This window comes from Lissotriton helveticus, chromosome 2_1, assembly GCF_964261635.1.
Source record: "Lissotriton helveticus chromosome 2_1, aLisHel1.1, whole genome shotgun sequence".
In the NCBI taxonomy this organism is placed as follows: Eukaryota; Metazoa; Chordata; class Amphibia; order Caudata; family Salamandridae; genus Lissotriton; species Lissotriton helveticus.
Window position 1 is genome coordinate 66,835,728 of NC_136059.1, and position 72,089 is coordinate 66,907,816.

The following is a 72,089-nucleotide window of genomic DNA, read 5'->3' on the forward strand; positions in this document are numbered from 1 at the left end:
AAGGAGATGATGGACGGAGCGCTGAAACTTTTCAGACACTCACCCCCAGTCACAGATCAGGCTTAAATCCATCATCGTTCTTTAGCTCACTTCACCACCTCAGTTCAGACCCAGCTGTATGCAAATCAGTCTTGACACTGTGCCTCATGGAAACAGTCCAGCCCAAACTGCCAAGCCAGGTCTTCCCGGAACCGGAAACAAGCATCCTGGGACCGGTTTCTGGGTAACACCCTTCATCAGCCAGACTAGCTTGAATGGCAAAGTGAGCAAGGGACCCACGTCTGTGCATACCCTGCTAACGTAGGGCGAACAAAGCAAACACAAGGAGATGATGGACAGAGCCCTGAAACTTTTCAGACACTCTCCCCCAGTCCCAGATCTGGGTTGAATACATCAGCGTTCTTTAGCTCACTTCGCCACCTCAGTTCAGACCCAGCCATATGCAAATCAGTCTTGCCCCTGTGCCTCATGAGAACAGTCCATCCTGAACTGCCAAGCCAGGTCTTCCCTGAACCATAAACAAGCATCCTTGTGTTTGCTTTGTTCACCCTAAATTGGCAGGGTTGCCTAGACGTGGGTCCCTGCTTACTTTGCCACTGGATTCAAGCTAGCCTGGCTGATGAAGGGTGTTATCTAGAAACCGGTTCCAGGATGCTTGTTTCTGGTTCAGGGAAGACCTGGATTGGCAGTTTGGGCTGAATTGTTCCCATGAGACACAGGGTCAAGACTGATTTGCATATAGCTGGGTCTTAACTGAGGTGGCATAGTGAGCTAAAGAATGATGATGGATTCAACCCAGATCTGTGACTGGGGGTGAGTGTCTGAAAAGTTGCAGCGCTCCATCCATTATCTCCTTGTTTTGCTTTAACATCTACTATTCCCTTTCCAACATAATATATTTTGGGGTAAGTGTTGGAGACTAAAGGGGGTTACATTTACTATTCCCACTCCAATCTAATCAATTTTGGAGAAGATTACAATTACTATTGCCACTCTAAACTATACTATGTCTAGGATGGTTTTAGATGCTAAAGGGGTTTCACTCCCCTTCCAATCTATACTAATATAATAAAGAGAGAGCCCAAACCTTTGAGGCGGGTAATCTCAGGAACCACAGCACCAATCACAGCACCCAATACAGCGTTGGAAAGGGCAGTTGCAGCAGAAGGACATAGGCTATGCAGACGCCCACCATATACATTTAAAAGGTAAAAGAACCGTGCCGGCAAAGTAGTCCCTTGTGGGCGTGTCTGCCTTATGCTGTGGGCGTGTGCTGGGGGCGTGACAAACGCTGGGGGCGTGTGGTACGTTCCGCCCTTCATGCCATGTCTCATATCGTGTGCTAATCCCACCCTGTTCCCTTTAAATACCCCTGCACCCCATAATCATAACCCACCCTTACTCCTTAAAATACCCCAACACCCTTAAACACTAACCCATCTTAACCCTATAAATATACCCTGTACCCCAAAACCCAAACCTATCCCTAAACCCTAAAAATACCCCTGTACCCCAAAACCCAAACCTAGCCCTGAACCCAATAAATACCCCTGTACCTCAAAACCCAAACCTAGCCATGAACCCTAAAAATACCCCTGTACCCCAAAACCCAAACCTAGCCCTGAACCCTAGAAATACCACTGTACCCCAAAACCCAAACCTACCCCTCCCTAAAATACCCCTGTACCCCAAAACCCAAACCCAGCCTGAACCCTTAAAATACCCCTGTACCCCAAAACCCAAACCGACCCCTGAACCCTAAAAATCCCCCTGTACCCCAAAACTCAAACCTAGCCCTGAACCCTAAAAATTCCCCTGTACCCCAAACCCAAACCTAGCCCTGAACCCTTAAAATACCCGGTACACAGACATAATATCGACTCCAAAATATCGTTTGGACATAATATCGACTCCAAAATATCGTTTGGAGAAAATATCGACTGGACAGAATATCGACAGCCAAAATATCGTTTTTAAGGTAAGTGAAGTAATATCGTTTTTAAGGTAAGTGATGTAATATCGTTTTTATTTTTAGGGTTCAGGGTCAGTTTTGGGTTTTTGGGTAAAGGGGTATTTTTAGGGTTCAGGGTCAGTTTGGGGTTTTTGGGTAAAGGGGTATTTTTAGGGTTCAGGGTCAGTTTTCAGTTTGTGGGTAAAGGGGTATTTTTAGGGTTCAGGGTCAGTTTTCAGTTTTTGGGTAAAGGGGTAGTTTTAGGGTTCAGGGTCAGTTTTCAGTTTTTGGGTAAAGGGGTATTTTTAGGGTTCAGGGTCAGTTTTCAGTTTTTGGGTAAAGGGGTATTTTTAGGGTTCAGGGTCAGTTTTCAGTTTTTGGGTATTATTTTATTATATTTTATTACTATATATATATGTTTAATAAATATGAAATAAAAAAATATTTTTTTAACTTTCATTAATTATTTAATTATTATAAGTTAATTTAAGTAATTTTAAGTATATTTTAGTAATTAATTATTAATATTAATTTAATTTAACACTGTTTTTAGTAAATACGATATTTTTTACAACTATATTTTTGTAAACGATATTTTGTACTCGATATTTTTGTACTTACCTGTTTGTACATACAAACTCGATATTTTTGCTGTAGATATTTTTTCCTAGATATTTTGGGTAGTCGATATTTTGGTAGTCGATATTCTTTCAGTGATCCAGGATACCCCTGTACCCCAAAACCCAAACCTACCACTGAACCCAAAAAATACCCCTATACCCCAAAACCCAAACCTAGCCCTGAACCCTAAAAATACCCCTGTACCCCAAAACCCATACCTATCCCTAAACCCTAAAACTACCCCTGTACCCCATAACCCAAAACTATATCTGAACCCTTAAAATACCCAAACACCCCAAAACATATACCTCAGTACCCCAAAACATATACCCCTATACTCATACATAAATGTATGCGTGGTAAAAGCATATAAAATGTAATGCCACGTGTTATAATGGCACTGCGGAGTCAAGGTACTTTCGTAATGAAAGTATGCGGAGTGATGGTATGCTGAAAGAAAGTTGCGGAATAATGGGTGTTTACCCTCCCCCGGTAAGTACATTGGTGGCACGGTGGCCCACATCTCCAGCAACATACTCATATTTTTTCACCACCCATTTGAAAAATGCACAGGTCTCTCTCATTGATGGCCAGCACCGACATAAACTTTTAGACACACCTCCCACCGCAAGTTCTAGAATTGCGAACTTTAGAGCTGGGGAGCTACGTTCGAATCTCGGCATCAGCTCAACATCCTGTGATTCCAGGCAAATCGCTTTGTCTCCCCGTGCCTACCACAAATGAATGTGTTCTTCTGTAATGTAAATTGTGCTCATGCCATGTTGTCGAGTTCGCGCTATATAATATTGCAAGGAAAAATAAAGTAGGGAAACTCGAGTTCACACACTACTGAACGCACACTCTTAAGTGCATCAGCAGTGCACTGTGAATCGGAGCGTTTCACAGGCCTGTCACAGATAAGAAATGCTATCAAAACGAAATCCTACAAAACAATATACTACTGGCCGGCAGCAATTCATACCCGGACAACGTCGGGACGGGCTGCTAGTCTAATTTATAAATACATTCACCTTAGATGTTAGATATTTTCCATAATATCTAACTCATTTTTTTAAATTATAATTTTCCAAATGTTACAAGATTAATTTGTATATCATTACATTTAACATTACCATTAAAATATTGATATTTTAAAGATCTCCACACATGTATCACCTTAAAGCCCAACATCCTACTATGATAACACTCTAACACAAACATTAATAATGCACATTCATAAAATGTAATACAAATCATGTTTCATAAAGTAATACATTATTTTAGTAAATATACTTATTACATTTTTTTATCAAACACATATAATAAAACACACTACATTAAAATGCACATAAAATAGGACTTAAACATAGTATTCTAAACAATGACATTTTCTGCTTCAAAATTTTCCACATTATTAAAAACAAGCATTTTCAATGCAATAGTCTCGCATTTGCGAGATTTTGAGCTATTGGCAGTGTAAATGACAAAGCATTTTATTTATGTGTTTAAAAAACCTGCAATGATAAAAGGCATTTTCATTTACAATACCAATAGGTCAAATTTTAAAAAATGTGAGACCTATTGCATTGCAAATGCTTGTTATAATTATCCTAATAGATATAAATATACTGCATTCACACTTTGTAGTAATTCCTTAATCAAGCTCACTGGTTTCAGGTGATATGTAAAAAAGTATCTACTGGGAAGGGACGATGCACGCTAATCCGGCAGCACGGTAAAAATGCCTAATACTTATTGAAGAATTTCTGATGGTCCCGTAATTACAACTATCTGAACTCGTAGGACAAAAAACGAGAAAGACGCTACTTTGAATATATCAGATTACTCCTGATATTATCCCGGTGACACAGATGGGAATAGCGCTAAATGCTGTACACTAGAGGAAAACTGAGAAGTTAAATCAAAAACAAAAGGAATTGGAAGAAGGGATTTTTGATTGTGTTCATATTGACGTATCTTGGTTCAAAAGACGCAAGCTTTATTTTTCACAGCTCAACCGACCTTAGAGCCCTGAAGAAGTCACAGTGGTGACGAAACGTGTTGGCTGCTAGCAATTTCTTGAATCCTCACCATGCTTGTCTTTGAATAAAAAGCCCTACTTCATAACTCTCAAGACTTGGACCTTACTTCTTCTTGGAAAGCGCTAATATTGTACATTTGTAAATACTATTGCATACTCTAGCAAGAAATATAATGTATGTATAATTTTCCTTGTGCGGGTCTTTTTGCTATTATGATATGTAAAAAAGTGTCAATGTGTTCCTTAAGAGGTCTGATATCCTTTTGTATACATGGAAAGCATCCCTCTAGGGGCAGCTTCTGTCTCTTTACGTGTCCGCAGTTTGTGCACCTCTAGCAGCTTGATGTGCAGAGAGCCGTTGCACCCTCCTTTACTTACCATCTAGAGAAGTTTGATACCTTGTGTTGCGGTGGCCACCAAGATGTTCATTTTGTTGTCCAGACAGGCAGGATCGCTGTTCACCATTGGCTTGCATTTGATGCCAGAGAGCATATTTACAAGCCCCTATCACCACCATAACTTCACTTTCAGTGATGTCGTGATGGCGAAAGGGGCCTCACCTTATTTACAAGGCAGCGTTAAGCCACTTAACGTTGCTTAACACCATCTTGTAAATAAGGCCCCCTCTCACGTTGTCTTTAGCCTGAAAGGGGTGGGCAAGCGGTGTTGGGGTTTGTGTTCCAGCGCAACACCAATTGATTTTGACGCTGCCAACTATATTCTCTTGGGCAGTATAAATAGGAGGCAGCGCCAGAATTAAGACCAGGGAAATCCTGGTCTTAAACAGGCGCAAAGAGAAGAAATGCTTTATTTCTCCTTGTTTTTAAAGGTTCCATGTGTGCTGCCTTGAGCAGCACATATGGAAACAGCAAATGCCTATGATTGTTTATGTGCACATAATTTTGTTTTTAAATGCTGTTTTGCAATTTTTGTGTTGAAGTTAGAAAACTGCATTTAAAGATTGTTTATGTGCAAGAAGGGGGACCTTCCTGCACATAAACAATCTTACCCTCAACATAGGCAGCCTTGCACTATGGTGCAAGGATCCTACATTGGCGCTAGGCAGCTAAATTTAGCACCAGCGCAGGGGAAAATGCAGGGCTGCACCATATTCTAGGAAATATGGTGCCCCCTGCTTTTCTAAAGTGATGAAGCGTGTCGTTGACCTTGGCCTAATGACACGCTTTGTCACTTAACTTGTAAATATGCCCCCGTGTCTTAAATATGGTGTACCTTGAAGGGGCAACCTGTGTAGCTCTCTCAGGGTCGGAGAGATACTGTCCGAGTGCTTCAGCCCTCTGAGGAGTGATGCAGTGGCGCTGAGGCTCCTCTTCGGTGGGCCAGGATGGATTCAGGAACTCCCTCAGGTGAGCACGGCTTGCTTCCCGGTGTCGAGGATCACAGCCTCTTGTGGGAAGCTAAGGCTACTATTATTAGGATCGAGAGTAGATATCACCTGCCTATGTTTTATTGGTGATCTGGGTTTTAAAAGTGAGGCGGGAATCACGTTTTTTCTGAGCTTGAGCCATCCTTAATTGTATATACAGGTGATCATCAAGGAGGGGGACTTGCCCTGTTTTGGTTCATTTGTTCTCTTTCCCCCACCGTGGTCAGAGTTACAGGCCTAGAGTCCAGAACACTTCCTCCTGCTTTTATCTAGTGCAAACACTTACACTGCCCTTGGAAGAGAGAATGTGGCATAACGGTCAGAGCTGCCTGTAGCATCCTGCTACAATAACCACAGACACATCTCTGTAATTATAATGGAGCTTTATTAGTCTGCTCCCTGCCTGTCTCCTGTCCCTACTCTAACTAACTTCCCTCGCTCCTGCTCCTCCTCTTCCTGCCCTCCCCCTGTCTCCACCCACAACCACTAGTCTGCTAACTTCCCAACATCTCCCCCTTTTGTAACAAAACAAATGAAACTCTGACTTCTTAGTCCATTTCTGCAATAAGTCTTCTGGGTGGACAGGTATTCCTATGAGGTCGCGGCGATTTGACACTCGGACCAATGCTGTTCGGTGTTTCATCGGCAGGACTAATGTTCTCACAATCATCTGTCCGTGGTTCAGCCGAACCAGGAATGGCTATTTCACTGGATGCAGTTTCGGTGGTGTCCTGCGATAGTTTCTTGAAGTGTGAAATGTTTCTGGTGATGCGTCGCTGCTCCGATTCGGCAGTCAACATAGTTCCTTTCCGTTTTGTGATTACTAACGGTTCATCCTTGAAAGGGCAGTCAGTCTTCCTCTGCTGCTCTTGTCTGACAAGTACCTGGTCCCCTTCATGTAACGAGAGTGACCTTGCTCTCCTCCGTCGATCTGCGTATGTCTTCATCTTGTCTTTCCGGTGTTTGTCAGTCACCATCATCTCTTGATGTTCTCGAGCAGGTGACACTGATGGGCGTAAGGCCCCTTCCCACGTTGGAATGCGGTTCCGCATGGGACGTCCCAGCATGAGAGTCGCTGGGCATTGCCCTGTGGTTGCATGAGGGGTTGTCCGATAGGCTCGGAGGACCTCATTGAGGGCTACTTGTAAGTCCTTTCCCTCTGCCGTTGCATGCTGAAAAGTCTTCTTGAGCGTGGCCATGAATCTTTCGATTGTTCCATTGGCCTGTGGCCAGAGGGGCGTGATCTTACGGTGGTGAAAATCTAGGTGTTTTGCAAACGCTGCAAAGTCTTGTCCATTGAATGGGGGCCCATTGTCTGTCTTCACTTTAGAGGGAACTCCCCAAGCCGCAAAGACTTCATCAAGCACCTTGAGAGTGCTTGCGGCATTAGTCGATGGTACAAAGTGTGCAAATGGATATCTGGAGTGTTCATCAATGATGGCCAACACGTATTTGCCCGATGACAGGGGTCCATAGAAATCAATGGCAATCTCTTGCCACACTCCCGGTGGAAGGGGGGTCATGTTCAATGGTGCTGGAGGGTCATTTTTGCTTGTGAGCTGACAGAGGTGACAATCCTTCAAGGTGGCTTCCACCATTTGGTCAAGGTATGGAAACCATACTCGCTCTCTCAGTGCACGCTTGGTTGATACAATGCCCCGATGACCTTCATGAGCAAGTGCAACTACTCCTTGTCTCAGCTTGGTAGGGATCACGATTCGCTGGTCCCTCAGCAGTATGCCATCAGTGGTGGCAGACAGTTCACCACATACATGTTGGAAAGCCTGCATTTCCTGTTTGAGGAGTGGATCAGTCTCTGTATCCGTAGGATCGTGTCTCCACCTGTTGTGTCGAAGGCGGCGCAAGACCTTCTGCATGACAACGTCTTGGGACGTACATTCACGGATGGTGTCCATTGGAATGGCAGGAGGGAGAGCTTGATCTGTCACAAAGTGTATATATTCTTCCGCAATAGAGGGATTAGAGGCTGACGATGTAAGTGGATGTCTGGACATGTAGTCAGCCGGGTTTTCTGACTTCCCCGGCTTGTGGACTATTGTAAATGTGTATTCCTGTAACCTTAGGCCCCACCTCTCGATTCTTGGGGGCATCTTGGACCGGGGATTTCCGTAGATGGTGACAAGGGCTTGGTGGTCTGTAATTAGAGTGAAGTGCTTACCATATATGAAAACATGAAAATGTTCACATGCCCACACTACGGCAAGACTTTCTTTCTCGGGCTGCGAGTATGCCCTCTCTGGGTCAGTTAGACTGCGACTCGCATAGGCAATGATTCGACGCTGATCTGAATCGTTGTCATACTGGGCCAGGATGGCTCCAAGCCCAACGGGGCTGGCGTCCACAGTTATTTCTGTTTTCCGTTGTGGATTGAAGTATGATAGGTGATCTGCAGTTGCCAACGCCTTCTTGATGTCTTTGAATGCTGTCTCACATTGGGGAGTCCATTCAAATGGTTGACCCTGTTTGGTCAGGATGCGGAGGGGGTGGCTGATCGTTGCATAGTCCTGGATATACCGGGCACAGTAACTGGCCATCCCGAGGAATGACCGGAGTTCATTGACGTCTTGAGGACTCTTGGTGTTGTTCAGAGTCCCAATTTTGTCGGGGTCAGGCTTCATGCCAGCACCGGAGAAGATATGACCAAAGAATTTTAATGTGTCCTGATGAAATTCACATTTGTCTTTGTTCAGGGTCAGGTTTGCTTCCAGTAGTGCGTGACAGACACGATTGAGTGCAATGTCATGTTCTCGTAGATCAGAGCCATACACAAGAATGTCATCGCTATAGTTGAGCGTATTAGGAATGTTCTGGATGACTTGTCTAATAGCCTCTTGAAATATTTCAGCTGCTGAGGAAACTCCAAAGCTGAGCCTCTTATATCTAAACAACCCAAGATGAGTTGCAAATGTGGTGATGTATCTGGATTTTGCCTCTAGTTCCAGTTGATGGTACCCCTTATTTAAGTCCAATTTGGAGAACACCTTAGCCCCGTTGAGAGCTGAGATCATGTCGCTCAAGTGTGGTCCTGGGTGTCTCTCTCTTTCAATTGCAGTGTTGGGCAACCGCATGTCTACACAGAGTCTGACTTTGTTGGCGGTGCCCTTTTTAGGGACAATGACTACTGGAGATACCCATGGAGTTGGGCCTTCGGTGCGCTCGATGATGTCAGCGGCTAGTAGGTCCTGGAGTTCTTCTTCCACTGCAGTCTGTAAATGGAACGGCACCCTTCGTGGATGCTGAGCAACTGGCCTGACTTGTTCGTTGATGTGCAGCCGCACTTGACAGCCCTTCAACTTGCCTAGCCCTTGGAATAGTCTGGGGAATTGACTGGTCACGTCTCGGTTTCCACTGACCTTGAAAAGAATTTCTACTAGGTGAAGGCGTTCTGCTGTTGGTAAGCTCAATAGACAGTCAGCTTCAGGGCCTTTGATAACATGGATGACTGCCGAAATGGTTGTGTCTTGAGCTGATCAGGATCCGCAGCTAAGTTCAAATATTCAATGGTGTATACAGAGTCTCTGGATGACAGCCGGGACTCCCTGGACGGTGATCTCCGGTCCCACCTGGACCGTCGTGACTCCCTGCTGGAGTGGGACGACCCTGACGACAGCTCAGTTTGATCCTGAACCGCTCGTGCATGGTGTCTTCGGCCGTCAGATCGGGACATTCTTGAGGGACCTCCTCGTGGCTCAGGCTGAACTGTCTTGTTGGTTCCGCCTCTTCTCTCTTGGTGGTACTCTCCACACATTGCTTCAAAATGATTGGTTCTGCCGCATTTCCGGCATTTCTGGCCCATGGCAGGGCAGCTATCCACATGAGGGTAGTCATACCCACACTGGAAACACTTCCTTATATTTTCAGATCTTCTTTCTTTCTTCCACGGTTCTCGCCGCTGATGTCGCGATTGTTCTCGACGAGATGATGGGCGTGACCTCCACTGCTTGTCTCTCGAGCTTCTTCGCTGGTCACTTCTGGCGTGCACACGTTGCACTAGCTCGCGACTCCCTTTGTGCCCTGTTTCGATGGCAGCTGCATGCTCCTCCGCTTGATCAAAGATCCGTGTCATCTCCTCGATCTCATCTAGTGTGTGTTCTTTCCTCAACAGCCGTCTCCTCAGTTGGTCGGAGTGACATCCATCAATTATTTGTGATTTTACTGCAGCATCCGTGGAGAAGTTATCTAATGCACAGTGCCTGGCTAGTCTCCTCAGTCGCATCATGAAGGCGATCATTGGTTCCTCCTTCCCTTGACGAGCTGAGTGGAAGGTGTGTCGTTCATAGTCGACGTTCTTTTTGTGAAGGAACCTTTTATTCAGAGCGTCACGCACTTTGTCATAGGTGTCTGCCTCTGTGGCAGGAAGGTCCTTAATTATTTTAACAATCTCTCGCCCCGCCAGGTTACGCAGAGCAATCAACTTCTTCTTGTCCTCAGTCACTTCTGATCCTTCAATATAATCCTCGAATTCTTCGAACCATTCTTGCCATTTGGGACCCATGGTTCCCCCAGTGGTCACTTTTAGGGGTTCAGGCGCTCGCAGGTGCGACCCACCTGGAGCTTTAGGCTGATTTCTCTCATCACCGGACATCTTGGCAGTGATTGCTGGTGTCTTGGTCACCCTCACTTGGTCTCACCAATGCTTGTTTATTTTCAGGTACCAATGCTTGTTCCTTCGCCAATGCTTGTTTATTCCTGGGTACCAATGCTTGTTTATTTGCCAATGCTTGTTTGTTTTCGGGTACCAGTGCTTGTTTCTTCGCCAATGCTTGTTTATTCCTGGGTACCAATGCTTGTTTATTTGCCAATGCTTGTTTCTGTCATCAGTGCCTGACTTCAAAATGGCCGCCGTGTAACAGTCAAGGGGTTTGTCTTGAAACTTGCCTGACTTAAAGATGGCCGCCGTCCCTGCACCACACGAGGCTTGCTCTCCAGGCTCAATCACTCCAGGCCACTCAGGACTCACCAGCGGCTGGCTCTGCGGGTGGCTACTCCAGACTTCGTCTCTCTTCGGCCACTGTGGTCATCAGGTGAGGTTGGGGTGGGCTCCCAGCTCACTTTCGCTCTTCCGCTTTTCCCGCGCCGATAGACTGCTAAACCTCACGCATCGGGCGTGAGGTTTTCCGATTCAGGACAGCGTCCTGATTGAAATCGGGGCGCACTTGGCAGCGCTTGAAAGCTGCACGTCGCGGACGACATCCGCGGTCTTGGGGCACTTCTCTCTTGCTTTTTGGGCATACAGCAGGGTCGGAGTGGGCTCCCGATCCCTGCGGGCAGGCAGCTCACCCAGGGCTCACGCTTCCGGCGTGAGACGCGTTCCTACGCGATTATCTTCCGGGTGGTCGGGCGATCCAGCGCTCGTTCCTGCGACACTTCTTGGCTCCCTCCCGATCTCCGGAGGGGCAGTTCTTCCAGCTGCTGGCCTCGTCTCTCAGGCGGCAGCGCGACCCCAGTCAGCAGCGTTTTCTCTTTTTTTCGGTGCTGAATGAGGTTTGGGGACAGGGTGACACAGGCAGTGGGTTTAGGATCCCACCCTCGTCGCCAGTTGTAGCATCCTGCTACAATAACCACAGACACATCTCTGTAATTATAATGGAGCTTTATTAGTCTGCTCCCTGCCTGTCTCCTGTCCCTACTCTAACTAACTTCCCTCGCTCCTGCTCCTCCTCTTCCTGCCCTCCCCCTGTCTCCACCCACAACCACTAGTCTGCTAACTTCACAACACTGCCGACCTTGGAACCGGGGAATTTGGTTCGAGACCTCCGCGTCGGCTAAACATCCTGTGATTCTGAGCAAATCTCTTAATCCCCCCGCCTACCAAATGAATGAACTGCAACAACAAAAAATGATTGATTATAAAGAGCTTCGTTGTATTGTTCACGTACCTGAAAAAAGCACTTTGTTCGAACTGACAGCTTGTGGTGCACTGAGCTCCCGAATTCACTCATATTTTGGTTGCACACTGGTCTATGCCAGCAGAAAGCACAGATGTGTCACACCACAACAGTTGGCAATCAGACTAAAAGAAATACACATTTTCCGCGTCAGCCTCACTGTCTCCAAGGGTCAGAGGTCGCCGGTCAACTAACGTTAAACAGTTCATTGATCCTTAGCGTGGAATGTTCCCGAAGACCAGAAATGCAGGTTGGTGACTTGTCATTGGAGCATGTTAAGCTCCCATGACGAGCTGTCAATCAAGCAGGGCTAAAGGGCATGCTAGGAATGGTGAAAATGCACTTTGGAAACTTGTCATCTGAGCGCCCCCTAGTGTCTTTACTGTGTATAGTTTTATCTGGCTCCTAACCCGCCAGCAGCAGCCAGCAGTACCTGGCTTCTCTGTCCGAATATTCTATGAAGCTATTTGGCTGACACCAACGTCATAAACAAAAACAGCATCCCACTGGGTGTACATTTTCTATTATTGATTTCGGTGGCCCGCTATTTTTCCAAACGATATTTAGGACACAAAATGTATGCCAGTCTGTACTCCGGCATAACCCTACTTTCTCCAGGGTGAACTCTCGGCACACAGGTGCCCAACTTTGGTCCAGGAGGATCGCATCCATGCCACATTTTCACTATTGCCACTACGTAAATGGCTCCTGATTGATATTTTTGCAAGTAAATTTATTCCATGTGGATATCCGAAAAACCTGGGAGGGACTGCTCAATACTAATGAATTTACTTCATTTGCACGAGTGTAAAACTGACGTAACCAATGTCTGTTGCTAGTCTCAGCAGAGAGGCCAATAGCTTGCCTAACGTGAGAACGCACATGGGGAGAGGGCCAGGGTTAGGAAGCTTGCACCAACCACGTCCCTTCTAGAACACCACTCGCCGGGCCTCCTAATGCTGTGCAGTGCACCATGATTTTCACGAATACTTGTGCACCGAGGCTTACAAGTGGGACCTCTCGAGGCCCGGCAGCTCACAGATCTCTGGCCAGGAATGTCACGCTTGTTCACGGAGACCGTCTCTCAGCGGGCCCCCTCTCTAAATCTGGGACTGAACTCCTAACTCGAGTCAAATGGACTTTGTTCCACAGCGCACTCTGGTTGCAGAGGGGACACGTCAGACCTGTTTGGGTCCAGTCACTTTTTAATTAAAAAGATTATTAAGCGCTTAGTAACGGGAGGAGAGGGGGTGAACATGGCGTCCCCACGGCTGATACTGCCCTCCCCCATGGGTGTGCTTCAGAAGAGCCATGTAAGGGCTACACTGCTCTGTCTGGCATCGGTCCACGCTTGAGTTGACGCCATTCCCTCTTAATTTCTGCAACAACATCCGGTGCTGGTAGCGCTTCGAGGTGAAGGGATATGAACAGCCACAGGTGCGCTGCAGGTGTCTAGGTTGGGTCCTCCATGCACGCGGCTGGTGCTGCCAGGGCCTGATAAAACGAGGAAAACATGCTATTGTTAACAAGACGTGCAGGGCGAGTGCCGGTCCGGCGAGAAGGGGCGGGACTGCGAGAGCCAATTCGGACGCGCGCCTTCGGATTGAGCCGCGCGAAGTCACGTGAGCTGTCTACGGTAGAAGCTCACGCGCGTGACCCGATCCAAAGGCGCGCGTCGGAATCCGACGCCGCCATAGGGAATGCTGGGCGCGCGGCCGGCTCTTGTCTCCCCTCGTCGCGTTTTTCGGCTGAGACCCCGACTATAGTTCTCGCTGCGAGAACGCGCTTTTAGCGCTTTTGTCTTAGAGAGATCTAACAAAAATTACAATCTTCTTTCCTTTGCTATTCCTGTCCACGAAATTTGTGACATTACAATATTTCTGACATGATATTTTGGTATCACGATCTTTTTCATTTGGTACTTTGTCCAAACACCTTCAAGTATTCATTTGTGGCTTATTGCCTCTCAGCTTAGGGATCTATTTACATAGAGTCATAACATCTGTAGCCTTAACTGAGACTAATTCCATCTTTGAGCATTTCAAAAGCACACATTTATTAGATGTTTGTTACTTTTGGACCCCATTAGCTTAGAACTGAAGCTTATTACAATCTCAGCTTGTGGAAAAGGTATGCAGTCACATGTCACTTTAACAAGAAAATGTCCCTTTAGATGAAGAAAACTATACGTTTTCAGGAAGGTTAGAAAATAAAGTAAACAGTAACCTGTTGGTCAGACCTTAGGCACATATCTAAAGAAAGTGCACACTCAAAGCACCACTCAAGGCAAATACCCAGACTGTATGTTCATGAATGGCGGGCTTCGGACTATATATACATGAAGGGTGGGTATAAGACACTGAAGGAAGAGCTAGAAAGAACAACAGAACAGGAGGGTGTCCCTGCAGTTGCGGGCCCGCGTCCGTGTTCTATCGCCCAAAGCAGGGTAGCCCATCACAGTGGTGGTTGGTCTGCCCTGCGTTTTGGCTGGAAGGGGGTTGTGTTGGACTTGGCCTTTTGGCAGGTTCACCCCTAAACTTTTTGCTTTTAAATGTGACTTGGAGTTGGTTGTTTTTGGCTTCTGCGCACTTTAACCCTGTGTCCTAGTGTAAAGTGCGTGCACAATCTGAGTGTGTGTGGTGAGATTGGCCTGCCCTCCCATAGGAATGCATGGGAAATGTGTGTGTCCATGGTAGTTCCTGATGTGTGGGGAGTGCAGGGGCGAGTTTGGTATATGCGAACTCGTGAGATTAAATGCTGCACGACGGTGTGCGCAGATTTAATGTGTCTAGTGTAGAAGTGCCACTTCTAGAAGTTGGCATGTCTGTGTAGTAAATGTGAATTGACAGTCTGGCTTGTGATTGGCTGGAGCTGGCTGGTGTACCTGGCTCCAGGAGTCAGGATGGGTCTGCCCCGGTGGTGAATGGAGAGATCTGCATGTTGATGGGAGGGAGGAGTGCACCTGGGATCTGAATAGGGCTGGACCTTCCCTACACAATGCTGGCTCTGCCCCCTGTGGTGCGACTGATGTCCCTAGCCTGTCTTGTGAATGAGGAGAGGGGCTGAGCACAACAAAGTGCTCCAGAACCAGCTGCGTCTGATTTTCCCCCTACCCTAAGCCCTCTAGACAAAGGAAATGCAATGTCCTACTAAGTGCTATTTCTACTAAGTGCTATTTCTGACGGTGGCCCATGTTGCCCTGTCCTGTGTATATAATCCCCTGTAACTATTGCCCAGTGCCAGTTGGCACAGTGTATCTGTGCGATTATGATCTAATGTGTTTATGGTTATAAAAAGTCTATTTTTATATATAACCTTGTGTGGAGTTCCTTGTTGTGGTGTGCCTAGTGTGTTGCTGCTGTGTGTGTGTGTTGCGCAAACACTTTACACATTGCCTCCGGGATAAGCCTGACTGCTCCTGCCAAGCTACCAAGGGGGTGAGCAGGGGTTATCTTGGCGTGTAACTCCCTTGCCCTGACTAGAGTGGTGGTTTCTGCCTGGCTTTGGCGCAAGCCTTAGCCAACCAGAAATCCCATTTCTAATAGGGTGGTTAGGGATAATCGTGCACCCTGTGATGGAAACCCCTTGGTGCCTGCCACACTGTGCATGGTTGGGAAGAGGGGACCGGTAGGTACTCCCACGGGCCCGGTTCGTAGGCCCCCGAGTGAATGGGGCCTGCCACGGGCCTCCAAATACCAATTCCGGCAGCCTTTTCGATCCGGGCAAAGTGAATCGGAAAGGCTGTCCGAATCGGTCATCGTACTTGCTCACTCAGAAACCAAGTCTATAAAGCTGTACAAATCAGCTCCGGAAAGGCTCTATGTCTCTGAATGCTTTTTGGAACCGATTGGGTCAGCGCTAGTCCACGCATCGTACTTGGTCGTTCAGAATTAGAAACGAGTCGGTCGGAAACAAGGGCTCTGGATCGGTTTAGGTAAAAACAAAACTGATTCGAAGTCCTTCTGACAGACACTGGAATTGACCCCTTGACATGTTAGATTACAATAGCTAAACATAAAAGCCCTCCCATGGTCTAGGATAAAATGAAAAAGCTGGAATGCATGTTTTAGTTAAAGTACTGAAAACCAATCATATTGTTGTCTGTAAACAGCGTATGGTAAATCTGTGACCTGTTTAGCTCATACCCAAATTACAAAACGTAACCCCATCTAAAACATTTGGCCTACATTTATAAAGGTTTTGCGTCAGATTTGCGGACATTTTTTAACTCAGGTCCAATGCAAAATCCTTTTTGGTATTTACAAACTAACGCCTATTGGTATTTATGTTGATTTGCAACGAAGGACCAATTTCTGTTTCTCTGCATCAAAGGGGCAAACCCATGAGTGGTAGATGGGTGTTCTCATTCAACCACCCATGCATTCTGATAAAAAATCATATCTACTAACAATTAGTAGATAGTGTTGTGCCAAACCATAACAGCACTTGAAAGCAGACATTAAAAGGAGAAATACTTTTATTTTTCAATCCTTTCTGACTTTGCATATGTACTGCACTGTACACCACACATACACAATGTGAAAAGTTTTACAGCTCGTCTAGACATAGTATTTTGTATTGAAAGGATCTCCTTCCAGTACAAAGTCTGTGCAGGTGCAACGGTGTATGCATGGTGCTCAGCAGCCTGATTCTGCGTCAGCACTAGGGAAAGGGAAGGCGAATGCCATATCTCTGTAGATGTGGCGTGTTCCTGCTCCCTCCCTGTGATGCAATGCAATGTAGTAACTTTGGGTCTATGATGTGTTCCGTGACACTTTTCCTGGCCTAGGTCTGTAGGCAGACCTGCCCGGAAATCCTGAACTAAGCAGCTCTGAGGCACAGGTACTTTAAATTCAGAATTCCTGGTCAGAAGAAGGCACTGGAATCAGGTACCTGTAACCACTTTGATTTGAAAGGGCAGACTATTTGAAACTGTGTTGAGTCCAAGCACATACATATGAGCTCAACAACAGATGTAGCTTGTGGCCATTCAGACCCCCCCCTTATGAATCAATGTCTCATTTAAAGGCAGAGTTGTTTAGTGTGTCTTTGAGGTTATGCATCGAGGTATCTAACATACCCATGCACAATAAGTGAGAAATCATTGCTTGATACCTGCGTGTAATGCGACTTCCACAGAGTGACATATCAAGCATGATTTTAAATGAATGGATAACAGGTTCCTGTTTTTTCTTTCACATGTGACCGGCTGCTGGGCTCTGGACTTGTGGACTGTTCTGTGTCCTCCAGGAATTAGAGTGAGCTCAGTTGTATCCTCGTTGGAATTACCTGTCCCTCTGTTTATTTACTCTTTTCGGATTCATAGCAGATTTCTGTTGGGTTGGGGAATGCGAAGAAGGGAAAGAAGGGAAAGAAGGGAGTAACGCTGCTGCGTTCCTGTGCAGTTTTGCATCCTATCCTCCTCGTTATGTGAAATTCGGGTGGAATCACAGAGTAGCCTCAAGACGGGCGTTTTTTATGCTCCCCGTTCCTTTGCACTCTTGTTTGGGAGTTTTTTTGATCTCTTTTGTGTTTATTTTTTTCCCTTCCTCCCTGCCAGGTTAAGAAGGTGTTATTTGTTGGGGATTCATATTTTTGGACTCCTGTTCTAAGACAACTCCACCTGCCTAAAGGGGGAGCCGCTTTTGCCACAGCCTCCCCTGAACCTCTATGATTGGAGGGGGACTCCATCACCTAGAGAGCCCTGCCTTTGGCGCCAGGTGGCGCCGATGCTGCTGCGGTGTGCCCGGGGGCGTATATAACAACTCGCGGCACCCGCTTCACGGGACGCGCGCGAGCGAAGCGCGTCAGTGACTTGAAGAGGCTGGGCCACCTCTCTAACTCCTGAAAAGTAAGCTTTAGTTGAATAAAATGGACAAACCACAGAAGTGTGTTCTTTGGAGGTCAGAGTCTAGCAATATGAATAAACTGAAGGTGGGAGTAGGGGTTGTGGGTACGTTTGACGCTTTTCTCTCTAGGGCAGAATCAGTGCTAATGCATGAGATCCAAATCACTGAGCGCAGGTTATCACTTGAACCCCAAACGTCCCTTGGCACCCACAGCTCTATAGCTCATCCCTCCCAATTGTTGACTAATTGTACCAATGATATAGCATATAGCAGATTCACGACACAACCGGAACCAGTGCCATTTACCTCACCCATTTTATCTAATTTGGACTGCTCTACCAATATGTCCATGGTCACTACTAGGGGCAAGAAGCTTACTGGGGTTGCAGGTAGCGAACCGCCTTAAAAAAAAGGAAAGGCAGTGGACCTTCAAAGCCAATTCCCCCACCCTCCAAAGTAGCTTAACGTAAGGCAGTCACAAACGGCAATGACAATAACGGTAGCCAACAGTCTAAATAAAAACCAACTATTGCTACATGCCCCCTTGCTAGTGCTGCCATTTACCGCCCTTGTTTAACATGGATAAGCTTTGTTCACAGATAGAACTAAAATTGTTAGCTCTGAATGACCCCCGACTCAAGAAAGTGACCTCGATCAAAGATAGACTTAATAAAATAGAGCAGGGCATACTAAGTAGTCCCCGATAACTCTAATGGGCAGAGGGGCGCTGGTACTATGACACAATAGGTGAGGGGAGATGTAACAGTACCAAAGGGACCCCCAGAAAATGCATGCCGCCCTCTACCATCAACAAAAACAGCAGCAACCTCTGAGGCCACACAACCCGATAACGCTCCAGAGGGTGGAACGCTGCCGACATCAACTTCGCAGCTAGGGAAGAGCGGTCTTCGGGGATGGCATTCTGAGCCCTATGCTGCTAGTGCTCAGAACCATCATACCTTCCTACATCTCCCCCAGAAGCTACTCCCCATACATTTGTTTTGGCCAATGTTCCAATGCTTCCTTCCAATGCACGGGAGCACTGGTCAACATTAAGAATTATTTGTTGGGTAATAGGATTGGCTTAAAGGTGTATATTTTTGTCAAATTTAAAATGGTTCGTAGGGTCCCCTGGGTTGGGAAATCTCACAAGTCTTTACCAGGTGATTGAGTTGTCCTAAATTTCAGGTCGCCAAGTCTGGTCCAGCATATATTAGAGAGGGCTGGGAACTGTTTCATCAAGGAGGATGACATAAACATCTTTCCATAGTTTTTTTTTATCAATCAACCAGCACCCTCAGGTGTAGCGAGATGAGCGGGTTATCCAGAACACATAGCCAACATGACTTCCCGGTAATCACAAGCAATCGATTTGAAATCTTCTCTTCTTTAGAGGACATAGATTGACTGGGAGCCATAGACAATCCCCCTCTAACTGGAACACCAGTATCTATGGGCCAGACAGGGTCTGACTTAGGACCACGTATTCCCGACCCCGCTGTAACATCTGAACCTATGGCCAGTTGGAAAGTTACATATGCCAATAGTTCTGACATTGCAGGGGGCGCGTGTCAATCACAGATGGAATTAAAAATTGGGGTGGGGAGAAGACTTCATCCCACACACTTTTCGTAAGATCTCACACTTCATCCAGTACTCCCAGTCTGGTAACTGCAGAAAACGATCATGTATCTAAATCCCAAGTAAATACCAGAAACACAACCATAGGACCCTTAAAAAACACATATGTCCATAGCCTCCTGGAATATCGCAAGTCTATCTTCCAAAACCTCCTCAACTGAGTAGTCAACATATATTGACAGTCATGATGTCTGGATATTCTAGGAGACTGGTCATTGGATAAAATTTACCACTCTGGCTTTTTACATTTTTCAAAGGCTGCTTTAGGAGGGCAGAGACGGAGACCTACAGGCAGGCTGAACTGTTGGGTCAGACAGCAAGTGGGCATTTCGGTGAAGGAAGTATTCATCTATAGTCCAGACATCATGGCCATACGGATCAGTATGGTGCATAGACCTGATGTTTTGATTGTCATTCATTCATTCAAAATAGCTTTATTCGATTTTGAAAAAAGAATCATAAAAGCACAAAAATTACATTTTCAGTTTAAGAACAGTGAGTAAAAAGCCTTTAAAAGAAATTCATTAATACAATGGTTAAAATATCAGATGTGTCCTTTCTCAAATTCATTAACAGGTAGAGACATATTTACAAAAATTCATAGAGTGTTACATCGACTTTCTAAGGGCTATAATGGTCTTCAAATAAGATGCCACTGCCTTTATCTCAAGAACAGTCTCTAATTGCTTAAGTTTGCAGTACACATCATGACATCCTCTGATGCCCCATTTGGTAAATATAGGTTTTAAAAACTGTTTCCTGGGGGCTAAGTAAAAAAGACAGAAGAGAATTGAATGAATGTTTGTTTGGTTCGACGATCCATCACAAGGACACTTTTCCAGCTGTTTGCCCCAGTCATTGCATTCAGGGAATGTTATCAGATGGAAAAATGTGTCAGCCCGGAACCTAGTCAAGAGCATTCTAGAATATGGGCTGCTCTCCATGATTAGATAAAGTTTCATTCCTTCCGGTTGAATAGGTACGCCGTTTAAATTGTTGGTGTTTTTTTCTTTCTCGCTCGACCACCTTTTATTAGCCAGATGTTCCATTATGGTCTTTTTCAAGGAGCGCTTGGAGATAGTTTCCAGGCACAGCGGGTCATTGAAATATTCTTCATGGCCAATGTTTATGGACATGTTTCTCACGTAGTTCAGCCATTTGATGTTTCGCTCCCCCTCTAAGTTTAAGCAGTCCAAGACAAATTCCCTGTTAGTCCAAATTTTATGCCACAAAAGGAGGGGGCTTGCTTTGATCGTGTCCTCTACATAGAAAAGCCCCAATTCGTTATGACTGAAAAAGATAGATAACGATTTTGGCGTGGCAAGCAGATACCGTAAAAAGTTGTTTTCAGTCAGTTGTATCTGCTTAGTATTTGTAAAACCCCAGATTCCTGCGCCATATGTCCCAGTGGAAAGACATCTGGCCTTGTAAATTTGTATGAGTTCTTTGGCCGGACGACCACCAAGTTTCCTTGAGAAATTTATTAGGGCTCCGGTTGCTCTACTGAATGCCAAATTTCTAGCATGGACCGCTTTGGCCCAATTTCCCTTATTGTCGAAATGTATTCCCAAATAACAGAAAGTAGCAGTATTAAGTATCTTTTTTTGATTTAAAAAGATTGTTTTGGGTGATTTTCTGGAAGGGCTGGATCTCATGGAATAAGTCTTTGTTACATTAATTGTTAGCCCACGAGTGTTCATGTAATTTGAAAATTCCACTACCGCCCTCTGCATGCCGATTGGGGTCCGTGATAGTATTGCGGCATCATCCGCATATAAGAGGATTGGCATGGAAGTCCCTCCCACTGAAGGATAGTCGAACTGAAACTTCCTCATGTGCTCCACCACTGTATTTATGTATAGTATAAAAAGGAAGGGTGCGAGAATGCACCCTTGCCTCATGCCTCTGTTGATATGAAACCTTTCTGAGCATTGGCCATCTCTGCCGTACCTGACTCTTGCCCCTGCATTTCTATAAAGTTCCTTAATAAAAACAATGATCTTGTATTCTATGCCCAAGCACTTCAGCATGTCCCAAAGCTTTATGTGGTCTACGCAGTCGAAGGCAGAGGTCAGGTCTACGAATGTTATGTGTAGACTTTCGTGCTTTGCCTCTGTATGTTTAGCGACCAGGAGGGCCAGGTTTAGACTCTGCTCTATTGTACCCTTCCCTTGGCGGAAGCCATACTGAAGAGGGGTTATGATGTTATTTTCTTCCGACCAATCTTGGAGCCTATTTAGAATGATCCTGCCTGCTACCTTCATCAGTGCGTCCAGAAGTGAAATTGGACGATAGCAGGCAGGATCATTTCTATTGCCCTTTTTAGGTTTCGCCCTGCGAATCGATTGCGAAGCAATCGTCGCAGCGAAACCTATTGTGATCGTTTCTGCTTTCAAGGGGTCAAGGGAGACAGGAGACAAGTGATGTGAACGCGCAACCTTCCGAACTGGGATCAGGTCGCGCGCGCTTCCTGTCTCCCATGGCTCCTTGGAAGCAGACACACACACACACACATAGAGAACCCCCCCCCCCCCCCCCCCCCATGCACACACACATACATACAGAACCCCCAGCCCTCCGGCGCTCACACACACACACACACACATCGCCTACCTTAGCTCGGCGTGTCTTCCGGCGTGTCTTCTCATCATGCGCAGGGACAGCCAACGCGCACGAGCACGGCGACGGCGTCTCCTGCGCTACACCCGTGGTTTCGGTTAAAAAATGCCTACATAACGGTAAGGGCGTGAGCATGTATGACTTTTTCTGTATTTGTTTTTATTGCTTTAATCATGGAAATATTGCGAGCGTTCAGCAGGTAGCTGCACGCATCTCCCGCTAGGGGCACCATTGCGAGGAAAGTGAGCCTGTCTGGCGGTGTGACATCATACATCCAGGCTGGACACAAACTACGCCTCTCGCGGAAGTACGTAGAGGGCTCTCCGAAAGCTTTGCCGTTGCAGGGTTGTTCCATGTACAGCACCGGGCTGCGAGCGGAGCTGGAGGAATACCTAAAGGAGCTCAACATCGAGACCGTCTGCCTGGAACACCCCGAGGTATGTGCTCTGACCCAGGCGCTGTTGACGTGTCGGGAATCCGTCACAGGTTCCACGAAACTTATGCACAGATGTTCGTATTAAACACGTGTCCCCGAGTAATGTGCCTGGGTCTTCACGGCACTTAGAGCCTGTCGCCTTCCTTGGAGTAAGGAGCACTGCCTGCCACGCGTCTCCGTCTATGTTTTCTTTCTCTTTTGGAAGGCGCTGAATGGTTTGCTTCCTATGCTATTGTGCATGTGCTGTCCTGCACGTTTGGATTCTGGTTGAGTTACTGTTATGCTGCATTCGTGTCATGCTTCCAGTGCTATCAGCTAGGTCTTTTAAGGATAGCCCCCTGTTTCCACTAATGGAATCCCTTCTGTTTTTGTATCCGCTGACAAACAAACCACTCATGCTCTAATGGTGCCACTGCCAATCGGGGAAAGTAAAGATTACTTCGGCTGGGGACAGGCCTGCTTGATTGAGTGACAGAAAGAGCTCTAGAAAAGAGGAATGATGAGCTTATGATAATTTTACGTGTTTTTTAACTTCCCTTTTTATGGAGCTTCGTATTTATTTGATTTTATTTTATCTGCATGCTTTTATGTCAACCCTTTCTTAAAACGACTAAATATATTATACGGCTTTCAGATTCTGTTTAAATATGCCATCTACTGGTTTGTGAAACAAGCAAACTTTCAAATGAAAACCAATTATTTAACAACTACTTAAACATCTTTACACTCTGAATAACCTCTAAAAAATCAATTCGAAACGTTTCATTTTTGTTTCCCTGTATTAATATTAACTGTCCTTCAGCATGCTACAATATCCTACTATATCCTACTTCCAAATTAATTACCCTAGTGCAGTCAGTTTCCTCGTCATCAAGCCAACACATCCTTTCTCTCAGACTCCAACATGTCAAAACTTGTCTCCCTAATTCTCCCAAGCACATCTCCAACATAAAGCGTTTGTTGTTCGTCCATATGTGTTTTTGAAGCTAGACTACCCGAGGATGTATGTCGTTACCACATCTGAGGTGCTCTTCAGACCTGTAATATAAATGGCGTCATAAATATCTGTCCCTTTATTGTATTTACCAAACCTAACGGTGAGCCACCTCTGACAAGGAGATCCGTACATATATTAATTCCTATCATATTTATCATGCCCCACACATTTGTATGCAGGCTGCCACAACCAGTGTAGCAGATACCAATGTACCTTTCTACAAAACGTTAGATTGCCTTCACCTAGTCTGAGTTGTATTGCTCTAGTTGGGACTGTTGCATGTGTTTTTATGTTGATTTCCAGAGTTTTACGCCACATTATCCATCTGACTGTCTGATAATCCTGGAAAGGACAACAGGGACCCTCAATAGGCTGCCAGATTTTATTACATTCCTGAATCCATTCATTGATATCGTAATTCGATTTTTATCCTTCCAGAAAGGGGCTCCTCGTCAAACCCACATATTCAATATAACACCGTGTTATTCGCAAAAACGTAATGTCTGAAATATAAAAATAAAAAAAAATCTAGTTCATCTTTTGAACTGTAAATAAGACAGTCTTTGTTCTTCCAAGTTTACTTCTCTTTTTGCTCGTCAGTAGTATCATGTCTTTAGTACTGTGGGTCTTCTACCGCCTCTCCAAATCACTTAAGTGCTTCAGTCGGTATCAGTGGAAAGTTTATGGTGACTAGAAACAATCTTTTGACTTGCACCTCTGTCTGGCCTTTTCTCCATTTCATAAGTGTCTACAGGACAATACTCGAGGCATTTAATTATCACTGGTAACTCAAAGCCTTTACTACTTTGCACTGCTCAAAATTTCTGAAGGTTCATCGACTCTCTTCGGGTAGGGACGTCAAACCAAAAAGGCTTAAGGAGTTAAGAACTGTCGAATGACAGTCAAAAAAGGCAAATGTCCTTCCAGGGCTATAGTATGGATGTACTATAGTTTAATAAAGCATTAACATGAGGACAGAAAAGTAAACCAGATTGCTTCTGTGCCTTCTGGCACTGAAGTACAACACCAAATGTTCTCATAGTGTTACTGTCTGCGGTGGTGCAAAGTACATCTAATTTGTCCACATTAGGCTATGGGTCTGATTTATGAGTAGCTTGTTCATATATCAAACTCTTTATTTCGGTAAAATACCATAAAAGAGCCAAACATTCAGGGTAAACATCTTAAATTCCATTTTTAGACTGAACAAGCCATAATTGTTTAAAAGAGATCTAATTAAAAGGTAACACTGGGTGTCGGGCTGTGACACCGGGCAGTAGGATGCCTAAGAACAACAATTATCATATAATTCATAGCTTTCAGGCCGTCAACAAATCGAAAATAACTGGGCAAAATGGCTATGTCCCTTGTCTAAAGTGCAAATGCATTCATTCAAATGTGTGCGGTCGTCAGACTATAAAATTACATTCATGGACATTACACAGCAAGATTAAAATAGTTATTTAAAAACGTTAGTGTTCATAATAAAAACAGATTAAAAAATGGGTTTGTTATTGTTCAAAGATATAAAAAGACTATTTACATTTTGGAATTAGTGACCATTTATGACAGTTATTCTTGGTCGGGTGGGTCGTCACGTCGATAACTCTCAGGAGTGGGTCGAGAGGGTTGCAAGTGCCCTCCTTCTAATTGCCCAGGAGTGGCCCAAACATTTCGCAGTTGCGCACACGAATAAGGGTCTTCCCTCTGATTTCAGTATGTGCAGGGCCACCATAGAGTCTCGGGTTCCAAGTTGTCTGCAAACTGGGGTTAGCCATTTGCCCCTAGGCTTTGTGTATGCTGTGCAAGCAAAGAGAACATCACCTATTGATTCGTGCAGGCTGGGGCAGCAGGGGCAACCCTTCGGTTGGGCTTTATTGGTCGACCAAGAGATTGTAAATGCATTAATTGCCAGAATACCATGCCTTAATTGAAAGTAGAGCTTCCTGTCAACCAGCACCTCAATTATATATACGTAGCTTTCTAAGGAGTGGCTGACTTTGAAGTCTCTAAATTCTTCAGATAGTCTATCCTGATTGCTAATCGAGTATGTATTTTGTTCAACCCATTTCCAGTATAGTAGTTTGAGCTGTCTTCCGGTATGGGTTGGTGGACAAACAATATTATGTCCTGGTAGGCCAATGCTGGACATAAGGCTTTTAACATATTTAATCCAGCCTATTTTGTTCGTGGTGTCTAAGACACAGACCTCATTGGAAGCTGCAGCATAGGGTGTCTATTCGGTGGTTGTGACCATCCACTGCCAAAATAGCAGGAGGCGAAGGTTCGCTAGGTCACTAATAGGCTTACTATCCATATCAAGCTTTAATGGGCAGAGAGGAGTGCTTTGCAGGAGGGAGACCAGATTTTTGAGGAACTTGTTCTCCGAGACTATGAGGTCTCTTACTCTTGCCATATCCTACAACTCAGCCCCATAAAGGGCACTTCTTACAGCCTTGTAGCTATATAGTTTCAGCGCTGGTGCTATTGCTTAGTGTGAGAGAGACGATGTTCCTTCCTCAGAGCCTCGGTTACCTGGGAAAATTTGAGGTAGGCCTTATTGAGATGATGTTTCCAGTAGCTTGTTATATTCAAACGTGCCTGAACCTCAGTTTATGCACGGGCCGAAATTAAGAGTTACAGGGTATTTAACACATCTGATAATTATTGGATGTGGTAAATACCTCAAGCTTAGTTCAATTTCGGCAAGACAACCTGCTGGAATTTAACAGGGAAAATTTGGTAATTGTGTAAGGTATTTACCGTACCATGCCGATTTTGGTGCGCTAAAACACCAAAATCTGCATGTTATTACCCCAATAACTCTTAAAGGTGCTATTTAGTGCACCTGATAAATAACGTACACCATGGTATTATTTATCAGGGGCATTAAATAGCACCTGTACTTGAAGGCCGGTTCTTAGTAGGCAGCTAGCTGTCTAAAAAGCAGTAGCATACTACCTAAAGTAGTAGCATACTCCCTTAAACAGTAGCATACAGTCGGAAGCAGTAGAAAAGGACTGCTCACAGAAACATAACATTTATTTAATTATGCAGTACAATATCCTTGGTGAAACATCAACTGTTGCAAGCCTAAACACTTATAATGTTCCAAAGGCGAGACCTATTGGCTATGCCAATGCTTGTTAAAGATTGGCACCACAATTGCCTCGGGCCATGTGGGTATAAAACCTACGGTGTTAATGCTGTTCAGAACGTTGGTTAGAAGGGGAGCCCAGAGTTTTATCTCACTTTTATATATATCGATGGGGACCCCGTCGGGTCCGGGTGCTTTGCCCGATGCACTGTCATTGATGGACTTTAAGACTTCCCTATAGTCAAAGGTGATTCCCAACGGGAACTGGGCGGGGGGCTCTTTGGTTGATGTTGGGCGTATGCATCCTATTTGGTTAGGATTATTGTACAGATGTACAAAGTGTTCAACCCACGTCTCCCCTGACACTGCAATTTCTATTGCGTCGTTGTCTCTGTTTTGGAAGAAAGGCGCATTAACTGCCTTCCAGAAGGCGGTGTTATCGTTTTTCTGACATGCTAGATGTAAGTTTTCCCATAAGTCCCACTTTAATTCCTTCCTCCTAGTGTCTAGTGCAATTCTATAAAGCTTACGCGCCTCTGTAACATGGGCCACAGATCTTGGGACTTCATGCAAGACTGCTATTCGATGTGAGTGCGCTGTAGAACATTCCTTGTTAAACCAGCCCTTTTTTTTGCTGTTGTATTTTTTGAATGGTTTCAGTAAAAGGTTGTTTATCTCCTTGGTAGTCTCAATAAAGGAATCTAAGATTATTTCTGGTCGTTCAAATTCCCTCAAGCAGATTGTCACCTGGTCCAGGGCTCTGGACAGTAAGCGTATCAGGAATTTTTCGGGGTCCACCTTTTCCCACTTAAGTGAATACCCATTTGTTTTCCCCAGGGTTATAGGTATCGAGTACTCTTTGTTGATACTTATGGCCGGTCCCTTTACTTGCAACTCAATAGAGATCGGATAATGATCCCCAAAAGCGAATTTTAGGGTCTCCCAGGATAGGGCTAACCCTCGGTATCGATGTGATAAGAGTGAAAAGTCGATTACCGAATTCACACCCCTTCCTGTGAAGGTTGGCTCAAAGCCTCTCCTTGTAGCACAGATTTCATTTATAAAACCCAGGTCTAGCTCATAGATTACTTCATGAGGTTTATTCCCTATACCGCGGTGGATGAAATGGGACGAGTCACCAAAGTCGTTTCCCTTCAGAGGGCAAATGCCCAGGTCGTTGCTGGTACAGATGGTGCAGTTAAAATTCCCTGTCCAGAGGAGTGCCAAATCTCCTGTCCCTACTTTTTCTAGTGCCCCTACACACTTCCTTAACCTGGAGAAGATGTTATCCCATTCATTACAGGGGGCGTTGTTATAGAAGTTAATTATGGCAAGTTTATTCACTCCTGGCCAACTAACCAATAGAACTTGGAAGAAGTCATCAGAGATATTTCGGGAGACTTTAATGCCAGCAGTGTTAGAAATGTAGGTGCATAATCCGCCTCTATTTCTTCCTCGGGTGCTGGGCCTCCCAGGGATGTTAAACGTTTGATATCCCAATAAGTGGATTTCATTAGTCAGCCATGTTTCCTGTATACACAGGATGCTATAATTATGAATGACTTTTAGCCATTCGGGGTTATTCGCTTTGGTCTTCAGACCTGCCAAGTTCCATGATAATACGAATTGGCTGGGTTGGGTATTCATGGCGCCATTGGGATTATCCTCGCTTGGTGATACTTCTCTTATAGACTTAAACTTAGCCTCTCTGGCCTTGCTAGTACCCTTTACTTGCATGTTTATTGGTGGGGCCTCTGCACCTTTAAAAGCATATTCCCAGGCCTGTACAAAGTCCTGTACCTTCCATGCGTCTCCTTTATTTTTGAATTCTCCCCCCTCCCCGTGTGTTTGTGCCTGATGTTCCTCGTTATTCTTTCTGCTATCATCTAATGATGACATAGAGGCAATACCCACCATTAAAGGGTCAGCCTCTTTGGTATGGATAAGTCAGTCCACCCCCTCCAGACCCATGAGTGGGGCAAAATGGTTTGTGGTTGGTATGTTGAAGACTAAGGGCATCCCTGGTCTATGGTACCGTTTTTGAATTCCGGGAGGTTCCCCCACCAAGGCTTTCGGGTAGAAATAGTTGACTTCTCTGACCCTTATACTACCCTCGTACCCACCCGGAAACCAGTCTTTAATAAAAGTGACTGCTCTATGGTCTCTAAAGTTTACGATGACTATGTCGCCAGGGGTTGTTTTAGGTCTCTTACCCAGCCATCCTGCTCGTCGGACATGGAGAATTTCTCCATTTAGGTTAGCGGGTAGTGGCCTATGTGTTCCCAGCCAGTGCATAGTCTTATTCTTTAGGATTTGATGGCTTTCAAACCTACCATTGGATATTTCAGGAACCCCTGTTAAAACAATGACGTAAGGTTCGGCCTCGGGGGGAAGATTAATTTGCCTACGTCTACCTGAGTTATGTTTTGTCGCCAACGGTGGAGGAATGGAGCGGTCGGCAGATGGTTGGGTGCTAGATGCAACCCTTTTCTCACTTTTGCTCTCGCAGGATTTTAGCTTTCCGCCACCCTGGGCCACTTTAGCTGTTTTTTTTGCGTGTTCCCCAGTTGGTTTGGAAGGTGGATGGCTTGGAAGATTATGGTTATGCTGGGTGATAAGTTTTACTGCTTTCTGGGCAGTAGCTGCTGAGGACGGTACAGACATTAAAGTGGGCATTGATGGATCTTTAGGTACAAGTTTGCTCTCTGCTATTGTCTGTTCTATGGTACCCAGTTGTTGCGCTATTCTCTTGAGTCTCTCGACTACAGGGAGTATTAATGATTTAATTAATTGCTCCAATGTGCCCATTATGTCAGCGTTAAGTAGTTCTTTAGTTGGGAGGATTGGAGGAATAACTATTTCAGGGGTTGTAGGTGTGTGGGGGACAGGACCTATTTTCTTCCCAAAATTGAGGTGAGTGTTCCTATTCTTATTATTCTGAATACAAGCCCCCTTTTTCCTTCATTTTTTTGGTGGCTGGCCTTGAGTTCGGGAAGCGTTTAAAGGTGATTTTGGTTTTTGGACGGGCTCTACTTGAAGTACTGATATATCTAGAAGTGCATCTAGTAAAGAGTTTTGGGCGGTTTCTACTTGCGGAGGTAAGGTGTCCAGGAGAATCTCTACATCAGGGTTAGGATTACCAAAGGACATTAAGTCACTTGTAGTTCGATCATTGGTTTCAACCGGTGGGGAGATTATGTCTTGGAAGAGTAGTGGAATGCTGTCGTTGAGGGGCGCCTCATATCCCTCGCTCTCATGAATAGTGGCAGGAGGGGGTGAGGCAGCATGCTGTATACGTCCAAGGGATGATCGCTTATTTTTGATTAGTTCTACAGAGCGGCGTCTCTCAGATCGCCGCTCAGAAAGTGCAATTTCTCTATCGGTTACTGATGTGGGGCGAATAACAAAATTGTCGAGCGTACCTCGTTTGTCGCCTCCTGCCATAGGAGGTTTCTCCTTGATAGGTGACATCCTCGGTGTAAGAACGATGGTGAAAAGGGGGTGGCCCGGCCCAGCCTCCTCTGGCCTCTGAGGGCCACAAAGGGCCCGCCCTTTGCCCGGGCTTAGCCCCGGGCACTCCCGCACGCTCCCGCGACGCGGATAGGAAGCTTGATTTATGGCGCCTCCGGGCGCGCGAGGTGACGTGGCGCCGCACAGCCCTCTGGGGATGGTAGTCCTCCACTCGGCAGCCGCTTCGATGGAAATGCGGCGGCGGGAGGAGTACCGGTCGGTGGGACGGCGGTGGCAGGATATCAGTAGGCTGGGTAGCAGGTGATTGTTAATGTTTATGGAAGAGGGCAGCCGGGTGGCAGGGGATCAAGTGTGGTTATCGCACCCTCTTTAATTGTTGCTTCGAGCCTTTGGACCATAATGACAGAAACATTAGTGCAGAGGAGGACGCACAGTGGAACATTCCGCAATTGGAACCTTGTCCCATTAAAAAAATTGACAGAGGCTGCACTAAGTTAAAAGGGCTGTGTTTGGAAAGGGGACTGAGGGCAGTAGAAGAAGCTGCATAGATTACATCTTCCTCAATGTAGAATTTTGGCCACCCCTCTTGGATATGAAGGTGCAGGGGTGGACTGAAAGCAACCATAACCCCTTGGTCTTACAACTGCAAGCTACGGGCTTTTTTAATCCAAATAACAGGACAGTTGAATACGTAACAGCAGAGGCCCTGCTCACTAATGATATGAGGAGAGTTCAATGGGCTAGGATTATTGAAAATGAAGGTGCTCTGGAACAAATGAAGGAACTGGTTGCTTATTCGACCACCACCCTTCTTAACTGTGATTCCTAGGAGGACATTAATTATATTATCCCCCAGGTTCACAATGACCCGTTCAAGCAACTGAATATTTTTTAAATTAAAAGTAGCAAACTAAGGAAAAACTTTTGTGCTAAGGCGGCTTCTTGGTACAATAGTTCTTGCCGACACGCTTATAAGATTTTATCCAGGGCTATTAGATCCAAAGTAGTGGGCAATATTAAAAAGGTTAGAGTAAGGTATAAGAAAGCCCAGCAACAAGCGAAGAAGGATTGGGATGAGAACTGCTGGCAAGACTTGATCTCAGCCAGTAAGGAGAAAAACATGATCCAATTCTGGAAGCTTGCCAAATGGGGTACTAACTTTTTTATTTCTATTCTTGAGAGTTGAGACAAGATGGAATGGGTATGTTGATAAAATATCTGTCTAGACCCCGAGATAGATGAACACCTGCTGACCCTTTGCCTAAATCTGATCCCCATTTTATGGGCTGATAAAAGGAAACAACTGTCCTGTCATAGTTGTTGTGTTTTTAAGTACATCCCTTTTTCTATGCGCTTTTAAATGTGCTTTTATCTTTTGTATTTACAACTTTGTCATTTTATGAAACAATGTTTTTAACTCATATGTAAATATATTTGCGATTTTTACATTAGTCTGGATGATTGCAGAACGCATACTATATCTGATGTCTTTTTAACTAATGATGTACTCTGTCTTTTATGATTTTGAAAATCGAAATGATGATAATGAAAGAATGGACAACATTTATTTGAAGCAAGAAATGTGATACACCAAATGTAAAGTTGCTGCTATCCAAATCCATTGAATGGAACAGCTTCCACCCACCACCTCCAAATCAAACCTCAAGGGATTACCCATTACTTAAAGAGAACATTTTTGCTCTCTTAGACAAAGCTAAATATGTCTCAACTTATGTAACTTGAATCTTCCACTGTGTTTGCCCCTGCATTTACAGACTCGCCAATTTGCTTCTTTTCGGCTGCTGACATGGGTGGGATGGCTGATCCCAACTGGCAATTGATTGCATCAACTCTTGCTTCTAAACTCATGTCAAAGTCTTGGTTTTTTTAAATCACCAAGTCTTGGATTGATTTTTGTGCCTCTGCACAACCACTTTGTAACTTCTGTCGCTCGATCTGGAATGCAGGATTTGAGGGAGTCATGGTGAGAAATCTTCCTAAAGTGCTCACGCGGTCCATCAGGTAGCGTTGTGACACCTCGCAGTAGGTAGACGAGATCATGTTGACTAAGTTGGCAATGTTGCTGGCTTTGAAGGCTTGGTTGTACAACATGTCCTTCACAAAGGCTTCAGAAGAATAATTGGGGATGTTCTGCACCGATTTGACGGACTGCACTAACTCATTGACATTTTTTCCTAGGCAGGAGTTAATGAGGTTGGATATCATCTGGAAGAAGCGGATCATCTTCTCCCACTGCTCCTTCACCTCCCCCAGGGCGTCCAAGCCTTTAATGAGCATATTTTTGGCTGTAACAAAATCAATTTCCTCCAGTTTGTGCCCCCTCATTTCAACTAGGATGGCTGTTAGTTTTTCATTTTCTTTTTTGACATTCTCAAAGGATTCCTTGTACGTGTCCTGAATTTTTTTTAATTGGAGTGTGGCTTGTTCCACTCGTGCCTGTGCCATTTGTGCAGACTGAGTGCCTATGCCGACACGGCCTTGAGTGCTGGCTGCATTTGGTGGCTTTTGCTGCAAAGGCTGAGCATTAGTCGCTGTTTTACAATATGAATCAACTTTTGATGAGCTGCTAAATAGTAATTGTATCCTTTGAGCTATTGATTTCAATGTCTTGTCATCTGTATTGTGAGATAATGCAGCTCTTTCCAAGTCTTCACAAATAGCAACATCAGATAGTAAAACAGCATCCATAAGTGTTTGTGCTTTACACTCAGCTTCATCCGCTACATCCTGTTTCAAAGACAATAACAGCCTTTTTCCATAGTTTGTTGTCACTGCGTTCTCTCTCTCATCATAAACAATCTTTAGGTTAATAGTTGTGCCTGTACTATCCAAGACTTTTCGAAGGCCGTCTGTGATAACTGTCATCTGATTGGACTTGGAGCAAATATTGTGTGTTGCCTGGGTGGACTTCACATCCCTTGTGTCAGCAGTACTGACACTACCAGCAGTACCACTGGCAGGGCCACCTGGACCAAGAAACCTGTCTATAACTTTGTACGTAGTTAAAGACAGTGCATCAAGAAGGCCACCCACAAAATTAGCACCCATGGTTTCCCACACAGAGGGCACTTTATCCAAAGCCTTCTTATAAGCATCTGATGCATCCTGTAGTTTTGTCTCAGTAGTCTTCTTGAATTCCTCTGCCATTTGCACAGATTTGTTTGAGGATGCTTCTCTTATGGTGAGCTGTTCCAGGGCAATCTTCACATCAGTCATCTTCTTCTCATAGTCCTTCTTGGAGTTCAGAGAAGCTTCAAGCACCTCCTGGACTAGATGAATGGTGTCACTAAAACTAATCTCCACAGACTGAGCTAATGATATGCATTCATTGGACAAACTGAGCAAAGCGCTGAGGCGATGTGGGAGCAGGGCATTAACACTTTCCGTCTTCTGGAACAGAATTAGGACTATTTGTTTAGCGGCACCAGGCATGGAACCTGTGAGGAGCCTGATCTGATCCATGTTTTTGTTTGCAGTGCTGAAGGAAACCTAGGCTTTATTGCAGACCTGCATTAGTGTGGCAGAGAAGGACTCTGGGTATTTCATGTAAATCACTTCTCCTGAGGCGGAAAGCCGGGAGGAAGCACTACAGCAATCTGCTCATCTTTTAAAACTTGTTATTTGGTTTTAAAACTACCTGCTGCTTGTCCTGGGACCTGTGTCCACCTGGAATTCTTGCCGCCGCCATCAGCGGCGAGGCCGCTAGCCACACCCACTTTTTAGGCCATGCCCCCCGCCCACAAGCATTCAATAGCGCTGACTGCGAGCGCTTGTTAAAATCACTTCTCCTGAGGCGGAAAGCCGGGAGGAAGCACTACAGCAATCTGCTCATCTTTTAAAACTTGTTATTTGATTTTAAAACTACCTGCTGCTTGTTCTGGGACCTGTGTCCACCTGGAATTCTTGCCGCCGCCATCAGCGGCGAGGCCGCTAGCCACGCCCACTGTTTAGGCCACGCCCCCGCCCATCCATCTTCCGGCACACATATATAAATGTGCAATCCTAGGAAGCGCAGCGGACGAATGCAGCGGGCGCGTCGTTTGCTCGCCGAAGGCGCGCCTAAGGCAAGCCTGTCTGCGATCGTCCGCGACGGGCCGGGACTAGGGGCAAAGACCCCTGGCCCTTCTCTGCCAGGGCTATCTTACACTTACTCCAGGGAAGCCCTCCTTAGACTCATGCCATCCCAGCAAGCCCGCTGCACTACCCTGAATCCTCACTATGCCCCTTGTACCTGCCCTATCTGCTTCCTCCCTCTTACCTCCCTCCCCTCTACAACCATCATAGCCGCCTCGAACTTCCCTCTCTCACGCCCCAAACTTACAGCTACTGACCAGACCCAAACTAGGATGCTGATCAGCCTAAACTGTAGATCACTAGGCAAACATAAGAGAGAAATTTTCGATCTACTTGTCTCGGAGAAACCCGCAGCTCTTTTCCTTACAGAGACATGGCTAAAAGACCACTCCGGCCCGGATATTGCTGCCGCTCTCCCTGACAACTTCACTTATGTTGGGAAAAATAGACCAATGAAAGATGGTGGAGGTATAGCCATAGTTTACAACAGATTATACTCCTGCAAATGGGAAGACTTTGTACTACCTAACTGTGAGGCAGGTCTGTTTAAGCTCTCGCTTTCTCCCAATTTTACTCTCTCTGGGCTGCTTATCTACCGCCCCCCTGGCCCAGCGAGTTCTTGGGCAGCCTCCCTTCCTGAGTATATAGCACCGCTAATCCAGAACTCAACAAATGAAATTTTTCCATTATCGGGGACCTCAATCTGCACCTGAATGATCCCTCATGTACCACCAGCAGCAATCTCTTACAAGACTTGGCTGCTTTAAACATTTCCCTACACAATTCTGGTCCTACGCATATAGCAGGGCACCTTCTGGACCCCATCCTTTCTAATCTTGAGGCTATTGACTGTAAGGCTCCATCACCTATTGTATGGTCTGACCATTACATGGTGACCTTTATTATTAAACTAGGTCAGCAATTGAACTCCCCCTCTAACCCCACAGAACCTAGACTATCCAGAAATTGGAATAAATTGGACCTCAACAAATTCAACTCCTGTCTTGAGAACACTAGACCTCTCATGGAAGATACTAGTACTGCAACTTCTGCCGCTATCAACATCTGTCTTGCACAGGCTGCCGATGCATGCCTGCCTCTGCGCATGCAAACGCACAATTTTCATCACCCACCTGCGCCCTGGTTTACCAAAGCCTTGAAAAAAGAAAAAACCATCTGCAAAAACCTGGAGCGCAAATGGCGCATAAACTATGATTTATGTTCTAAGCAAAGCTATAAAGCCCCCTTAATAAAATATCATTCCTTATGTAAAACTGCCAAAGCTGAACATGTTAACCACACCATCCTTGAAGCAAAAAATCGTCCAAAGGCACTCTTCAAGGTAGTACAAAAACTCTCGGGTGCACTGTGTCAGCCCAAAGCTCCCTGTCTTAACATGGCACAGTGCAACTCACTGGCTGAATTCTTCATCGCCACAATTGATACCATCTATTCCAATTTTGAGAATTCCTCTCCCCTCCCCTCTCTGCCCAACTTACCCGCCCCAATTTTATCTTCCGATCAAGGGACACCAGAGGACAACAGCCCCACCCACTCTCCGTCGACCCCCCCCCTCCACCCACGTTCTCCTGTGACTTTAGGCTTACATCTAATACCTGTCCTCCTATCGCTCAGTTGATCGACACATGGATTCCGCTCAATATCAAGACCCTCTCCGACATCATCAGTAAAATCAAATCCGGTTCCCCACTGGACCCTATTCCTCCCCTAATTCTAAAAAAGCTGAACAATTCCTCCCTAGAACTCATCATGGATCTTCTAAATTCCTCCCTTAGAGAAGCTATTGTACCCTCCACATGGAAACACGCGATGATAATGCCTTTATTAAAAAAAGCTAATGCCGATCCCAACATTTCAGCCAATTTCCGTCCTATCTCGCTTATTCCGGTATTTTCTAAAATCTTAGAAAAGCACATCAATTCTCAACTTGCTACCCATGTTGAGTTAAGAGGAATTTTACATCTGTCTCAATCCGGCTTTAGATCCGGTTTTTCGACGGAATCTACTTTGCTGGGAGTTTCGGAAAACATCCGCCTCCGAGTTGATAGGGGGGAAACCGTGGCACTCATTCTGCTTGATCTGAGTGCAGCATTTGACACGGTTTCCCACCCGATTCTTGTCAATGCCCTCCGATCATCTGGCATCGCCGGCTCAGCTCTCAACTGGCTTGTTAGCTTCCTATCCGACCGCACCTTCCAAGTCTTCACTTCCTCATCTGCTTCCCAAACTTTTACATCTGCGTATGGAGTACCACAGGGTTCCATCCTGAGCTCCTTGCTCTTCAACCTATACGTCAGACCTCTGGCGTCTATTGCGGAGCAAGCTGGGCTCACCATTTACTCCTACGCAGATGATACCCAGATCATCTACTCTCTTTCCTCAGACCCTCATGCCCCCTCATCCGCCCTCTGTTCAGGATTGAGCGACATCGCAGCTTGGATGTTGGACAACAAACTGCAACTGAATGGGGGAAAAACAGAACTCCTTCTGTTTGGCCACAATACCACTCTATGGGGACCCTAACACTGGCCCGCTCAAATGGGCACTCCACCCACCCCCTCTAAATCAGCATGCAACTTAGGCGTGATTTTCGATGACCAGTTATCTATGAAAAGCCATGTGGTCAAAACTTCCTCCACCTGCATCACTATCATTAAGTGGTTGCGCAAGATCATCTGGATGCTGCCCGTGGATACTCAGAAAACTGTAGTCCAGGCTCTAATCACCTCTAGACTAGACTACAGCAACATTCTTCTCCTGGGTGCCTGTAAAGAGGTGACCCGTAAACTGCAGACAGTCCAGAATATGGCAGCACGACTGCTATGCAAACTACCCAATACTTCCCCTACCTCTAACTCCCTTCGCACACTACACTGGCTCCGTATGGAAAACCGCATGAAATTCAAGGCTCTCTGCATCATGCACAAAATAAATACTGGTCTGGCCTCACCATATCTCACATCCTTGGTTTACCACCATTGCCCCCCCCCCGCACTTTGCGTTCATCTAACCAACACTTTTTCTCAGTGCCTAGAATCAGGAAAGCCAGAATGGGAGGCCGTTCTTTTGCCTGGCTGGCCCCTTCACTTTGGAATTCTCTTCCCCTTCAGTTGCGAAAAGAACCCAATTACCTCAGATTTCGCAAACAGGTAAAAACTTGGCTATTCAACATGTAACTTCCTCCCTTCTGACCTCCCCTCTCTTTTTGTTGGTTTTAGCGCCGGGAAACCTACGGGTAGCTGAGCGCTTTATAAACTTAAATATAATAATAATAATGTATTTGAATCCATCTTTTGGTGGATTCAGGTTGATAGAGAAGTCCCCCCCAGCTGATGAAATGGCGATGGAGACGGGGGCGGGCACCAGGAACTCTTCCCAGCTGGCAACTCTTGTTTGTTTTGCCATGCTTTTGTAAAGCTGTACTGCTCATGAAGCTCCTCGGCCTCCATCAATCTAAAACCAAAATGGTCTTGTCAGCAAATTGGACTCTAAACCCAGAGGCAACACTAAAGTAATTATAATGCGAACACAGAAAGACTGGTACTTAGGGAACTACCTTCCTTAAATAAACTGACCCATTGCCCTGTACTTTATGCTATAGTGGGCTGATGCAAAATGCAAATAATGCAACCAACCAATGGCTGAAGAGAGGTGGCTGAACGTCCCTTTCCTTTAAGTAGGTATATTATACATACAATTTTAGTCAAATTAAAGAGTATTGGCAAACAGTATATAGATCCATAGCAGACATGGAACAAATCCTCGTCTACACAGTCATGATATATAAGGACATACTACACATAATAAACATACATAGGCAGATGACACATACTGAACACCATTCACAAAGTCCTTTGCATCTCACAAAAGCAACATGAATTCACAAAAGTTAATATTGCTGCATAAAATTGTCCACGTAATATTACCCAAAGCCAGTTCAATATTTTGCATGCACGAATCTCACACGAGTGGACGAGATTTTGTGTTCCAATGCATGGTCAGCCTTGAAAGTTTATCAATGCCCACATACACATAAGGCTGTGCCAGGCACAAGCTCTCTTCTGACCCTTTTCCATTCAGACCTAGTTGGAGATTTTCTCTTAGCAAGGACAGGAAGAATGTATTTTCCAGGGATGGTAGGGTAGAAGACTATCCCCAAACTTCGTGGGTGTTAGCTAAGTGATTCCTCAATGGAAATACTATTTTGCCCTGAAGCAAAAACCGTGCAATTGCAGAATTAAGTTGACTTTTTCCCCTGACTAAATTGCACACAGATACTCCATTGGAAATGATGATCCAAATGAACATATAGGAATTTGAGATGTGTTCCTCAAGCATGACTGGAAAACTGCAATGTTGCAGAGGGTATCAGGATGAACTGTTTCTGGAGAAAGTGGAAAATCTGCCCCAGTGCAAAGCTGTAATTCTCTGATTGCAGGTTTGCTGCTGTTTACATTAGTCAAATCAACTAGATGTTCTTACCATATCAGAGGTCATGGTTATACTAGGCATATACTAGTAATATTATACATGGATGTATTAGAGTTAGTGCAGGATACACCTCAGGCAATACATTTCAGAGCATCAGAGGATAAAACTGGGTCAGGCACACAGTAAGGAGGATTGACTGAAAGATATCTTGTTGGGCAGTGCCTCAAATTTAGTGATTGAAACTTAATGTGGAATCAAATACAATCCATATAGGCTCTCATTATCAAGAATGGACTTGTATTTCCCCACACCTGGAGTTACTGATGCCAGGAGTATTGACAACTCACTTGGGGATACAAATCCCACCAACCTGAGGATTCACTTAGAAATGAATAGTTACCATGAGGATCGGTAATTGTGGGTTGGATTCCCCTGGCAATTCCTTATTTGCTCAAGGACTTGCACATGGAGATTCCAGCAGCTGAAATACCCTGGGAAACTGAATAAATCCACTGTCTTCCTATGGTGCTTACAATTTTGATAGAGATGGTGTGTGTGGTTTCCATTACCAATGGAATTAAAAGCAATTTTGTTCCTTAGATGCCTTCCACGAAAACAGAGGAATCATATTCTGTTGTAAAATGAGGAGCATATGTGGGAAGCTTAAATAATTGAAGAATCCATGAATTTTTAGTGTGTTTGTGTATATGGACCCTTCTTTAAATATTGCCAGTCACCAGGAATCCCCAAGAAAACTAGTGGCCCCTGGTTAATAAGTATGAATCTTTGAGCCTACATGGGCCATTATAGCAGTAATTCCTAACCTTCTGGCTTCCGATGACCCCCACTTACTCATTACTGGACTCCAGGTATCCCTGTTGATTCGGTATTATAATCTGAGACCCCACTGAGTTATTATTGGAAGTTGAGTAGCCTGGCCTGAGCATGCTGGATGATTTGAACCACAAAATAAAACACAAAAATAGAGACATGCATGCATTAATCACAAAATATGAAATATTGTATTTAATTATCAAACAAATTACATTTTAATTTTAATGGGAAGCTTAGCGATTTTCTAAACTCAACTGAGGCCACCCATTGTCTATATTATACTCTGTGTGATACACCTGCACTGCTCTCAGGAATCAATATGAAGATACCAACTTAGGGGCCAATTAGGATCTCGAGCGGATCGCCACAGCCCGCATGGCAGTGGCGATTCGCCCGAGATCCTTCCCCGCCCGCCACCCATTTCCCACTGCCATATTACTATGTCGGGGGACCGTGGCCGACGGAAAGACAATCTGCCGCTTTACCGCCCGGTCAGATTAAATTGAACGGGCGGAAAAGAGTTTAATATGGTGGTGATGTCTCTTAGACACCGCCAGCCATATTAGGATGGGGGCGGAAACATGCTTTTCTTCAGCGGCAATGCCGGAGATTGCTTGCGGGGGCCTGTTGCGGGCCCCCAGGGACTCTGGGGGGTGGGGGTGCACATGGGGGGGACCTATGGTACCCCCCTGCAGTTCCATGCACAACATGGCAGGCACCGTGGGGTGCCTGCCATGTTGTGCATGGAAGTGCACGACATGCCTTCCTGGCATTGTGGCGGACGTGCTGAGTGCACCGCCCACCACAATGACAGGAATGCAGGATGCGCCCGCCACTGTGGCGAGCGCATCCAAATATCCCCAACCAGACCCCTGCCCTAATGGCGGGCGGTCCCATTTCCCGATAGGATGGCGCGCGGACTTTGTCAGCTCACCATCCTAATGACCCCTTAGTTTCTGGCTTCCAATTTCAAATTCCATCACAATTCCAGAAGTTTTTACGATTGATTTTTTATGTATGTATATTGTATTGATTTGTTAATATTATTTAATTTTGTGAGCAGTCCGGGACCCCCTAATTAGTTATCCCGGACCCCAAGTTGTGCAAGACCACAGGTTAAAAAAAATACTTTCTGTCCACAGTCACAGATTCATTGATATGACAATGCAGGATGCTGATGCAAAATTTGCCGGGTGCAGTTACATAACAACATAAGTGCCATTACCAAAGATTGAGCACGCCAAATAGGGGGTGACGGTCTATTGAAGGAATGTATAAGTGTGTATTCTGCTGTAGTTTAGAGGATACAGAGAGTGTGTGTAAGTAAATAAGATTTTTATAGGTAAGACGTGTTTATATTGCTGTGTCTGCTTTTGTGATTTTACAGGCATAAAACCGAATAGAGCTTGTTCTGATCTGATCGGTGTGTAAGTCGATAAGTTATAATGCACTATCTGGACTTCATCATCTCTGGATACAGTACTATCTTCTGCCTAGCAAAGGGATGGGTTCAGTGACAACAGAGTGCTGCACCAAGGTTGTGATTCCCATCAGGGACATCCTTCTTCAATGGAGCTCTTCGCTATATGGCTTTCTTCCCTCCTTACTAACTGCCCAATCCATGACTTTATACACATGGATGAACAATGTGTCCATAGATATGCCTATGGCTTTCTTCCCTCTTCGTAACCTGACCAATCCATGACTTTACTCACATGGATGAACGCTGTGTCCTTAGATATGCATATGGCTTTCTTCTATCTTCACAACCTGCCCAATCCATGACTTTACACACATGGATGAATGCTGTGTCCATAGATTTACATTTGGGTTTCTTCCCCCTTCACTAACTGCCCAATCCATGACTTTACACACATTGATGAACGCTGTGTCCTTAGATATGGCTATGGCTTTCTTCCCTCGTCGCTAACTGCCCCATCCATGACTTTACACACATTGATGAACGCTGTGTCCTTAAATATGCCTATGGCTTTCTTGCCTCTTCGCTAACTGCCCAATCCATGACTTTACACACATTGATGAACGCTGTGTCCTTAGATATGCCTATGGCTTTCTTCCCTCTTTGCTAAATGCCCAATCCATGACTTTACTCACATGGATGAAAGCTATGTCCTTAGATATATGCATATGGCTTTCTTCCCTCTTTGCAACCTGCCCAATCCATGACTTTATTCACATGGATGAACGCTGTGTCCTTAGATATACATATGGCTTTCTTCCCTCCTCACTAACTGCCCAATCCATGACTTTACACACACGGATGAACGCTGTGTCCTTAGATTTGCCTATGGGTTTCTTCCCTCTTCGCTAACTGCCGAATCCATGACTTTACACACATTGATGAATGCTGTCTCCTTAGATATGCCTATGGCTTTCTTCCCTCTTCGCTAACTGTCCAATCCATGACTTTACTCACATGGATGAATGCTGTGTCCTTAGATATGTCTATGGCTTTCTTCCCTCTTTGCTAAATGCCCAATCCATGACTTTACTCACATGGATGAATGCTGTGTCCTTAGATATGCCTATGGCTTTCTTCTATCTTCACAACCTGCCCAATCCATGACTTTACTCACATGGATGAACGCTGTGTCCTTAGATTTACATTTGGGTTTCCTCCCCCTTCACTAACTGCCCAATGCATGACTTTACACACATTGATGAACGCTGTGTCCTTAGATATACATATGGCTTTCTTCCCTCTTCACTAACTGCCCAATCCATGACTTTACACACATGGATGAATGCTGTGTCCTTAGATTTACATTTGGGTTTCTTCCCCCTTCACTAACTGCCCAATCCATTACTTTAAACACATTGATGAACGCTGAGTCCTTAGATATGCCTTTGGCTTTCTTCCCTCTTCGCTAAATGCCCAATCCATGACTTTACTCACATGGATGAATGCTGTGTCCTTAGATATGCCTATGGCTTTCTTCCCTCTTTGCTAAATGCCCAATCCATGACTTTACTCACATGGATGAATGCTGTGTCCTTAGATATGTCTATGGCTTTCCCACCTCTTTGCTAAATGCCCAATCCATGACTTTACTCACATGGATGAATGCTGTGTCCTTAGATATGCCTATGGCTTTCTTCTATCTTCGCAACCTGCCCAATCCATGACTTTACTCACATGGATGAACGCTGTGTCCTTAGATTTACATTTGGGTTTCTTCCCCCTTCACTAACTGCCCAATGCATGACTTTACACACATTGATGAACGCTGTGTCCTTAGATATACATATGGCTTTCTTCCCTCTTCACTAACTGCCCAATCCATGACTTTACACACATGGATGAATGCTGTGTCCTTAGATTTACATTTGGGTTTCTTCCCCCTTCACTAACTGCCCAATCCATTACTTTAAACACATTGATGAACGCTGAGTCCTTAGATATGCCTTTGGCTTTCTTCCCTCTTCGCTAAATGCCCAATCCATGACTTTACTCACATGGATGAATGCTGTGTCCTTAGATATGCCTATGGCTTTCTTCCCTCTTTGCTAAATGCCCAATCCATGACTTTACTCACATGGATGAATGCTGTGTCCTTAGATATGCCTATGGCTTTCCCACCTCTTTGCTAAATGCCCAATCCATGACTTTACACACATGCATGAATGCTGTGTCCTTAGATATGCCTATGGCTTTCTTCTATCTTCGCAACCTGCCCAATCCATGACTTTACTCACATGGATGAATGCTGTGTCCTTAGATATGCCTATGGCTTTCTTCCCTCTTTGCTAAATGCCCAATCCATGACTTTACTCACATGGATGAATGCTGTGTCCTTAGATATGCCTATGGCTTTCCCACCTCTTTGCTAAATGCCCAATCCATGACTTTACTCACATGGATGAATGCTGTGTCCTTAGATATGCCTATGGCTTTCTTCTATCTTCGCAACCTGCCCAATCCATGACTTTACTCACATGGATGAACGCTGTGTCCTTAGATTTACATTAGGGTTTCTTCCCCCTTCACTAACTGCCCAATTCATGACTTTACACACATTGATGAATGCTGTGTCCTTAGATATACATATGGCTTTCTTCCCTCTTCATTAACTGCCCAATCCATGACTTTACACACATGGATGAACGCTGTGTCCTTAGATTTACATTTGGGTTTCTTCCCCCTTCACTAACTGCCCAATCCATGACTTTAAACACATTGATGAACTCTGTGTCCTTAGATATGCCTTTGGCTTTCTTCCCTCTTTGCTAAATGCCCAATCCATGACTTTACACACATGGATGAATGCTGTGTCCTTAGATATGTCTATGGCTTTCTTACCTCTTTGCTAAATGCCCAATCCATGACTTTACACACATGGATGAACGCTGTGTCCTTAGATATGTCTATGGCTTTCTTACCTCTTTGCTAAATGCCCAATCCATGACTTTACACACATGCATGAATGCTGCTCGGTTGCAAAGTGACACACATGGCTTTTGTCCCTTTCTATTAACTGGCTAAGTCAGGAATGTACACACATTGATGTGTGCCCCTCAATGAGGACACATGTGACTTTAGTCCCTTCTTTATTTAACTGACCAAACCATAACTTCAAACAGATGGATGAGGCCGGCTCTCTGTCCTCAGAGACACATGTGACTGTTTCATTACCGACCCAAGCCATGACTTTACGCGCATTGGCGAGCTCTGCTCTGAGCCTCTGGAACTACATTTAAAAGATAAGAATAATTACTAAAGTGCACAGCTTTCTGCTGCATCAATTTATTCAAAACACATGTTCAACACTCTTTCAAGAAAGTGAAATTTGAGTCTTCAAAACAACTTGCAGGAAAGTGGTGGTCCTGATGTGCAAACTCCTGTTTGTGTGTGTATCATAAGTGAAGCAGCTCAGTGAATAGGGTCTCCTCTGATCACCTCTAAATAAGGCCTAAGTCACGTCTAAGAGCACGAATACCATGGAGACATCACTAAAGCTGAGCGGCAGCATATCTGGGGTGTGGCAAGGTTTTGACCAAATATATGGTGCTTTTATTACTCTTTGTAAGGGTGGGATGGCCTTCACCCTCTTGCAGGGGGGGGGTCTAATAGTGTCATGATCACTGTCCCTGCATGAAGTCACTCTTTACACTGAAGTGCTTCAGACTCCTGTGTCAGGTCACTTACTGTAAATGGCAACTGGACCAGAATAGGAGCTTTCCAGAATGGAGAGCGCGATGAGCAGCGAGTAAATCAGTATTCGGGGTCCCATGGTGGCAGGTTTCAGCGATTTGCTTGCCGGGTCTTTGTCCTGCATAGGAGGGCAGAGAAATCATTTAGCACTGATGTAAAAAACAGAGACAGCGAAATATCTGAAGCTGTGACAATCTAGAACAGCATTGTGGCTGACAAAGACTCCATAGAAAGGTTGTGAGGTTTGCAGCAGTTTGCCTCTACCTCAACCTTTCTATGCTTGCACCTTTTCTCCCCCAGGAGCTCACATGTCCAAACACACAGCCCCCCATCACACTGAAGTGCTTAAGAAGTACAAGAGATGAAGAAGGTGTGTTACTCAGGGTGACAGAGGTTGGGTGTAGTATTCCCATGCTGGGTGTGCTGCATCAGAAGAGTCTCTCTGTTGACAGACTCACCTCCATCCCCGGGTCCACACTGCCCCTGCTGTGACTGTCAGCAGTTCTGGAGCTGCAGTGTATTGCTGTCTGCTTCAGTCTATACTATGACATTGGAGTGGTGATAAAAGACATGGCTCAGGTACCAGCAGTTGACCAATCCTGTCTTGAGATTCAGCTCTTTGCTGACTCCATGTTCTCATGGAGATGCATCAGCAAGAGACCCCCCTGTGGTCCAGCTCATCACTAAACTGTTGTTGGATCACGCACTATTCCCACATAACAAAAACTATACTAGGTGCCTGATACCCACTTGTTAGGTCGAGCCTCCGAGACAGTGATGCTCTCTGGCTGCGCAAGATCTACCGTCCGCTTACCAAGATTTTGCAGTGTCTTGAAAGCCCACCTCTGCTTGCGATAGGGTGGCTTTATTGCCACTCTCATTTGCTTGCTTCTTATTGGATGACTTGCATTGTCCATCTTGCCTTTGTCCTTCCCTTGTAGCATAACCTCTTTACATGAATCCTTCTACTGCTAGGTTTCAGGGAACAATTTTTTTGCTGAAGCACTCCACAAGAGTGCTTTTGTTTTCCAGCTGTCTCCAACATGTCCTTCTCTCCTTTCCTCTTTCTCATTTTTCTTTCTTTAGTCTGTCTGCTTTTCCTCCCTCCACCGGCTTCTCGTTTCTTTTTTATTAAACAATAAGCACTACACAAATGCAGCTGTCTGTTTCTACCCCCTTGTTTTTCTCTCTTGCCTGTGTACTGCTATTTCCCCCGTGCTACACTTTCGCATTCTTGCATTTCTCAGTGTTGCCTTCTCTCACCTGTGTGCTTCTGTGGTGTTCTCTCCCTTTTTATTTTCTCTCCCCTGCCTAGGTGTGCTGCTTTTCCCTCACCCACCCCCACACACTCCTCTATATTACCCACAAGCCCAAAGACCTCTTTACTCATTCCGCTGGTGAGTGCGTGTGCTCTCATGCATGTGTCATTGCGCCTTTACTGTTTTTTTTTATTTTGAGGTACAGCATCATCAGAAGCAATTGGCTGAGCCAATAAGCTCCAAAGGCGAGGCACACTGGCTTTGCTGATGCTAGTTTTAAAATTGCTGCTGCCAACCTGCTCTCGGCCGTCTAACAGGTAGGCCGTATAGTAGGGTATGACCGCCCCTTGAGCGGCCACAACCATCTCTATTTATTGTGGACAAATCATTCAAATGAGCAGACAAAGTTTTTTCAGCTGTCTGCACCAATCCATAGTCAGGACCTGTCGCGATAGAGTGAGTGAAGGGCGGAGCCCGCTCCTGTGTGTGCAGCCCTGGGAGGGAGGGCTGAAGCCTTGCGGGGCAGCCATTGGGTGGCAGGCGCTACCAGGGTTCAGTGGGGTGGGGAGGGTATTTGAGAGTCAGTAGACTCTCCCCCTGCACTCAAGCAGGTCTAGAGCTCGTGAGGTCACATTGACATCCACAGGCCATGCTTCTCTTCCTGGGGGGGATGCAGACGGGGAACATCTGCCTTCATTCTGAAGTGTGCCTGCCCGAGGGTGAGGAGATGTTAATCCGACACAGATTCCAGGACGCCCCTCCATGGATGAGGGGTGCACTGCAATCTTCACCTATCACACCCCTACTTTATCTGAGACATAATGGACATATATGCAATATGTAATTTCAATGATAATATTAGAGTTCCCACCAGACATCTACAGCTGTGTGTAGCCAGATGCTAAAACAGTTATGTAGACACTAACAGAGTGCCTGCCCCTTCTCAGGATATCTGTACCAGTGACATGGGGGACAGTGTTCTCTGTTCAAAGGGGCAGGGTACACTAGAAGACAATAGTTACCGCCACAACACTATGTTAACGAGCAGCCACCATTGACAGAAGCATCATGCAAGTGTGTGCTATTGTGGGACAAGAAAATAGAGGGTTGCTCTGGTCACGAGCTCTGTAGGTGGCATTAGGAGTGTTGGTGGCCATTCGTAAAAGTGAACACAATCTGCACACATGCACTTCACACACAATGCATTGTGACTTTGTGAACCAACCTATGTGCTAATAGGTCATTCCACAAAATACAGAACCATAGTGGGTCGCAATTCAACCTACATGATTGATATTAATAACGTAGGTTGCAAATTACAACCCACATTGCAGTCAGAATGCCACCACATCTATGATTGCTTTTAAATAAAGCAATATTTTTTTTAAATGCAGCATGCTTTCCTGAAAAGATAATTAAAAGCATTAAAAAGTGTCTCAAATCTTGTTAGGAGTAAGCAGTTATCCCATGGACCAATGCCTGCTACTAAAAGAAATAGTTTTCAGCATCCCCAGTGTGACAGGACCGCTTCTCAATTGCAAATGGTTAATTTGTTAAAATAGAAGGATCATACTTATCAAGGTTTTGTGTCTCCCTTGCGGCATGAAAGCAAACTCACAGCGACACAAAAGGTAGATGTGATTTCCCAAGCCACACAAGACTGGAGTAACGCAAGCCCGCACAAGTAGCTGCCTTACGTTACTCTGCTCCAGGTGGGCATTCCAGGGGTGGAGCGTGGGGCTCTGGCTTTCACCTGCATTGACCATGAGTGGTGGACCTTGGAATGCATGAACGTGCCGCACCTTCCCAGGGGAGGCGTAACAAGGAGAAATATTTGTATGTTATATGGGCTTAGATCATTTGACACCCCTTTGAGATCTGACCCCAAGGGTTCCCTAAGGAATACCAGTCTTAAACCCATGTTGGAAGTGTTAGAGGGGGATACTATGCTTATTTAATGGAAGCACTTATGTTGGAGAAACGCCTCCGTTGAACTGTGTGTGCCCTTTGAAAAGGATTACAGGTTTGCAAGTTCCCTCTTCTTGTCTTGCAGAAGATGTTTTTTCCCACTGAAAAGAAGGGGTTGCAGTTCTCAAAACATTTGTTGCCAATAAAAGTCCTTCTGTTTCTGATGATATTTCACACAAAATAACAATTTGCAGAGATGTCCTGCTAAGACATTTGGGGGTAGATGTATCAAGATTCCATTTTGCGATTTCTAAATAACGATTTTTAAGGAATTGCTATTTAGAAATCGCAAAATTGAATGTATGTAGAAAATCACTATTTTTTAGCGATTTCTTAGTCTTTCTTATTTGCGAATTTGCAATTTGTGAATTCGCAAATAAGGAATAATTCCCATGCATTCCTATGGGCCAGGAGGCCCATAGGAATGATTGTGAAATATTTCTTAATTTGCGAATCACATTTTGCAAATTCGCAAATTGAGAATAATTTCAAGGGTGCAGGGGTGTCTCATAGACTCCCTGCTGCATCCCTGAAATTTACAAGTGTGTGCATATGGCGCACATACATGCCCTGTGGGCATGTATGTGCGTCACATGCCACCTTCACAAATGCAAAATTGGGCATTATTGAATGAAATCGCAAATTACCACCAATTACAAGTTGGTGGTAATTTGCGATTTCTTAACACAAATTCACAATTTCTAGAACCCACATACATCGCATTTAAGGAATCGCAAAATTTTCAATTCCTTAAATGCTTAAGCAAAATAAGGAATCGCACATTTTAGCGATTCCTTATTTTGCGATTTTGTGATACATTTCAAAAAATGCAAAAAAGCCTTTTGCGAGTCACAAAGGCCGAATTTCGCAAAAGGCTTGATACATCTACCCCTTGTATTTGTATCTATTCAAACTTCACAAAGTTGCCAAGAAAAATAACCTTCTCACCTTCTGTCTGATTACTGGAGGTCAGGTCACTTCGCAGGTGGATTTCCTAAGCTCAGATGGGCTCTCCCACACTCAGTGAGCGATGGTGTCAGCTCTCAACCTCTACCTGCTGCTCTCTTCCTTCACCTCAGGTGGGATGTCCCACTCAATGAGTGATGGTGGAGTGGAGATGTTTGTAGATATAGAATCTGCAATGCAAATTAGGAGGAAGCTTTCGAGGTAGAACTCTTTCCACAGAAGCAATGTCAACAATCACCAGGAGGATTTTTTCGTCCTGTAACTATTAACCAGAAGGCAAATATTGCGCATTTTACTGCTATTAGGAGTGACATACGGAGCCCCACCTGAGCATTAAATCATACTCCACCATCCTAATAATAAGTGCACTTCCTGGACAAAGCATTTAATGGTGCACATGTAGGCACCCAGGCTCATGCTACATGCAACCTCACGAAGGATAGTGTGAGCCAGGCCAGCACATGGACACATTTCTGGGAGCCTGGAAGTGAAATTGAAAGATTAGGATGTGTCTAAGCATGCTTCTGAAATGTGGCATAACAGCCCTAAAATAAATTCAACTACTGACTTGGCTAACATTATTCACTTTAATTGTATTCAGTACAAAAGTGCAGAGGAGGACCACATTATCTGGCAGGCTTGACTAAATCATGTAGCAAGAAAAGGCAACGTTTCAAGATTAAACCGTGACATTCAGAGAATAAAGATAGAAGTTGTAATATCTTTTTCAGTTAAATGACCTAGAGAATTGCCTTATCAGGTATTTTATAAATCATCATTAATTATGTTTTACTCTGAGAAATGATTTAGTATATTCTGTTCAATTACAGTACTTTTACAGAATAGTATAGCCGTATTAAAATGTTGCAAATACGACCCACATTTGCAAAAAACACAGCAATAGGATTTGGGTAGAGAAACTGATGGGTTTACATGTACAGTCCAGAAAGTGCATACCCTATTCAGATGTCATAGTCTACGAGAGTAAGGAAATTCAGCTTGTGAATATTTATCAAAATATAGTCCAGTTTTGCCGTAGTGGCGTGTTTGGGCCACTTTGGCAAAATATTGTGTGTAAGTGATAAAGAGGAGAACGTGGGTGCATATTATCAAGGGCCTTATCGCCGCTTTAGCAGGACTTTTTCCCGCTAAAGGGGGATGATAATTTTAACGCCCTATTAGCAAGCTGTCGCTAACAGCAGTTAGCAACAGTTTGTAGGCGATAGCGAGCGGATTTGGGCCCGCTTTGCATGTACACGATATTTATCGCTAATGACATGCAAAGTGGGCGTACCCAACCTGTTAGTGACTGAAAGCAGTCGCTAACATCGCTATCACCTATTTTCAACGCAGGCGTAGAGATAAAAAAAATTGCGCTAAGCGCGAATATCGCTGAAAACTAGCGCCTGCTCAGGCCACTTCTTAACCTGTATATAAAATGGGAGTTGTATATTCAGGTTAGGACCCTATTGGCGTTAATGCCTGAATATCGCTGGATTTCCAGCGATATTCACGCATTAAGCCGCTATCGCCGGATATTTTATCGCATTTGAGATAAACGTTGCTAATAGCACGTTATTGCTGCGATAAAATTCGGCAATGCATGGCGATAGAAAAAGTTTCGCCAAGCTTATTTAGCGATTAATATCACTAGTTGCTGATAATATGCCCCGTGGATTTTTGGCTATGGGATGTATCGCATTTTGCCTCTATATTCTAAGCTTGCATCACGGCTGTAAGAAGTTGGGTCATCGGTTGAGTGAGGTGAACCCCTACTAAAGCAATAAACACAATCTTTGTCATGTTGACACACAAAAGTCGCTAAAATATACTGTGCTTTACCCATGGAGAGGTTAGCACCAAAGCAGTCAGGCCTAACTTAGAAGAAGTGTGTTTATGCAGCACACACAGAGATGAAGTGAAAATGTGGGAAACTTGGTTTTTGTTGCAGTTATCCCCCGACATTCTTGCCCCCCTTCTTTTTTGCTACTAGATGCTGATTTTTTACTTTGACAGTGCACTGAGGCCTGCTAACCAGATCTTAGTGCCAGTGCTCCTTCCTTGAACCAATTTGACGTCTGATTGATGACAATCGGCCAAAGACTTTATCTCCCTTGTAAGTCCCTAGTAAATGGTACACCTGGTGTCTAGGGTGTGGGTACTAAAAACGGCCCCTAAGGGCTACAGAATATCTTATGCCACTCTAAGGGACCTACACACAAATTCCACACAGACTGTCATTGCAGGCTGTATGACGAAGAGCAAACTATGAGTGAAAACACAACCCGACACACTCCTGTGTGTCATGCCAAAGTCACTGCATTTAATATATGCAAGTCACCCTACAGCAGACCTTCGAGCCCTAAGGCAAGGTGCATTATATTTTATATGAGGACATATCTGCATGAGCAGATATGCCCCTGTAATGTCTAGTTCTATTATTAGACATTGCAAGTGAACAGGGAAGCCATCCTAAGGTATGCAGCTGATAGCCAGAAACCGGTCCTAGGATGCTTGATTCCGGTCCAGGAAAGACAGGGCTTGGCAGTTCGGGTTCGACTGTTCCCATGAGGCACAGGGTCAAGGCTCATTTGCATATGGCTATGTCTGAACTGCGGTGGTGTGGAGTGCAAAAAAAGATGGATTTAGGCCCAGATCTTTGTACTGGGGTGAATGTAAGACATTGTTCTGCATTCTGTCCATCAACAGTGTTTTTTGCAAGTGGGCTGGGTATGCTCAGACGTGAGTCCCAGGCTCTCCACATCACTGGAGTCAAGCTATCCAGGCTGAAGAAGGCTGATAGCCAGAAACCGGTCCTTGGATGCTTGATTCCGGTCTAGGAAAGACATGGCTTGGTAGTTCGGGCTGGCCGGTCCCCTTGAGGCAGAGGGTCAAGGCTGATTTGCATATAGCCATTGTCTGACCTAGGGTGGTGTGGAGTGCAAAAAACGATGGATTTAGGCCCAGATCTCTGTACTGGGGTGAATGTATGACATTGTTCTGCATTCTGTCCATCAATTGTTGTTTTTGCATTTGTCACCCAGAGTGGGATGGGTATGCTCAGACATGAGTCCCATGCTCTCCACACCACTGGAGTCAAGCTATCCTGGCTGAAGACGGCTGATAGCTAGAAACCGGTCCTAGGATGCTTGATTCCGGTCCAGGAAAGACATGGCTTGGCAGTTCGGGCTGGACTGTTCCCATGAGTCACAGGGTCAAGGCTGATTTGCATATGGCCATGTCTGAACTGGGGTGGTGTGGAGTGCAAAAAAACGATGGATTTAGGCCCAGATCTCTGTACTGTGGTGAATGTATGACATTGTTCTGCATTCTGTCCATCAATTCTTGTTTTTGCATCTTGTTTATAAAGGGTCAGAGACCGAGCAGGGCAGCAGATAAGGAGAAAGCAGGCTCCTGGTCACAGGAACTACACGGGGATGGCGCTCGGAAAACCCATTGATGCAGAGACCTCCTCAAGGTTACAGCTCATTTTCGGCAGCAGATATGGGGATAAAGGACACTTGCTCAGCCTCGACCTTGCTCACAATTTTTCAGGGCTGATTAATCACAGCACCCTAGGGTTCATCACAGCACCCTCTGGTTCACCACTGCCCCCCTCTTATTCACCCCTGCCACCTTCTGGTTCATCACTGACACCCTCTGGTTCACCCCTGCCACCCTCTGGTTCACCACTGCCACCCTCTGGTTCACCACTGCCACCCTCAGGTTCATCACAGCACCCTCTGGTTCACCACTGTCACCCTCTTGTTCATCCCTGCCACCCTCTGTTTCACCACTGCCACCCTCTGGTTCACCACTGCCATCCTCTGGTTCATCACAGCTCCCTCTGGTTCACCACTGTCACCCTCTGGTTCACCACTGCCACCCTCTGGTTCATCACAGCACCCTCTGGTTCACCACTGTTACCCTCTGGTTCACCAATATCACCCTCTGGTTCATCACTGCCACCCTCTGGTTCATCACAGCACCCTCTGGTTCACCACTGTCACTCTCTGGTTCACCACTGTCACCCTCTGGTTCATCACTGCCACCCTCTGGTTCACCACTGTCACCCTCTGGTTCATCACTGCCACCCTCTGGTTCATCACTGCCTCCCTCTGGTTCATCACTGCCACCCTCTGGTTCATCACAGCACCCTCTGGTTCACCCCTGCCACCCTCTGGTTTACCCCTGCCACCATCTGGTTCATTACTGCCACCCTCTGGTTCATCACTGACACCCTCTGGTTCATCACTGCAACAATCTGGTTCACCACTGCCACCCTCTGGTTCACCACTGCCACCCTCTGGTTATGTTATGTTATGTTAGGGATTACTTGTATAGCGCCTATCACCGCCGGTCTCTAAGCGCTTACCAGAAAAAACATAACATACTAATGACCCTAGAACCTCAGTTGTTTCACCTCCTATAATGTCATGAAAGCCTGGTTCATCACTGCCACCCTCTGGTTCACACCTGCACCCTCTGGTTCACCACTATAGATTATGGGGAGAAAGCACACCTGCCCAGCCTCAACCGTGGGCTGGTTAATGTGTTACTGAATTTGAGCTTCAAGTCCGGCACCTGCTTCCTTATCTGTAAGTGCTTCCTGTTTAATTTTTGTGACAGCCTGGAGCATTGTGCAATACTTGTAACTATTCTCTGACCCTGCTTCGAGGGTCAGAGCAGGGTCAGAGAATAGTTGCAAGTAGGCAACGAACTCTGGAGGCTCCGCTCAGGAAGCACTTAGAGAGTTACAGCAGGTGCCCAAGTTGAAGTTAATTTCTTTGTATCCATTTTGTAAATGGTTACAAAGAAATTAGCTTCAACTTGGGCACCTGCTGTAACCCTATAGGTGCTTCATGTACTTCAGTTTTTGAAAATCCGTCCCGCTCGCGATTTCGCAAAATTGCAGAAAATCCGCAAATTCCGCAAACGGAATGGATTTTATGCCCATGCTTACTCAAAACCCACTCTTCAGCTAGGCCCTAACTCCCCTTTCCCACCATGGATTTTCTTCAAACCACTTGCAATCAAAATTAGACTATCCCAGCTGTGCTCCCAGACCCCCCCCCCAAAACCTAGAACCCCCCCCAAACAGCCCCCCCAAAACAAGCAAGTGAGCAAAAACGGAAAAACTTTTTCACCATGGATTTTATCCAAAACACTTGCATCCGATATTAGACCTTCCCAGCAATGCCTCCAGACCCCTCAACCCACCCGCAAAAAGGTAGAACACCCCCAAAAAGGCCAAAAGCAAAAATGGAAAATGTGACACTTAGAAAATTTTCGGCCTGCCTGTCAAAATTACTCAAAACCAACTCTGCAGCTAGGCCATAACTCCCCTTTCCCACCATGGATTTTCTTCAAACCACTTGCAATCAAAATTAGACAATCTCAGCAGTGCTCCCAGACCCCCCCAAAAAAACCTAGAACCCCCCCAAACAGCCCCCCAAAAACACGCAATACTGCTAGGCCTCAGTTTAAATTGTGCCAAAATGCTGTCTGCAACTAGGCCCAAACCCCCCTTTTCCACCATGGATTTTCTTCAAACAACTTGCAATCAAAATTAGACCTTCCCAGCAGTGCTCCAAGAACCCCCGACTCACCCCCACAAATCTAGAACACCCCCAAAGAGCCCCCCAAAAACATGCAATACTGATATATTCAAAACATGGCAAATTGCGCTGTTCACAGAAAATTGCTTTTTTCAGCACTTCCACTACTTCGATCCTCTTGAAACTTACCTGGACACTTGTTCCAGCGATTCCCAAGAATTTCAGCAAGGCAGAACAAAATCGAACCACTGCGCTCTTTGAAGAAGAAGAAGAAGAAGAAGAAGGTCTTCGACTAGTTTTCACTTAGTTTTCACCCAAACATACACGTCTGCAAAACAACAGAAAAGGCCAAAATTCTTCCAATTCTGCACCAAAGAACACCAAACCCCCCTAAAACCTTGCCAACATCATTATGAACGAGCCTGCATTGGGCCCTGAGCTTAAGACTCAGCGGGAACCCTACCAACTTAAACCCAAAAACCCTAGTAAATCGCACTGAACCCTAAACCCTGGATATGCTTTGTCTGTCTGTGTCAAAGAGCCTAGGTATGCCACATCAGGATCCTTCACTCGGTAGTGCCTGCCTTGACCGTCTGCATGGCCCTGCCGCAAGCATGGGCCAAAAATCCGTTCTGCTCCAGAATTTGAAATTTTTCGCGAAAAACCGAAAAACAGCAGATTTCTCACACATAACGGATGTTTGGCCCAAGCTTGAGGCAGTGCCATGCAGACGGTCAAGGCAGGCACCACTGAGTGAAGCAACCTGATTTAGCATACCTAGGCTCTTTGTCAGACAGACAAAGTATATCTAATTGTATGCAGCAAGCCACATAGCCCCAATTTTACATGAACTGCTGTCTGGAGTGGACTCTGCCTGGCATAACAACAACAGTACACTGCCTCTCCCGCGATCACTACATACCACAAATAGACAGACATGTAGTTGTGCTGTAGTAGTTGTTGTAGACTGGTTTACCTGTTTGCCACTCACGAATTGGCCCTAGTTCTTCCGTAAATTGACGCTGATGATCAATCCATCTCAGTGAGTGACTGTAAAGAAAAAATATATATTATTTAATCAATCATCATGGTATATTGGCAAGTGAGTCCACTCCAAGGACATTTTGCCTATTGTAAAATGCAACATAGTGGCCCCTTAATTTGAAGTACAATTTGAATTAAACAAGGTAATAAAAAAAGAGTAGTAGACATGAAACTGTGTAAAAGATTAAATAATAACTAAGAAAAGACATATTGTCATATAGATATACTTGCCTATATGCTGTGTTAAGTTAGCATGAGCTTATTTGGAGTTTAAACGCCATTTTACCCTTCTGCTGCTTCTGCACACGACACATATCTGTTGCTTTAGTTTTGAGCCTAGTAGAATGTTTTTGGTTCACACAAGAATAATATGTTGTTACTCTGATATCAGCCTTGCTTGGTGAGCTGTGTCTGTACAGTTAGTGCTGAAACTTTCAAGGATATCTCAACACAGTGGTTGTTGTGAGGTCTGATCTTCGCACGTTCCTAGACATACCGTACATGCAGCTGCAGCCAAATTCTGGCTTTAGGCACGTTTTATATTGCATTGCACAGAGCATACACACACACTTGATGGTGCTACGCATGCAGAGAGCTGGTGGAAGATGATGTGATCCCTTACCACTAGGATCTGAGGTATGGGCCCACCTGCTAAAACCCAAAGAGACCTTCTTAGATATAAAATAATATACTAGCTAGGGAGGGTGAGAATAAGGTGTTAGTGAACTCTATCCGTTTTAGCATTTTACCATGCTTTCACCTTTTGTGTTCTATGGACTAGTGACTATGCTGATTACTTTGTTTCTTATAATATGTTTGCTTCTATTAGCTAAGATACTGCGTTTGAGAACACTGCATTAGTGAATAAACATTTCAAATGTGCACGCGTCCTCATTTACTCCTTGTTCTGGATTGAAATCATTGTATACGAAAGAGTGTTTATGTGTTCCACGTTACCTGAGGTGTACTAAGTCCATGTTCTGGTTTGTCTAAGCACTGGGAGTCTGTGATAACCAATGAGACACTGTAGCTAGTCTGGTAGGGGATTTTGGGTACTAAGGTGAGTTTTGTACACCCTAATTCACTGAGGTTCCAAGTCTCTATGCACAGTTCTGTATGAGAATGGAATCCCTGCGACATGGCGCCCAATCGTTGGTGGTCTTATTACATGACACTCGAGTAGTGCAATATTCAGTCCTTAACGCCTTCACCATTGTTTCCCGTTAATGGTGGTGTTGGACAAACCTACCTATATTCGTATAGGTCTTTTCAAGCTTGAATTTTTCTAAACCGTTTCCTTGAATTACTACCCAGTTGTGCTACAAAGTTTACTTTGTACCTCTTTCTTTCTGTGTCACTATGGCCGCGGTGAACATTCCGCAACTTAGTCGCATTGTGGTGCGCAATTTTTTGCAGACTTATAATGTTCTCGTGGATGGCATGGCCGTGATTATGGTGGTGAGTGCAGAGGTGGCTTACCCTTACGAAATCTTTTATTCGTGGGTGACCATCCCGGCTTTGAACGCAAATACTAATGTGTTTGACACGTACACTCCCACTGCTGTGCCGCAGGAATATGCACCATATAGGGCACAGGAAATTCCTATTGATACTTGGCAGCACAGCGTTTGGTTTGATTGGGCCCTACCCCATTCTTTGGCAGCTTAGAGGTTAGGTCCTTTGTCCATTCCAGGCGCAAATTGGTCTGTTTTGGCTGGATTTACGCCTCATCCTCAAAACGGAGCATGTACTGTGGTTGAGTTAGCCACATCGATGCTGCACCTATTCCTCTGCTCTGCTGGACAGCAATAAAAACAGGTGTGGTCTTGACGAGCTCAGCTCGTCATGAGCACACGAGCACTGTGCTGCATGATGAGCTGAGCTCGTCATGAGCATCGAAGGGGTTAAGACGACTACATGTAGTCACAATTGGCGTGATTAGATCATTAGTGCAATACATAACCCGTAATCTCCAGGGCGGGGCCCCGGGTGGTACGGCCCTTCCTGCCGGACAGGGCGGAATGAAGCTCAGTCCCGTTATGGTCAACGCTGTGATGGGCAAGCGTCCCCAAGATATGTATGATTTTCCTTTCTGGCTTACCGAGAATTTGACCAGCTGGAAGCAGTATTTCCTAACACGACTCCTGGTGAAAAACACAGGATTCTGACAATTAGCTTACCGAAAGACTTGACCCCTGAAATTGGTGACTGTGAGATCTGGGGTAAAACATTTGCGGCGGTCTATACGAGGTGTTACGGCACTCCGTCTATGACTGTCCTGCCGACGGTCCTTAAAGGTGTTCAGGATGAGCACGGACCTGAGGCTGCGGTTGAATTGGGTATGCGCCTCTGTGGCACCTTTGATGTAGTTTCCGATCTCATCCTTGCTAATGTCAAGGGAGATGCGGTGAACTTTCAGGTAGCCAATGCTTTGCAGGCCGTTCCCGATGCAGATAAACCCTGACAGTTGGCGAGGATTATTGTAGCGGTTTATAAAACCGTGGGCCGCAATAGTAGGGGTCTCAAGCCTTTTTCTACTAAAGAGAAAAAACAACCCCAAGGGCAGAAGTCGGAAACTGACGAACAGCCCAAGACCAAAAACCAAAATTGGCCAAAAAAACAGAAACAGGGAAAGCAACAACAACAGAAACAGGAGTCTCGTCCTGCGTCTCCATTGCCTGCGCCCCCAGAACGTGTTTATGACTTGCGCGATCGCGCGATGATAAAATCACCTGATCGTTTTCAGGTTTCTGATCAACGCTCTCCTCGTTCTTTACAGGATTCATCGGCCTTTTCGACCGGTGGTGGAGGAGGCGGAAGGGGTCGGGGTGGCCAGCAAGGACGCGACCAGCCCCGCCCGAAAGACGGTAAAGGCAAGCAGGACGATTCTACACCAAAGAGACCCCAGTTTCAGAAAATGATAGTCGCAGCTTTAACAGCGAGATATGCCAAAGATAGTGAGAATGCAGCTTCGGAATCAGACATGGGCTCTGACCTTGCTGGACAGCGCAGCGGAGATTACCATAGTGCGAGAGGCCCTACGTCCACTACTGAAGGTGACAGCGACTAACCGTTATGTTGTTGTGGAGACAGCTGATACTAGAGTAGCTCCCCCTGACAGACTTTATGAAATAGTCTTGTTCATTGAAGGTGACATACAACGTACCATAAAAGGGGTATTTTAGGAAAATCTTACAACTACCTATGACATTTTGTTAGCGGAGGCTGACTGGCCCCCACCTTTTGTTCTCGAAACTCCAAGAGGGGAGGAGGTGATCCTCCCTAGTTTCGCACACACGGTCTCAAAGGAGCATGCGCTGAATTTAGCAGAAGAGTGGGCTAGAGCCCTTGCGCCGGCTTTGTACCGTACACATTGTGGATAGGATACATTTTCCCAGCACCACAAGATACCCTTGCGGTCGCAGCCACAGCCTCAACCTCAGTACCCCATAAGACGTGAAGCGAAGGCTTCCGTTGCGGCGATCCTTGAACAATTGGAATATCAGGGAGTGATTGAAACTTGTGTGTCACCAATGAATAACCCTCTTTTTACTGTGACCAAGCCTGACGGTTCATATTGTTTGGTATTGGATTACTGGCATTTAAACTCGCATTGCCGTACTTGTGCAGTACAGAATACACACGGCTCTGCCTTAGTGGATAGTCTTGTGCGTAAGCGGTTTAAGACCACGCTTGAAATTTCCAACGGTTTTTATGCCCACCACTTGGATGGTCTGAGTTCTCAATGGACCTCCTTTACTTGCGGCGGTGTCAAAAAACAATTTCGGCGTTTACCAATGGGCTATAAAAACAGTCCAGGGGTATTTGCTGCCCACATAGTCTCTCTCTTGGAGAGGATCGACCCTGATGCAAGCTCTTATGTGGATGACATTTATCTCACAGACGACGAACTTTGGGAACATCTATGTCGAGTGGAACGCATAATTTGTAGCTTTGCGGACTTCGGTTACAAATTCAACTTTGCAAAGTCGCACATTGCAGAGCACACAATGTTGTTTCTGGGCTACGAGCTCAACAATGAAGGTCGAGGATTGGCTCCTCACTTCTTGGAGAAATGCGCACAGCTGCGCGCTCCGACAACTCTGAAAAAATTACAGTCTTTGCTGGTTTTTTTGTATTTCGGGAGGACATACATTCCAGAATATGCTCAGCGTATCAAACCTTTCTATGCTTTGATACAGCCTACATTTACCAAATCGTGCTGGCTGCCAGAGCACTCTATATACTGCAATCTTTGCAGGCTGATCTGCTCGCTTCTAAATACTTACTGACTCGTGACAATCCCACCAACCTGGTGATAAGAATCATCCCTGGGGCGGTGGGTTTCACATATCTTACTTTTAACAAAGGAGACACAGTACCTTTTGCCTACAAGTCACACTTGTACATTTCGGCTGCAATGCGATTTTCCACTGTGGAAAAAGTTTTAACGGTTGAGCAGATGGCGATTCTTAACGAACGTGCTCTGTCACAGGGAAAACGCATGTTGGTTGTTACTCCGTGTCCTGCTTTGGAGGCAGTTACGAAAGCCAGTGTACCTAATTCTAAAGCTTTGCACCCTCGGTGGATACAATGGGCTGCTTTTTTGACATCTCTGTCACGTTTATTTTTTATGCCTTCTTACGGTCGCAGGAGTTTTTGCAGTATGAATTTGTTCATCCTGCACCTTTGGCTATGCGGCCTTTGGAGGATTTCCATTGCATCATACACACTGATGGTTCGGCGCATGTTGCGCATGGTTCTAAACACGCCTACTTTTCCTCATGCGCCATTGTCGTAGGTGCCATGGTGAACGATGAGTTCAAGTCCAGAGTCATGCACACGCAGACTCTAGGGGACTGCACCGCATAATTGGCAGAGCTTCATGCTCTGATGCTTGCATTGGAGTACGCTGATCCTAGTGTGACGACTCTGATTGTGAGTGATTCTTACTACTGTGTCCAGTCTTACAATGAGAACTTGTTCTTTTGGATTCAGAATGATTTTTGTGATTCCAAGGGTAGCACAATAAAACATAAAATGATCTGGGTCCGAGTGGCTGAGCTTAAAGAGCAGTTGACACTGGTGTTTGTAATTCATACTCTTGGTCATCTGCGTGTTGGGGTTCACGCTGTTGGCAACTTGCTTGCTGATGAGGCAGCAAAATCAGCAGTATCGACATATTTAGTTACAGCAGTTACACGGTCCAAAAGTAAGATTGATGATGATATCTTGGCGGCAGTTGCTGCCACTGAGAAGGGAGGTAACTATCCTAAGGGATTCCCTTCGAAGTACTCATACCACTTAAATCCCGATAAGGTTTCTTATGTGAAAATACCTGAAGTTGGGGAGAGATTGATTCCCAACTCGGATCGCAGAAATACATTGATCACAGCGGCCCATGAAGGAGTTGCGTCTGCGCATGCGGGTGTTTCAGCCACTGTGTCTCAATTGCAACAACGTGGCGGGGACTTACAAACAGACGCGTGATTATGTCCTTCAATGTGACATATGCCAGCAGATTAAGCCTTCAACTGCCGCGCGTCCGCCCCAAACACAGTTGTTCATTTCTAATAAACCACTAGGTTGTGTTTATTTAGATTACTGCGGTCCTTTTTCTTCTGATACTGCATATAAGTACGTCTTAGTCGCAGTTGATTCATGCACACGCTTTGTATGGGTGTGGCCACACCGCAGCGCTGATTCATGGACTGTCATAAGGGATTTGCGTATCTTTGTAGGGATTTTTGCCTGTGGTACCTTCCATTCGGATCAGGGTCCTGCTTTCGCCTTTAAGGCGTATAAGGATGCCATGGCTTCGATGGGGGTCCAAGTCAAGTTTTTGTCTCTATACAGACCTGACGGTAATAGTGTTGTGGAACGAATGAACCGTGACTTAAAGCAATCATTGACAGCTCGAGTTATAGGCACTGGCAAGAACTGGCTGGCCCATCTCAATGGCGTGCAGCGTGCTCTTAATAATCTCCCTAGAAGGTCTCTGGGTGGGCGAACCCCATACGAAATACTCTTTGGTATCAAGATGTATGTACCGGACCTTGACGGTCTAGACTCGGTGGCTGTTGCTACCTCCTTTGACGTAGATGAACATTGCAATGTTTTACAGACTCTACAAAAGACTAGAGACAGTCTTGCAAAGGAACATTTGCCCTTCACTTCGGATGATGCGTTGCAGATCCCGATAGTTGGCTGGCTACCCCAAGTGGGAGAATTGGTTCGGGAGAAGATCGATAGCAAAAATGAATTTTGTCCCTCATACTGTGCTCCAGTTCCTGTACTTGGTGTGAAGGGCACTAGAACAGTCTTTTTACCACCACTTCCGGGACTTAAAGAAAACAGGTATATCTCCATTGACAATGTCAAGATACACAGAGTGGCCGATTCTTCTTAGTATGACGCCGGCAGTCTCATGTCCTTCGATAGTGAGAAATTCTGCACTGGCCATAGCTTCGGATCCTGTGTCTGAGGTGGCCCTCGAGATCCCTGCAATTTCTAGTCCTTTATTGAGTGCATTACCTGGTACTCAACTTGATGAAACTGACTACACTTACCCAACTGACTTATCGATGCCTGATTTGCAAACTCGTTTGGCCACAGAATCCAGATTTTCCTTTGACACTGTTTCACACACATCAGGAAATCCTTAACGGATTAAAGTCTATGCACGTTTGTTTAAAAAACATTTTTTGATTCCACCTCGGACATATATTTGGCTGGTACTTTTTTCGATTTACCTTTTTATGTCAATTGGTTTTGTGTTTTATTTTTTCGGAATCGTCAATGGACACTATGTCAAAGAGAGAACGTGCATTCCACATCTAAATGGAACTTTGGCACCCCATTCTTCATCACATACTGCACACAGGTTGAAAAGAGACTTGGCTTTTGTTAACATCACTGCTTGGCCTGTCCTTGATGGGATTGTATGGGATGCTGTTAAATGTCAAATCCATGGCCCCACTGAGGTTATAAATGTCCCTAATGTGCTTGGAGTTAACATGGGGGATGTGGTCAAACAAAACATACTGTAGTGTAGTTCCTATTTTCCATATAGGCCCTGCGCATTGGAATAACATAAAAAGCAGTGTAGACATTGGACTGAGGTCTTCTAGGTCTCTACTGACTATGTTAGACTTAATTGGGTTTTGCGCCAGCTAGCTCAGAGGTCACTGGAAACTTTCTTGACTGAATAGGAAGTGATCAGCTTCCCTGGCTCAGACAAGAAGGGATTCAGCTGCCGACAACCGCATAAACATGACAACTTTGCTCCCTCGGAATAAGAGTAAATCTCTAGAGTCATGTGAAAACATTAGACCATTATTTCACTCAGTCAGACGTGCGTTCTTAGTTTCACCAGGATGCAGAGAATGGAGAGACGGGCGTTTCCAATAAAAGATAATATTTATTGAGCAGTCTTCCTTCTCATGCAAGCGAAATGAATTGCCACAATTGCAATACTTGTTATAAAGTAAAGTGCGTACATTAAAAGGAGTATTACGAAATAATACTGTAAAAGCATTGATATGGTTTCTTAGCCATAAGATACTTTAAAATGGTTAAAATATATACATACATATATACATTAGCTAACGTGCTCAACTGGTGCTTCTAAATACGCCTACCCCGGTGTACCTGACCTAAGCCTAATACTGGGAAGGGGTAAATAAGTAGCAGTTTAAGTTAAATAGTTCTTTGCCAAGAATCTGGTTCAAGAATTCTCTCTAAGGGTTTATTCAGCACGGTACCTTGGGAATAGAATGTAGAAGGTCTGGTATCTCTCTCTCTCAGGACTCGATATCCCAGTCACCCGCAAGGGTAGGCTGGAAATGCCGGAGGCTGGATTTTCTCTGCAGGAGAAAAGACAGCGTCTTTCTCAGCGCGTCAAAGAGGAGGGGCAGCGTCCGTGGGCTTCTCGCATCTGCTGGGCTCTCGGAAAGTAGACAGCTGCTCGGCTCCAATATTCACCACCGCGTGTTTGCTTAAGGCAGCGTTGGTATATTTATACCTGAAAGGTGCCGGGTTTGACGTAAGGGGGGACATAAGACATCAATAAAGATGTCACCAAGAAGTGGCCGTTCTTACAGTGCTTCGCAGGAGTTCTATTACAAATCAAAACAAAGCTAACGGGGATTTCCCAGGTTGCTGAAGGTTTGGTTTGTTGAAAGAACTCGTTGTGCTTTCTAGGAATCTAAGGAAGTGGCGCTTGCCGTGCTTGGGACTGCAAGGGCGATTTACTAAAATATGGATCTGATTCTTATGCCATTATATGGATATTATCGATTATAGGCATGTAAGGGCATAAAACGGTAATATTGATTCTGGTTCCTAGATAAACACACAACACCCACTCCACGATTTAATGTCCATCAATTATTAAAACTAAGCAATCAAGGTGCATGTGTATTTCAACCCACCCCAAAATACATTTTGCATTTGAAATGGTGTAAGCGGAATATATGAGAAGATCATAGGTACTGTACTAATTTTAAGCAGTATAATCATTCACTAAAAAATTGCATATATATTTAGATGAACGATTTGCGAAAATTACACATGAAACGTCTCTTAATACAGAAAAGAAGGGCGAGACTATTTCATCACATATAAATGCAATTGCTGTAGACGCGCTAGAGGCTGAGGTAATATTGTCTCTAAAGTTCCTAAAAATAGAAGCTCTGTTCTTTATGAATAGTTCTACTGTAAGCAGAGTTCAAGTGCCAAAAAAAAGTAAATGTTTTGGATTTTTTGGAAAAAGTAATTTTGTATGCAAGGAGAAAAAAGGTTCCAAATGTTTTCAGTAGCTTTTGTTTTTCAAAGCTGAAGGCCGAATTCAGAGTTCATGTGAACGCTGTGTGCCGGTTTGCATAAAAGTTATTCTTTTGGTTCAGGCGAGAACATTACTTCAGATAGATGTGCAAAAAATTGGTCTACCTATTCAGGTGACAGTTCGACCAAGTTTGATAACGCTGAAATAGCGCAGTTTTCTGCATGGTTGCTATCATCGATGTTAGATTCAGCAATGCTCACAGAAGGCCGTACCTGGGTGATGTTGCTCTCATTTCTTGCTTCACTCCCACCTAATCGTAGTGGTGAAGTTTCAAAGAATGCCGTCATCAGGATTGGTAACCGCTGGGGACAACACGATGCATGAGCCGTTACAGGACTTAGCAAGGTATCGATATCCATTGGTACTGCTGATTGTAGTGTAAGACAGGTGTCCAACACGCATTCTTCTCCGCATAGCATACATCGAAGCACAGATAGGATGCAATTCTGCCATATAGGTCTGAACGAAAGAAACCAGGTCATATTTAGATCTCTTAGCCGGGCTAATCCAAGGACTTTAGTTATGCGGTCCCGATAGCGTATAGCTAGGATCGTTTCTTCCATTGTTGCTGGAGCCTTGTCTGAGTTTTGGCTTGCCATATCGGAGCAGTAGGACCAAAAATAAAATGCCTGCTACGAGTTCCAAAAGTTGTGGAAGGCCGCCAAAGACAGAATGGACAAAATTCGGGAAGATGTCCAGGACTGCTTCGAAGGGTGTTAACAGTCCCGAAAAAAATTGTCTTAAATACATGTGCGATACCACTGGCATTTGACATGTTTAGGATTTGGCTTAGCATTTCTTTGAAATGCATGGGGCAATTTGTTGACAAAAGGGTATGTATCTCTGCTTTTGTCCTTGCAACTTGCAGATCATACGTTTCTTTTGATGATGTCATAGGCACTGTTGTCTGTAAAAGCACAGACTTCATTCTGCTTAAAGTATCAATTCGTATAGAAGAGATATTCAACCGAGGCCAAATCACCGCCTCTGAGTCTTGAGGGCCGTTTGGATACAATACTTGCATACAGCAAGTGACCATGGAACTGACGCTTATAAGATATGCTTTCCCTGGCACCAAGCCACAACAGCTGTGATCCGTTATTAGAACGTAACTCCCGTTAGAAAGCTGCCTAAAGAATGGCTCTATTTGTGTTGCAGGTGTGCCGTGCTGGTGGCATGAAAGGTTATTTGAAGTCCCCTCCCAGGCCCCATGCAAATTAATACCTTGGCACAAAAGTATACCGCTTAGTGACTGTTTACAATTATTACCACTAAGAAATACATTTTTATTCTTGTCACTATAACATGTGTGTGTATAAGGTAACTTCCATGATGACTTAATGTACCCTTTACCCAACCTTTCATACTGGCCTACTGGTATATACTCCTGGCATTTTTTGAATTGGAAAGTTGTTATCGGAATTGTGATTATTCTGTGTATTATCCATTCAATGACCGGTCTTTCTGACATTGTCGATGGTAATCTCTCGAGTTTTTTAATGCTCAGAATCGTATAGTCTGCTCCTTTCTGTGCCAAACTGATTTGTTTATCAGTAAGGTTAAAGATAGAGAATAATGACGTTGTGTTGATTAAACGCCATGGTACATAGCCAGAACGCAGGTTTTGCAACGTCCAGCCTAGCTGTACAATAGAACGTAACTGGGACTGACCATGTTGTAACATTAGCAAGTCCTGATCTATTATATCGATAGCAGATGCTACAATACTGTCCAGTGAATATATTCTGGAGGACAGAGTCATTACCCATTGTCCACAACAGAAAGCGATTTTTCCAAATTAATACGATCAATTTCTCGTATTTTCTCTGCTGTTTCAATTTGCATTACTTTCCATGCCTCGTTGTATGCCGCATATACACTAGCCGCTATGAAACGTTTTTGACGCTGTTTGCGTGGTCCCATTATGAAATCACGCAAGTCAGCACCATCTTCAAGTAAAGTCAAGTGTTGCTTAATTTCTGCCAGTGTGGAGGTGTGTAGCCATTCTAGGCATAATTTCCCTACCCTGTATGTTGTTATTATCCCTGGATGTTGTCTCTGGGAATATCTCGGGTCTGGTATGGTCATTTTTAACCCCTGTATTTTGTTCAGGAATCTATCTTGACATTTATTTGTGTCTGTTGGCCAGATTACCCACTTTTTCCATTCAGGATGTGTTCTGTTTTGATGTAAAATTTTGGATACGTCTATCTCAATATCTGTTGTTGTATTATCAGTTATTGGCTTTGGAATAGACGGTTTGTTTAAGTCTTTTATCTTGGCTAGGCCAAGACAGGTAGTCTGTTGAATTGTGTCATTCAAAAACATTATTTGTTCTGGGATCATGCAGGCTCGAAATAATGCTTCTAATCCTTGTACCTGCCATTCTTTTGTTCCCCAGATGGTTTTCGTTTCAATGTTATTTTTCAAGAAATCAAACCCAAAAGTAATCATTTTTTCATAAAACATTTCTGAATAAATCAGTTTAGTATTTGTCAGCATGTTTTTTGTCCCCGTTTTGTCTAACAGTTTATAATAAAATGTTTCTGCATCACTTGTGTTAAACCCTGAAAAGTATGGGAATTTCTCATAAAATGTTTTTGAACTGCTTTTGGGAGGTGTTGCACAATGTTCCCATTGATTATATTTAAAAATATTTCTAGGTTGAGCAGATTTATGTAAATAGTGGTGTGCATAATGGTTATAGCAAAACATCTGTTCATAGTTTGATGAACCCTGCAAATAATCATGTTCTGTAAATTTTGCTGACATTACTAAATCAGACATCATATTATTAATGTTCTCAAAGTCCCAATCATCAGAGAATGTACTTGGTTTAACAAAGTCACTTAATGAAACCTTGAATTGATGTGGATATTTCAACAGCTCGACCGGGCCATATATTTCGTAATCTGTTTTGTCCCAAACTACCCTGCCAGGTATTGGAATGGCTGTCACATTCACTGATGATAGTTCTCTTTTCTCGATGTGAGATGACTTGTGTGGCTTTAGGACCAAGTTGATGTTCTGACTTGCTGTGTCCATTGTACTGTATTTTCCCTCAATGAATTTACCCAAACAAAGTACCATGATGAGCAAAAGCAGGAGGAAACGTACACCTAACACAATCCAGAATTCAATCCATGGAGAAATCAGATAGGTTTCTTTGAGTTGATGAAAGAGTTCTGTTGCTTTGTCTTTAAAAGTTTTTGTTTTTGGCGTCTCTTCTGGTTCGTTTGGATCTACAGAAAAGTTATCGAAATTGATAAAGTAGCCAGATGCAGTTCTGTCAATTGTTGGAATTGTTTTTTCAATTTTTCTTTCATCGTCATATTCTGAGGCTACATCGTTGTAGACTGGTGTTTCGTGACAAACTGTTTCAATTTGGGTTTCAAGAGGTACAAGTTCCATGGCATTGTTGCATAGTCCTTTTTTATTTACTGCAGGTTTATGGAATGTGATTAGTCTCTCAGTTTGAACCTCTTGGATTGTAGCAAATTTAGGCATTCTGCTATTTCTTGGGAGTCCACTGGGCCTACTACTTATTATTGGCCACATGATTGTGGTTTTACCAGGTCGATGGATACAACTCGGTTCTCCTTTTTACCAGCAAGTGGCGGTAGTACAACTGATCTTGTTCCATTGATGGCTAAGACAGGTACTGCTTTTCTGTAAGAAGGCCCAAATTCCTTCTTCACCGCGATCTTTTCTCTGACCAGATCCCCAATCTTTGGAATCCAGACAGGTCTTGCTGGGACAGGTGGTGTTTTTTCAGTGGTTGTTGGTTGTTTTATCTGTACATTGCTCAGGGCTTTTCTTGTTTCATTTAAGTCCTGTAAAACAGCCAAACGATCTTTGATGTCAAAGCTTTTTTGCTTATATTCCACCACTGAAGCCTGACTATCTAAGTCCTGAACGTACATTCTAGTTCCGAACAATAGTTCGTACGGGCTGAAACCTTTTAGAGAATTTCTTGGCAGATTGTTAAGACTACGTTGGACACTTATTAAATGCTGGACCCACCCATCACCCGAACCTAATACCTTTGCCGTTATAGATTGCTTTACGTCTCAGTTTTTTCTTTCCACAATCCCGTTTCCCTCAGGATGGAAGGGACAAGAGTACCGCAGCCCAATGCCCATGCTGGTCATAGCCTCCTTATAAGCTCGAGAGCTAAAAGCAGGATCCTGGTCAGAATGCAGCATGGCTATTGCGTATGTGCCGATAAAGACTCGCAAATCCTTTATAACAGTTCTGGCGTCAGCCGAGTGCTGGGGCCACATCTTTTAAGTGAATATCAGTCTGAAAAAGGGATTACTGTGATGTTGGGTCTTAACCTGTAGATAGGCTTATGCTAACTATACCAAGGGGCACGCAAGTTCAACACTGCGATCTCTGCTGTAGTCTTGGCAATTTTTTGCAAACTTATGATGTTGCACGCTCACCAGTATTCTGATTGTAATTCTGTCAGGGATTCTTTGATCTTATTGTGCCTTGGACCCTCACCCATGTGTGCGTCTGGTATTAATAAGACTCTCCTGTTCATGTTTGGAATTAACCTATCTCCCACTCCAGGGATTCGAGCAAAAGGAACAGAGTTTGCGTCAATTACGTATGTATAATTGAGTGGATAGTTCACGGGTAGTGCTGCACAGTCGCCTTTCGAAGACGTTTTTACCACCAACATTGTTTCCCCGTCTATGTATTTTCCTGAACGCTTTTTTGTGGCTACGGAAGCCGGTTGAGTTGCTTCCGCTGTGGCTGTATTAGCCAATGAATTCCCTGCAACGTGAACGCCATCACGTTGATGACTCAGAGTGTGTATTACGTGAGTCTTTTGTAGTTCTTTCTGTAAAAGAACTACTTGTTCCCAAAGCATTTTGTGCTTTATTGTGGCACCTGTGTCATCTTTGTAATCGTTCTGAACCCAGTTCTGCAAATCATTATTGTAAGATTTGATGCAGAAATGCGAATCACACACTATTAGTGTCGGGAATTCACGATCGGCATTTTCAAGCGCCATCTTTAAAGATCTGATTTCAGCTCGCTCAGCTGAACAGTTTCTCAGTGATTCAGTTTTTGTTATTTTCGGTCTGAATTTACCGCAGAGCCAGCGACCTTTAACAATCGCGCAGGCTGCATTGTAGGATTTATCATCTACATTGTAATGCTGAACAAATCTGTCTGTATAGATTATACAAGAGTACTGTTGGAGAGGCAGAATTTCGATTGGCAGAGCATATTCTTCTTCATATTTTAGCTCATTCAGTTTTTGAAGTTCGGACCATAATAGTATGTCACTTTTTCTGTATCAAGAGAATTTTCCCACTGTATCCATTTTGGATCTAATGCCACGGTAGGCAGATTGACTGGGCTGAATAGTGCCTTGAAGGCTGATTCTGCTGTGTAAACAGTTATTCTTTTTCCTTGTGCTAGTGCTCGTTCTCTTGCTACAGCAGTCTGAACTGCCTTTATAGTATTTTCTGTAAGACTGAATGTTTTTTCTGCTTTTGTGTACAAATGTGATTTGTAAGCTATTGGTACCGTTTCTCCCTCATTAGAGGTCAGGTAGGTGAATCCGCATCTTCCTGGGATGACTCGGATTACAAGATTGTGTGTATTGTCACGTGTTTCTAATTTTGTTTTAGCTAACATGTCTGTTTGCAGTGATCTCAAAATTTCTGTGTGTTTCTGAGTCCAGTTGATTGATTTAAAATCAGGTTTTATTAACTCGTAGAGAGGTTTAACCCTCTCTGCGTAATTGAGAATATAAGTTCTTCCGAAATTCAGGAAGCCTAGTATCGATTGTAGATTCTTCAGCGTTTTAGGTGCTTGGAGTACAGCACACTTCTCTAAAAAGTTGTCTGCCAGGCTTTTGCCTTCACTTGATAATTCGTATCCTAAAAACAGGACCGTCAGATGGGCAATTCGTGACTTTTTAAAGTTGAATTTGTAACCCTCTGCTGCGAACCCAAGTATTATGGTGTTCACTCTTTTCAAGTGAGTATCCAAGTCGTCGTCTGTGAGATAGATGTCATCGACATAAGATAATGCCTCATCGTCATACATTTGTAGTAACTCTGTTACTCTGGCTGAGAATAATCCTGGGATATTCTTGAACCCTTGTGGGAGTCTGCAAAAAATTTCCTGCGCTCCATAATTGAGAAAGCGGTCAAATACCTGCTTTCGGGTGCGATATTCTGACAAAAGAACCCATTAGAAATGTCTAATGTTGTTTTGTATTTTTTGCGAACTATGTTATTCATTAGTGCCGCACTGTGCGAATTTTGTACCGCAAATGTTTTGCAACATGAGTTAAGGTGTCCGTAGTCCAAAACTAGACGATACGAATTGTCAGGTTTGGACACAGGAAACAAAGGATTGTTCATTTGGGAGGTGCATGTTTCAATCACCCCTTGGTATTCAAGTTGATCTAAAATCTCCCTGACCTGTTTTTTAGCTTCTTGCTTAATTGGGTACTGCCTTTGTGCAGCTGGTTTATGTTTTAACTGATTTTTGTGAGGAGGGGGGTCTTCATCCGTGGAGAAGTGTGGCTCACTGGTTAGAGCAGGCAGACCCTGAAGCAGAGGTCAGACCCGGGACCAGGGTTCAATTCCCGATGCGGCAGGGTCTCGAGCTCAAATGTCCACGGACCCGATAATTCTCGCTTCGGTGCCTGACCTAATCATGGGTTCACACTCTGCAACTCTGGGCATTAAGCTTGCTTAATCTCCACAACGGCCCCCGCGGCGGGATGCCTGTCTTTCACCTTGGGGATGCCCTGTGGGGGCTATTTCACAGGGAAAAGCCAGGACGGGTTCCCAAGGCAAAGTGCTTAGAGACCCCTGGGTTATAAGCGCTATATAAATCCAAACATACATACATACATACATCCTACATGATTTTTGTATAGTGCAGGAGCTTGAGCTACTGCCCATTTTCTTGCATATATATATATTTTTTATGGATTGAAATATGATTTGAGAAGGCAGGCATACTCATTTCTTCGCCGTGAGGGCACTCCCTGACAAACTCTGGTGGCCAGTCTCTTTCAGCTAATAGGATGTGATAGCCTTTTGAGAGATTATCCCAAAACAGACCCCTAATTTTCCTAGTCTTATCTCCCTCTATACGTAGTGTTATTTCGTATATTTTATGAGGTTCGCTAACTCTGGTATCTGCAGTTTCCACTTGAATGTATTCATTCGTGTCCACTGTCTCCAGATGATTCATCAGGATCTTGCGAGCTATGCTGATTTCTGCTGCACTGTCTAGCATTGTCTGTGCCCACTCTCCGTTTTTCAGCTGTGTCCTCAGTATTCTCGGCATGTTCGATTATTTTAATACTGGCTACCTTCTTTCTGGGAAATTGTAATTTTTTACTTTGAGCAGGTTCCTTGTCTTTGGACTTGGTGTGCTCTTCCCTTGGATCCAACCGTCCTCTTCTTTCCGATTTCTGCGAAAAAGATCGAGAGGAACATGTATCAATACTTTGATATCTGTCAGGTTTCTTCAGATTATCCCTATTCCTAAGGTTGTACCTTTTCTCAGAGTGTTCCCCTTGGGGAGACTGGTATTCTCGAGTTGGAGTTCTTTCTCTCCGTCGAGGAGACCGTCCTCTGGACTGGAATCTTTTTTCTTTGGGACTGGATTGTTTATTTCCATCCCAGCTCTTTTTTGGAGTGTTTACATTATTTTTAATAATTATTTTCTCAGGATTTTCAAGTTGTTGGGGTTTTACCGGTTTCCCACCCAAACTATCTCTACTTAGTTCTTCATACAATTTTTCTATGATTCTGGCAAGTTCAATTGGTTGTCCTGTTATATCTGTTTCCTTCAATTTTTGGCGGATCGCCACAGATGCTGCTTCACCTTT

At 44.7% G+C, this 72,089-nt stretch overlaps 1 non-coding gene and 1 pseudogene across 1 annotated transcript; one reads left to right on the plus strand and one right to left on the minus strand.

The window, feature by feature from the left end:
* Nucleotides 1-31,556: 31,556 nt before the first annotated feature.
* LOC144819214 (uncharacterized) lies at nt 31,557-33,553 on the minus strand (annotated as a pseudogene).
* A 14,877-nt stretch (nt 33,554-48,430) lies between these two features.
* LOC144820623 (small nucleolar RNA snR46) lies at nt 48,431-48,621 on the plus strand. Its single transcript, XR_013607900.1, has one exon. It is a non-coding gene; the product is annotated as a small nucleolar RNA snR46 (small nucleolar RNA).
* Nucleotides 48,622-72,089: the final 23,468 nt, after the last annotated feature.